This window comes from Melanotaenia boesemani, chromosome 8 (assembly GCF_017639745.1).
Source record: "Melanotaenia boesemani isolate fMelBoe1 chromosome 8, fMelBoe1.pri, whole genome shotgun sequence".
NCBI lineage: Eukaryota > Metazoa > Chordata > Actinopteri > Atheriniformes > Melanotaeniidae > Melanotaenia > Melanotaenia boesemani.
Window position 1 is genome coordinate 13470846 of NC_055689.1, and position 53658 is coordinate 13524503.

The window sequence follows — 53658 nt, forward strand, 5'->3', positions numbered from 1 at the left end:
AGGGGCTGTGGAGCTGATCCCTTCTTCCTGAAGTCTAACACCATCTCTTTGGTCTTGTCCACATTAAGCAGCAGGTGATTCTTACCCGCCCACTCCACAAATCCGTCCACCAGCCCCCTGTACTCCTCCTCCTGTCCACCACTTATACACCCAACAACTGCAGAGTCGTCAGAAAATTTCTGAAGGTGACATGACTCTGAGTTGTACTGAAAGTCTGTGGTGTATAAGGAGAACAGGAATGGAGAGAGCACAGTGCCCTGCGGGGCTCCTACATCACCACATCAGACAGGACACCGCCCAGCTGGACAAACTGCGGCCTGTCTGTCAGGTGATCAGCGATCCAGGAGACAGAGGACCCTCCGACACCCATCAGCCGCAGCTTCCCACTCAATAAAGAAGGCTGGATGGTGTTGAAGGCACTGGAGAAATCAAAGAATGTGACTCTCGGAATGCCTCCACTACCATCCAGGTGAGAGTGAGCTCGCTGCAGCAGATAGATGACAGCATCATCCACCCCCACACGTGGCCGGTAGGCAAACTGCAGAGGGTCGAGAGAAGGTTTCACCAGCGGCCTCAGGTGAGCCAACACCAGCCTCTCCAGCACCTTCATCACATGTGATGTAAGGGCAACTGGACGGTAATCACTGAGGCCAGATGGAGATGACTTCTTAGGAACAGGAACCAGGCAGGAGGTCTTCCAAAGTTGTGGCACCTTCTCCAGGCTGAGGCTCAGATTGAAGAGGTGCTGGAGAACTACAGACAGCTGGCTGGCACAGGTCCTCAGTATCCTGGGGCTGATACCGTCCGGGCCAGCGGCCTTGTGTCTGTTCACTCTACATACAGTATATCATAATGTAAATGTGGGTTTAATTGCTCCCTGCAGATGTCCAGCAGATACTGATGATTAACAAAAGAGGTTCCTGTAAAATGAGGGATTGTTTTGAACCAGCAGGACTGATGGCTGTGTCACATGGAGGAGAAACTGGAAGAACTCTGGACCAGTCTACAGGGAGAAAAGCTCACTGGGCACAAAGGTAAACTGAAACCATTAGGGTTCCATTCACTGCGATAAATGAAGGTGATGAAGAGAAACCTAGAAGTTTGGTGACACTCAGCTCAAGATAGAGAGCCTGCTGAGCAGAGCAGACTGCTGAGGATCAGAACCAAATACCGGCTGCAGACTCTGCTGAACCTGAAGTCAGTGAAGATGATGATGATGTAGATAGTGATGAAATGAAATATGCCAATTTTCAGCAGGTACCTTTGTCACTCTGGATCTGAAACTTCAAATAGGGGCCATGATCAGAATGAAAGCCAAGTACACGAGTAAGGTTTAATACTGATGTGCAATGTAAGACTTTTAATAAAGCTTATGATTTTCAATAAATAACTAAACATTTCTCAAAATACATGCATGCCCCTTCGGTTGTTCTGACTGGCCAGTAGTCCCAGGTTTTATCCATGTCAGACTCCCAGCTGAAAGGCTAGTGTGCTATATCTGCTGAGATTACAAATCTTTCTGTGGCAACTTCACCATTTACTGCTATTTATTTTTGACGTGTTTGAGTCAGAGGACCTAGTCTAAAATTTCTGATGGTTATCAAATTTTTTTGTGTCTCTGTTGGTCCTGCAATGGACTGGCAACCTGTCCATGTTGTACCTGCCTTTCACCTGGTAGTTACTGAGATAGGCTGGATAAATATAAATAAATGAATAGTGTGTATCCTAACAAGGACATTAAAGTAAAGTCAAAACAAATTCAAAAACTTAGAAAAGTGCTAAATGATGCTAAAAATGGCATTTCCCCCCAAAGTTTAACATGTGTAGATTAAAGGCTCCTAGCCACATTTCCTGGTAACCTACACTTCAGTTAAAATCTCTTTATTACATTTAATCCCATGTCACAAAAATCTATTCTAGAAGAGGCATACGGAGACAGATTAAGACAGGGTAACAATAACAATACAGTTAAATAAGAAGAAAATAAATGAACTGGTCGCAGTTCTGTCCTGTGGTCATTAGGGGGCGCTGTGTATCCACAGACAGACGCAGCCTGCTTATTTCAGCAGTTGTAATTTTGATTTACGATGGGGATAAAGTTAAAATGGCACAAAATATAATTACAGCTGAGGAAAAAAACTAATCTGCTTCATATGTTTAGGAGGCGGTGTGATCATGAAATGATTTCTTTTTTTTTATTAACAAAAGATTCAACTAAGACTGACAAAAAACACTCGTGTATAAAAATGATAAATGTATGCAGCATAAGCAAGAATAAAGTCCTCGTACTTTGTAGAGCCAGATCTCAGCAGTCAAGGCTGAAGACCAAACTAATGTCGTAGTTCGCAGACGAGATGGTAAATATGACTGATTTATACAAGCCAGCAGTTACTGGACTTTCCCACCTTCTACTGCCAACATGTCAACAAGTAAGTTACTCTGTGTGAAATGTAAGCGTTGAATGAAAGAGAAGAAATCTCTGGTAGGTTCGGTTTTCATTACGGCTTTGACTCGCCCCCACACCCAGCAGAAGCTTGTTTCTTCTGAATAATTGGAAATTCAATAGAAATGATTTGTTAGTTTCCACTCGGCTCTGGCAAAGTCTCCTATTACCCAACGTAAGAGCTCAAATATAGCCTAATTAATTATGAATCATTGCACCTGTTAGTGTTCATCACAACAATGACCAACAATCATGACGAGAACGAATTCATAGCAGAAGCTCCTGTTGATAATATCATTATGGTAATTAACAGGAAATGTAAAAGATACCTGAAACAATGCTTTTAGCAGGTAGATAAGGGCTTTTTTTTTTTTTTTTTTTAAATCACTGCCACTAACTTAAGTCAAAACCCATGACTAATTTCTTTCCACTGTAGAATGAATATACAAAGTAGCATTTTTTAAAGACACATTTCTGGAACAGTTTTGTTTTTGTTGTTTTTTGTTGTTTTTGTTTCAGTGAAAGATATTTGCCTCTTCAGATAGTCAGTTACTGTTTTTGCTGCTCTTCACTCATAATTACCATTTAACAGAAGCAGTGCTGCTTGTGTCAACAATAATACTTCAAGCTCTGATGTAAAAAAAAAAGACTACAAATACTGTAAAAAGGAAACAAGCTCAAAAGGTATTTCAAATGTTTGTTCAGGTACTTAGAATAAGAGGAAATATTTTTAACCCTCATCTTTGGCTTTGCAGCAAAACATCATTACGCTGATAAATTTTCACTCAATTTGCTGTTTGAGCTAACAAAGGTTAAAAATGCATATTTTCATACTTCAAAAGCATTTGTTTTTCAATCCCAGTGCACCCTGCATAAAAGGAAAGGTTATCATTAAGGCAGGAGGTGTGCTGTGGTGTGCAGGAGTTGTAAAGTTTTAATGCACATTATATATTCAGAAATAAACACAAAAGGCAGGTTTTGGAGTAACGACTGCACATGACTGCAGCACTGACTTTATTCTCAAACACATTATTAAAATCTAAAAATAAGAAAATCTTCATGGTCGTTGTGGCCCAGAGTCCTTTCATCTGCCAAAAAAACCCCACATTAATACAAAGAGATACAGAGCAAGAGAGAGCGAGAGAGAGAAATATGTCTCTCAGCATTATTATTAACATTAAAACAAACCTCAATTTGATAAAAATAAAAACCAAAACAAAAAAAAAAAAAAACATTAAAACACAAGAAAACCAGCAACAGTTATAGTTTCTTAAATAGCCTCTGAGCACAGAGAGAAATAGTTGACAAACGAGATCATGCAACCCAATCACCCTCTCTGCTTTCTCATTAACACTTCACACACACTTACACACAGTTTAGATCCAAATCAAAATTACCAGCAGACATATGCCAGGAGGAGGAGCTGGCATCAGTCAAAGGAGCATTTCTTTATCAGGTTTTATTCTTTTCTCCCCCCCCCCCAAAAAAAAAAAAAAAAAGTTTGACATTTAATTTTTTCAGGGGACTAAAATACGTCAAGATTTCTTCAGAAGAACAATGAAAGTTACTTATTCTCACACAATTCTTCAGAGTCAGCGCCTGGTTAAACAGGCAACAAACAGGCTCAGGTGATGTCCAACGTCTGAATAAAGCGGTGCCAATCCAGTCATTATGGCTGCGTTCAACACTCGGAATCACCGGTTTTCTACCTCTGTGTGGGACTTTGTCCCATGTGGCATCAAATCATGTAACTGAAGAATCAGCGGGAGAAAACACATTTTAACTTGTATTTGGTTAATAATCATTTTCATGCTGCGTTCTTCTGGCTTTGGCTGTAGAAGGACAGCAACTATGATGTAAAAAAAATCATTTGACAACTTAAACAATTATTTTACAGCAATTTACACATGCTCTCAAGAGACTTTTGGGACAGATGGTAAACACCATCCTTACAAAATGAGAAACTAGAAAGAAAAAAATTCAGACCAGACAGAAAATTAGACAATTGTTGGAATATATACACCTATCAGCGCAGTTCACGGCACAGAACCTGCCCACATATCATCGCTGGTATACACATTTTCTTTTCTTGCAGCAAGTGACCAGCAGAAAAGATACAGCCAATAACAGATGTTTACATCACTTCTTAACACTGCTCTACCTTAAAGAGATAATAGTAATAACCAGAAATTCTTCTACTAATTTTCCTGTATTTTTGTTTTTAAGTGCCAAACTCGAGTTTAGTTCACATTTTGTCTGCAAGCTCACTGTGAGTCCATTTATTGTTGGAATCCACAATGGGTTTAAGGTAGGACCAGATGGGCCTGGGCTGATGGACACATGAGGCTGGAGGTTCATGTTGTGGCAGTAGCAGAGTCGATGTTTGGTTACTTTTTGTCCTGAGATTAGCTCAGGTACAGAGGTTTGTCTCTCTGAAGACCTCTGGAAGCAGAGAAGAAACCAAAAGTGAGGACAGAAACGAAAAAAAACATAAGCTAGAGTGACCAGTACACATATTTACTACATGTGTGGTGCTTCTCACTGTCCTGTAAGTATTCAACTGATTAACTTTTTATTTTTTGGACATTGAGAACACTTCTTAAAACATAGATAAAACCTGCGTAGTAGATTATAATTCTAGTAAACGTTACAGCTGGACTGCTGGATGTTTGCTTTCAGCAGTCTTTGTACACATTTTCAATATGAACATAAATAATAAAGCAGGTGAAAATGCTAAAATTTCTCATAATTCTCTCATCTGGTTGAAGAGATTGTTTCTGTAAAAATGAACCATCACAAAGTGCAGTGCAAGCAGAAAAATGAAGCATGTGACATCGACTGCAGCTCCAGATCTGTGTGGATTCGTAAAGAAACTTTTCCAAACATAATGCACCTGTTGTGTTTTCTTCATGCACTGACTGTCTATGAACGACATCACCTCCGATGTTTGTTTCATTGCATCACCTTGAAGAAAATATATTAATCTTAACATACTACATCTGTACTTGCACAAAACACAGTTTAAATCTATGCTACATTTGGAAATCTGGGAGTAATCAGATTACTGTAATGATCTGATCTGACACATCTACATTCATTTCTGAAGTACCAGAATAATACAGTGTTTCCCCAGATTCACAGCCAGAAATGCTGTGATGGGAAATAAACAAATAAATCAAAGTGAAACTTTTTAAATGTTCTGTTGAAACCGTTTCATTCAGCGGAGTTGCTCTAAATATTCTTAAAGTTCAGATCTCAGATAATGTGTTGATGTTAATAAAACCTACAAAGAATATTGGATCCATTTAAAGTCGCAATACAACCGAAAAATTCCTTTAATGACATAAATTCAGCTTGTTCATTTGTGCGCGTTGCCATGACGACCGTGAGACTATCTGCGTAACACCAGAGCAGGAGAAATACTGCATCTGCTCCCACTAGCGCGAGATGCTCCTATCTTTACCTGCCTGAGAAAATTTAGAAAGCTCTTATATTTTTGTCTGATTTTCAGCTGGTTGACGTGTTTTCCGACACGTTAGCAAACCTGTGTGTTCGTGCATGTGTCTGTGTGTGTTCTCACAGCCGTGGACACAGAGCAGCTATGGCATGCATAAAAGAACGAAGTGTAAACCTGTGCTAGTGGAAATTTGACTTTAAATGACCATGTTGGATTTATTTTAAACTGTGTGGTGACATCACTTCCTGCTTTTGAACGTGACGGAGCCTATTAGCATTAGCTGCTGAGTGCCGTGGTCTTAGTGTTAATTGCTAATGTCAGCGGTAAAACGCTGCAAAAGACTTTATAGATGGATGTAATTTACGCTGGTGAACGAAAACATCTGAACTTGACATTTTCTCAGCAAGAAAAGCTGATTTTGGATGGAGCCAACACAGACGAAACCAGTGTAAAGCAGTGAAACCAGTGAAACCAGTGTGCGTATATATGCTAAGTTCTCGCCGAGCCTCTGTAAGTCAAGCGAGAGTAGGGTCATGTTACCGGAAATGAGGACATTTATAAAATATCGATCTCCAATTTTTATGAATCGATGTTGGATTTATTTAATTTGAATCGATTAAAATTGATGAATCGATGATTTGAACCCAGTCCTACCAACAGTCATTTTACTATGTAAAGCAGTTATTTAGTAAAAAAACAGACATTATTTGAACAAATTAAGTATCAGAACCAATTTGTAAAACGTGTTATTATTAGCAGAGTCGTCTGTACTTTCAAAGGGAAAAATAATTAAGAAGAAAAAAAAAAGACAGCCTTAGCCTTTCAAGAAGAACTTTGCACCCTGTTTTAGCTTGTACATGACCACTTCCACCTAATTCCAGGCCCAAGTGACAGCACAGTCGTAATCTCCGATCTAGAAAGGAGGATATCAAATCACTGAGCACAACCATGTTAATACCTACCCGTTGCCATGGTAATCAGCACCCCAGTCCAGAGAGGGGTGTTGGTTTGGAGTGTGTCGACCCAGCTGGTGGTAGTCCACTGATGAGGACATCACTGCTCCACTGTTCAGCATGCCTCCTCCCATTGGCTGGTAGTCAGACTGGAGAGAGGGGGGGTAGCCCTGTAACAACGATAGAAACAAACAAACAAACAAAAAAATGAACAAAAAGTAATAAACTTGTCTAGAGGTAAAGGGATGTTTTAATAACTCCTCTAAGATGAGCTGTGAAAACACAAGCGATAACTGTGTTTTCTAAAATTTAAAAAGCCCTCAAAACTGACTTCACGTTATGGTAAAAGGAAATGTGATTTTTTTTTCCCTCCTAAAACTGTATAAAACTGAGTTAAAATACTAAAACTGAGAATCCGCAACACCGGACTGAAAGAAGAAAAGGGTGAACAGATTGAGACATGAGACAAACATACTGCCTGAGCTGAAAGGGACAGGTGCATGCTGCTGTTCTAAAAAAAAAAAAAAAAAAAAAAAAAAAAAACCTAGTTATTCTAGTTTGGCGCCTGCTTATCAACACGGTCAGCAGTTGGAGCAGCTGTGACAAAAACTCCTGGAGACAGTTGAGATACTCTTTATAAGTGCTCCATGTTGCTTTGCAATAACAATCGACTTCCCTTTGAGTCAAAACAAGCATTCATGTATAAACCTGCTTAGAAAACATTATAAATACTATTCTTTTATTTTTTTAAGAAGTCTTTTTTTTATTGTCAAATCACTGCCTGTCCAACCATGGGTACTTTAAATGCTAAATCTAAAACATGTATAAGATTAAAATAAAATTTTCTGTGTGGGAGCCTCAAAGTGTGAGACATTACTTTTATTCAAGTGGTTTATCAGTAATCTCAAAAGATTGTGTTGACATGAGAAATGTTTAAATCCTTTACATGCTAAAACATGTCATTGAGTGGACTTAAACGGGGGCTTGTTTACTCCGCCTGTTCAACCTGAATTTGTTATTAGACAGCTGATAGTTTTTAAACACGAGCCTTTTTCAGTTTTACAAAAATGCTTTCAGATGAGAAGGGAAATGAATAACTGAAGAGAAAAGAGACGGATCAGATGCAGGTTCATCAGCTGTAATTATTGAAGTTTGAGTATCTGTGAGGATGGAGGAGGAGGAGGAGGGCAGGGGTATAAAGGAAGATGGAAAGTAAGAGGAGGAGGAGACGAAGAAGGAGGTGAGCTTGTCTCCAACCTTAACATACTTGAGAGAGGAGAGGGAAATGGAAAAAGGCGTATGTGCTGTGACAGTGTAGACGTGAGTGTGTGAGGGGAGAAAAGGAGAGAGGGACTGAAAGGGAAGTTAATCTGAGTGTTGTGAGTGAAAGAGGAGAAAGAGGAGGACAGCAGGTGGTTGGGTTCTCCCCCGCTCTCCTCCCCCTCTCCTCCTCTACCTCACCTATTCATCTATTGTTGAGCAAATTCTTCTCCTTCACTCTTCACAAAAACCCCATCTGCCTCCTTTGTCTCTCCCTCCCTCCCTTCCCCCATCAGTTCTCACTCTTCACCCAGTAATAGTTTGGAGCTCTGTCACTGGGTCCTCTCCTTTTTTTTCTGTTCCCTTTTTTTAATTTGCCCTGTTACCAAAAAACATGCAAAATGAAGGAGAGACAGGGGATTATGGGAATGAGGGATTAAAACTGTACTATAAAAAGACGTAGAAATGGAAGTGAGACTGCGGTAATCCGGCCCCATTTTATCGATTCTGGAGGACATATTTTTTCCTTTTTTTGGGCTCCTATTTGATTCAACCTAAATTCATATTACAGCCACTCATCCTCCTCTTCCTCTTGTCTTCATAGAATGACTGTTACCAAACCAACAATCTTGAAACTGTGAAATGAAGAAGCAGAGGGGAGAATAAAGGCTGACTGAGTCAGTTTATAGAAACAAACAGAGGTAGAAACACTACACTGTCTGAGCAAACTAAACCAATCATTTTTTATCTGAGGATGAAATCCCACTTTAGTATCTATCCTTGAGTTTGAGTGTTTTGCTTTTTGATATGCTTTATATCAAGGAAATTGGTTGATAACCTACAGAGAAAAGTTTCCAAAGAGGGGAGCTATACAAGCATTAAGTGTTCAAACTGACCAAATAAAAAAAAATGAAAAATCCAGCACAGTATTCTAACACCATTTGCAGGTGGGACAATCCAAATATGGCTGCCCTTAAACACGACTGCAGTGATGTCCAGAAGAGTGATGATCAAAGCTGGAAAATCTGAGGAGAATTTATCAAAAATGTTCCCTACTAATAAAAACTTTGCCTCGTTTGTAGTTTCTCTTCTAGCCGTTAAACTAATCACATCTTCTGTACAAACACCGTTTTGTAAATTGCTAAAGTTAAGTGTTTAAAGTGGCTTTCACAGATATATTTTTAAAAAGTTTATTTTTTGTTCAAAGGATCAGAGAAAATAAAATCAGACTACTTTTATCTACATTGCTAAAAAAAAAACGAATTAAAGGAACACTTAAAAACAACAAATCTTAGATCCTGATGAATGTAATACTCCAGTTGAAAATCTTCATTACTTAGTGGAATGTGTTGAGAACAAAATAACATAAAAGCGATCAATAGAAATCAAAATCATTAACACATGAAGGTCTGGAGTCAGAGTCGTACTCAAAAGTGGAAAGATCAGATCACAGGTTGACCCAACTTCTGCGGAAGTTCCTCAAGATCATTCAAAATGAGGTTCAGTAGTGTGCATGGCCTCCAGGTGCCCGTATGCACTCCCTACATCATCTGGGCATGTTCTTGATGAGTCGACTAATGTTTTCCTGAGGGATCTCCTCCTAGACCTGGATCAGGGCACCGCAGTCTGTAGTGTGACGTGGCGGCAGTGGATGGAACAATGATGTGCCAGAGGTGCTCGACTGGATTCAGGTCTAGTGAACAGGTAGACCAGTCCATAGCATCAATACCTTCGTCATGTAGAAACTGCTGACACACTCCAGCTACATGAGGTTGAGCATGTCATGCCTCAGAAGGAACCCAGGTCCCACTGCAGCAGCTGACAATGTGTCTGAGGATCTCATCCCAGTACCTAATGGCAGTCAGGATACCTCTGGCCAAAACATGTGCGGTCCTCCAAGGATATGCCTCCCCAGACCTGCACTGACTCACTGCCAAACCGGGCATGCTGGAGGACGTTGCAGGCAGAATGTTCTCCGTGGTGTCTCCAGACTCTCTGGTCTATCACATGCGCTCACTGTGAACCTGTTCTTATCTGTGATGAGCACAGGGCGCCAATGGTGAAACCGCACAGTGTGGGATTGTGAGCACAGGCCCCACTGGCCTTTAAATGACCCTCATGGGGTCCATTTCTTACAGTTGAAATAGAAAGTTAGTGGCCTGCTGGAGGTCACTTTGTCGGGCTCTGGGAGTGCTCCTCCCCACCCTCCTTGCATTGTACCTCTAGTGGTGAGGGCACTGGCAAAATGCAAAAATCAGCCGGCAAGGATGAAGACAGGGAAATGGTCTGCAGAACCATTCCTTTATAGGGGTTGTCTTGCTAATTGTCTCTGTTATCTGTCCCATTTGTACAACATTAGGTGAAATTGATTCACAATCAGTGTTACTTTCTAACTGGACAGATTGATATGCCAGAGGTGGGGTGTTCTGAATGATTTCCACACTTGTCAGATTTGATTTGCATTGTGAATTGATCAGCAATGATCATTAAACATGTTATATTAGTGTTTACTGTGCAAAGAACGATACTGTATGCACCACTTTAACCACTAGGTCTGAGTAGGATTTACAACGAGCCAGTTGGTTGATACACTACTGTATTTCAGTGGTGTGCAGACTCTGCTAACTTGGCACACCGTTAGCATAGAAGTTGGTTTTACTTTGGTAGTAAGACAGAAGTCTCTGTGTAGAATCTTCAATGATGCTAAGTCAACCTACTTTTAAATTTACAACTGGCCCAAACAATTTAATAGACCCAGGGCATAGAGCAATTAAATTGTGCCTATTGTGCATATAACTATTGTGTTCCGCTGTAATTGTATCTTTATCATTAAGATCATGTTCAGATTCATACTGGACAATCCTCACACCACTGGTAATTAGGTCTAAAAGATGTGCTAAATAAGAAGGCCTTTATATATGTAACACATTTCATGTCATAAACAATCAAATAAAGTTAGTAGACTGCATATACAGTGAGTCTGACCTGTGTGATAGCAGGGGGGGGTGTCATTCCCAGTGAGTGTCCACTAAGCTGCTGGTGCTGATGGTGTGGACTGTGCAGCCCTCCCAGGTGTGCCTGGCTGTGAAGCGGAGGGCTGACCTGAAGAGGAGGTGTAGATGCTGCTGCCACATTCCCAAGGGACAGGGCTCCCTGGTGGGGGACACTGGCCCGTGGCACAGTCCCCCTGGAGGACAGAGCTTGGAGTTGAGGATGGATATGGGGGTGAGGAGGGGGCAGGTGTGGGCCGAGACCAGGGCTTGAGGCATGAGAAGGGTGTGATGGGTGAGGGTACGGCATGTACATGCCTGGGTGCTGAGGGGGAGGGAGAGGATGAGGGTGGGCCAGTGAACTGGAGTGCTGACCCTGGTAAACTGAAGGTTTGGGTGTGAACATTGAGGTGGAAGAGGAAGATGTGGGAGAAGAGTGGGGCGGCTTCATCTCTGATGGGTCACTGTAACTCTGAAAAAACAAAACCAAACAAAAATGTAAATAATAAAATCAGTTTGGATGTTTCATGTCAACACTTTACTCTTTTTAACAATTGGATCTGTGTGTGTATATGTGTGTGTGGCACCTGTGAGACTAGACTGGCTCTGTAAGCAGCCAGTTGTTTCAGATATTCCTTCTTAGCTGTTTCTGTCTTCTTCTTGTACACCTGAAACACAAATATTTTTTCTTAAAGATGTGAACCTGTTTACAGAGCTTGAATGATCAGTGTTGAGTAAACTGTAGGTGTAAACAGAAGAATTACACCATGTTTATTCATTATAATAATGCAATACTCTGGTATAACATCACAGTGCTCAGAGTTAATTCCTTCAGCTGACACGTTTATCTCAAACTGAAATAATGAATTCCCTAAACACTAGGCCTGAACAATTAATGGTTCTTAAATCAAAATCACAATTTAAGACGTTGCGATTAGCAAATCACAAATGTTGTGATTAATTCATACATTACACTGTGCCTGATCCAAGTTTCAAACCTGTAACATCCACAGTTTTACAAATCCATTCAATAATATGTCATTTCTTTTGTCTTTCTTGTGCGACAGTAGGCCTTTTTTAATTTTTTTTTCCCCCTTAAAAATGCATCTGGCCGTGATAATGATCTGTCTGAGCCTCAAAAATGTTTACATCGGATTTGGGTTGCATTTTATTCCCCACATTCATGTATTATTATTTTCACAGCCGGTGGGAGGGAGGGGGAGAGGAGGCAGCTGCAGCGCAGCAGGACAGAGTAACTGGGGGTAACTGCAGAGAAAGTGCGAGTTACTCTCCCTCCTCGTATTTTCAGGTGGGCTTCGTACTCGTGAAGGATGCAAAGCTGATCAAACTTTTCCTGGTTTAAGGGTTCAACACCTTAATAAGACAAGGTGAAGACAAGGTAGGCTACATGTTTAAATTAAACATCATGTGACAGCTACACTCATCTGTGAAGTAACGTCTTCAACCTCATCACAGACAAATTTCCGTAAATGACTAATCACTGAAACAAAAAACTCAGGACAAACAGCAGTCCAACTTCTGAAATGTCCTGATGAAATGAATAAAGATGGTTGTACTGAGTGGAATCGCTCTAAATATTCTGAAAGTTCAGATCTCAGCGTGTTGATGCTAATAAAACCTACATAAAATACTGGATCTATTTTAAGCTGTAATATGACTCAGAAACAACTGCAACGACGGTAGATTAAGCTTGTTCAGCTCTGTGATGGACAAAGTTTTCTGCATCTTCTCTTTAACAAACCAGGATTTCTGTCAGATTTTCAGGTGGCTGAAGCCACATATTGTCCGATATTTGTTCTCTGCTGGTTGGAGTGTGCGCACCTACGAGTGCACACACTTGTCTGTTTGGGTGTGGCATCGGGGTGCAACTCCAAAGAGAAATGAGGTGCTGTGGTGTAAATAAGATAAATAACATCAGACTGTTTAGTTTTTACTACAAGGACAAAGTATAAACCAGTTCTAGAGGAAAAGTAACCATCAGGCTTCAGTGTTTGGCCGCAGGTTGCATCTTGTAGGTGATAAGTGAAGCTGTTCATATCTCAACGTTGCGTCCTGGTTAGAATATAGAATTCATATTTAGATGTCCTGTAATAAAGCTCCACCTCATATAGAAAATATTTCTGTATTAACAGAAGCTGAGATTCAATCGCAAACCAAATCGCAATATTGGTCTTTAGATTTTATTCCCATATTGCTCAGGCATATTAAACACCTACTGCAACTTCTCTGAATCTGAACATTGTCACATTCAGTTGACACGTCACATGTGGAAATTTTTACTGTGCAGTAATGATCGGTAGTCCCAATGGCATTGTTATAGCTGTGCTCTCTGCAAAACTGTTGCTTTCTTGTCACAAAATGCTGCTGACATTCACTGCCCTTCTCATACAGCCAGTGTTTACTTCAATTTATGGTTTTACTGAACAGGATAAAGAAGTTTACTCTCTCGGGGACAAGAGTCTGCAGCAATGCTAATGGCTCTGAGAGACTGAACATACACAGTGAAGACACAAGCAAAAACCCTGTCAATATTCTCAAAAATTCAGAAGATGTTCAGTGTCTCAAGGATGTTTTGATGACCTACCTGTTTCTGTTCTTCACCTAGGCCATCCCACATGGAAGCCACAATCTTCGACACTTCCCCGAAGGTAGCGTTGGGGTTCTGGGCCTTGATGTTGGCTTGTGTGTCCCTGAAGAACAGGGCATAGGCTGACACTGGCTTCACCGGCTCATTGGGATCCTTTCGCTTCTTTTTCTTTGGTGTTTTGGGTTTCTTGGAGATGTCCACTGCTGCTGGCCGCTTCTCTCCCTGTTAAGAAGCATAAACCAAACAAAACTATACTCATACAGTAAAATTAGAAGAGTGTGGATAAGTTAATACATATAAAGGCAGCAATATTGGTAGCAAGTTCATGTCTGAAGCAGAATGCATAAAAAAAACTAAATGAAATATGAAAATAATATATAAAATGAGAAACACACAATATATATTTGATGATATCATCCAGAAAAAAGTTAATGCAGTATGACTTCCATTTGACCTCAGCTATTATTGTTTAATGTAAGAGATGAATCTTATGGAAACTCCCCGCCAGTCAGCAGAACTGATCGAGTGGTTAAAAATGATAGACGCTATAAAAAGGTCATGCTTCCACGATGCTGCAGCCCACTAACTGTTGCTAACGCAGCACATTAGCAACAGTTAGCTTCAACGTCTTATCTAGCGTCAACATCTATTATCAAATAAGTCTAGTCCTTTGGCTAAAACTATCGGAAATTTAACATTTAGACCAATATAATGAGGAAATAATAGTAGAACAAAACAATAAGGAATACAGTCTACAATTAATTTTTTTTTTATAAGTATAATATAATGGTGGGGGAAAAACTGTTAACAGTGTCTATTGGCTACACTTATACTGAAACCCATTCATTTAAACTATAACAACGCTGCAGAGCTTAATTTAATAGAATAGAATAGAAATACTTTATTAATCCCTTTGGAGAATCCTCAGGGAAATTTGGGAATCCCACATAGTCAGAATGTAATAACATATGGTTTGAAAAATACCAATCAAAATAAAAGAGTGATGGAAAACCAGCAGGGAATCATTTTTAGTGATGTCATTTTAAACTTTATAACAATAATTCCTCTTTATTAATCTCATATTCATGTGATCAAATATATCATCCCCATGGACGAGATTTGATCAAGTCCTTCCAACATGGGCTAACAATTCATCTGCTGTATTCAGATTCAGCCTGAAAATGATCAACACAGGATCTCCTCACCGACACGAAGAAAATGGATGATATGTGATAAACTTTTTTATTTAAATGAGCTCTGTCTGTTTTACCACTTAAGAATCTACATTAAAAGTTTTGCATGCTGTAAAATTACTGTACAATAACTGCATTTCTGTAATTAGTTGCACAATTTCATATTAGTTAATTATTCTATCAAGTTTCATCTTCATTATGCTGTCAAACGCTGCAGCTCTTATTGATAACTGCACCCCCTTAATCCATTAAGACCCGACACCACATTTGAATGTACCTTCTATAGGCATACACAATGTGAATGTGTGTACTCAATGCTTGTGGCTAGTATAAATTAACTACATACAGTGATTTTATAATGTCAATTCTACAATACACATATATAATCACAAAGAAAAGTCTTTGTTTAGATGTTCAGGAATGAATTGTAAAGATATAATGAGGTTCTTCTTTGGTTTTATTTCCCAATTCTTCTTGCAGCCAGTATACCTGTACACTGGCTTACAATGTTACCCATCTGCAGCCTCTGAGAAAATTGGTAAATATGATTCAGCAGTAATGGTTTCATTTCCTTAGAATATGAGGAGTCAGGTTGCTGCAGTGTGCTTGTGTTTGAGTGAGACTGCTAACAGTGAGGGAGCTGATTTCAATCTAGTTGATATGCAGAGAAAATGGGTCTGTTATGACCCATAACATCATGATTCTCCACTGTCTACATCCATAAAAGCACACATGCACTAACACAACAGAACAACAATGAGCAAAAGCAATATATCTCTCTGCTTACAGCTCAGTGAGATATAACACAATGACTCATAAAATAACTGGAGGAGTTGTGTCTATGTACATTTGTGTTTACTTTGTGTGTGTGTGTGTTTTTTTTTTACCCTGAGTCCATCTTCATTGTCATCTTCGTGTGCTGAACTGGGTGGAGATGGTGTGGCAGATTTACTTCCAGGAGGTGAAGGAGAATTATGGGTAACAGAGTTCCTATGCAGGCCCAGCTGGGATTGGTTAATAGTAGACAACTGGTTTTGTTGGCTCATGCCCGATTGGTTCCTGGGTCCAAGTGCTGCTTCAATTGGTTGCTGGCTGCTGGTAAACCTAGAATCTGAGTTCACCATCTGCTGCATCTGCAGAAAGACAGAAAGCAGAGAATCACTGGATGTTGATTACCTACACAACATACCAGTCTGCAGTTATTTACATTATTGTTCTTACTCAACATCACTTAAGAGGAAAACAGGTGTCTACTAGAATGAGTTGCTATTTTAATGTACAAAATATAATATTTTGGAAATTCTCTTTTTACCTTATGTCTACAATGCTTCATTTTGGCTCCATATCATGTCTCTTTAAGGCAATCTGACTGGTGACTGGTAAAATATAGTGGCTATGTGAGTCCAGGGTTTGTCACAAATCTGGCTGAGGTGTGCTATTTTGAAACAGGGAGAAACCCAGGCTGAGGTAACTGACACCCACAAAAACAAAGTGGTAACAAAGGAGTGATTAGATTTTGTTCTCACACTTCAACATGCTTCCTGATGATCGGCAAGTGTGCATGATATGCTTACCGAATATGTTTTGAGTTCACGTACAGTACATGCAAAAAAGGGCATGTGTAATCCACTCATGATAATCACCATCTAGTGCTTTTATTTTTCACAACATATGATACAAAACATTTCACTATTGATGTAATAAAGCATTTACTGAAAGAAAAAAAAAATTGGTATAGACTTTCTTGTGACCCAACTAATCCTAGTAGTTGTGAATTAAATGACTGTATATAATGAAAAGATGTACTCTACCTGTCAAGCATTAAAGAGTAGATCAACGTTATTAACTAATCCTATGTCGAAATCAAGAGATCAGAGGTTATTAGAGAAAAATAAAGAGCTAAAAGACACAGTGAATAGGACTGACTGGATATATAAACACACTGTCTACTAGGGCTGGGCGATTAATCGATAAAATCGATAAATCGAATTTTCCATTTCTGGAGATTAATTTTTTTGAAAATCGGGATTTTTTTCCATAGTTAGTTAGCAGCAGACTTAGCCCTCCCTCCACACCAGAACGGTGTTTGTCTGACAGATTTTCAGTAAAGTGACCCTTCACTCACGCCTGGGATTTAGCTGTGCGTATAACTGCAGTGAGAAATGCTGCTTTCTATGAGATGCAGAAATCAACTTAACCCACAAACACTAGCTAAGAGACAACCTTCATCAGGGGAATTATTTCTGCAGTGGATCCTGTATGATAAGGATCCAGATGGAAAGAGATCACGGATGCATTGTGTCGCATATTTCCATGTAAGATATGAAGTCGTTTATATGGTGGAAGAGCTATGACATTATATGCTTTATTTTTGCTAGCATTCATCTATATAAACAAATGAATGTTTTAATAAGTTTATTTATGTTTTGTAAAAGAAAAGGAAAAAAAATCGATTAAAATCGGAAATCGGATTTGGTTATAAAAAATCGGAGATTTTATTTTTAGGCCATATCGCCCAGCCCTACTGTCTACTAACACATAAAGAGTGTTCTTTCGCCTAAGGGATAGTGGAGACCAAAACAACACTAAATACAAAACAAACTTGGAATTAAAGTTTAGATGTAGCCAAAAACTCAGGAAAAATAATGTGTAAAATACAATGTTTAACAAAACTGACAGGTTAATATGTTCACATTAGTGATGTGCCTTTGTGTCAGTGTTGTTTACTGCTTCGTCTACAGCCAACAAATGGTTATAAAAAATAAATGACAACCTTTGTTAAGTGTCACTGAGACAGCTTATAGTTTGCTTTCAAATCAAGTCTGAAACTTAGATTCCAGATTGGCCTGAAAAAGTATCCGAGGTACATAACACACTCATGTAACAGACCTAACCCTGAAACAGGGTCTGCCTATGCTTGGCGGGGTTTTTGCTGTGTGCAGCGGTCCAGGATTCACTAATAATGAAATCTGATAGTAACCGTGGCAACAGGCAATACAGCACTGAGGGAAAAAGAGGATCAGAAGTCATTTAAAACATCAATTCCCATTTCCCACTCAAGTGTAAGTACATCAATAGAGCTTTTTAAACTCCATTTGCTACACTCCAGAGAAGTGGCCACATATCTAGAGAAGAAGTTGAGTCCACAGATGCAGACTTAACAAATACACATGAATTTATTCTTTGTGTCTTGGGGGAGTCAGTTATTTATCAGAAGGATGTTTACTGCAGGATATAAGGTGACCAGACAGCATGCTCCACGCTTTTACTGTCACACCTGCGTCATAGATGCATCGTGTGTCATCGTCTTTCTAAACAATTGTTTCTGAAACAAAGGGCACAAACAATGGGGGAGTAATGTCAACATGTTTGAGCTGAGGCATAAACATTATAATTTTAAATGACATGAAATACATAATGTTATGTTAATGTAATGTCATAATGTATTTGAAATGAATTGTAGCCACTCTGCCATAAGCAGGACAATTTATTCTGTTTCAGTATGGTATGATGCCTCTGAGTCAAATCTACAACAAAAGATGGAGCTAAAAGGCATGAAGAAGTGAGGAGCCATGGGAGAGACCATTTTAAACATTGCTGATTAAAGTAAATCGGATGTAACTCTGGGATTAATGTTTTACATGTACACATTTTATTTAGCTAATGTTTAGACTATTTAGCTAAAATTAACATGTATTCACATGAGGTCAGGCAGAGCAGTCTAACAATGTTAAAGGCTAACTTAGCTAATGATACTGAGGGGTTTACAGTTGCTGTAGCTAATATGTGGTGCCTTCATTTACTGACAACCAGCTTGCAGTAGTTTAGTTGTTGGTAAGAGCCATGTGATGCACAGTGTACTAAGCCAAGATGACATTAAAATATCTAAATGAAACTACATTTAACAAAATAACTGTATAATTTATGCAATTAATGAGAAATACTGTATTTACCAAATATCTGACTAGATAAATAGGACTTAAAGTCCCTAAAAAACAAAAGTAAATGCACTTCGCTGCACAAAATAAGTTTTCACTGGTCTTTCACACTTTTTGTAGGGTCTGGGATGACATAAAACACAATTCTATAGTAGAAACATTACATATTAGACTTTAAAGCACATGCTTAAACAATTGTGATCATCTTTCACCCTCTAGTTCAGTTTTAAGTGGTATAGCCAATAAGCGAGCAGTCTAGAAGTGAGTCAGTCATTAGTGATATTCTGTCCACTTCTTGGAAAACAAAAGTTAACATTTGTCAACCTCAGAGTGGGAACTCTGACACCATCGTCACAAATGTAAGAATGTAACTTGGATGATAGTATGAATTTAAAGTTTCCCCTTAGTAAGCATCGAATAATAACGGATGTGGGCTGTGCTGCTGTGCCCCTCTTGGGAACGCATTACCTGAACTCGGTTACTGGCAGCAGCCTCTGAACACCGCTTTGGTATTTAGATGGAACCCAAAGTGACATTTCTCAAACATGGGAACGGGTTTCAGACTCATGTAAATGCTGGTGGAAATGCTGAAAAATACTATTTGTGGTTTGGCGTTGGCTGGGTCGGGACTGCAGTAAATGCCACAGTAGTAAACAGAAAAACATGCTAGGGGTCATAAACTTTCAAAAGCCATTTTTTCTGACATGTATTTAAAAGCTAGATTAAATCGTTCAAGAAGTTGAGATCCTGACGACACTGATGAAGTATCAACACGCACTCATGTAAACAAATCAAGAATTTTCTCCTTTCACTGAATAAAAGTGCAGATCAAATAGGAATAAAACTATTATTTATCATTATATTATACATGATTACAGCTGAATTTAACACCCATTTAAATTGACCTGGCTCTGGATGACAAATGCACTAAAGGAAAATGAAGGGCATGGACTGGAACAGGAGTCATACCATAGACTCTCATAACAACAGAAGATAATCCCAATTTAAAAACAATTTCAACCTGGTAACAAAAAAAAAAAAAAATCTAACTCAGATTTTCCATTTGAGGAGACTGAGGTGTGGGGGATTGAGGGAGGTAAATTTTGATGATGGGGGAACCCCTGATGTCTGAGAAATGACTGACTCACGTCAGGGTCAAAGCTCTAGTTACATACAGTGGCTTCACATTTTCAACAGTGTGGTTTATGAAGGGTTTCAAAATGACAAACAGAGCTGTGAAATTCTGATTATGTTCCCTCCAAGTTAAAAAAAATATGAATTTGTAAGTTGTGATTGCATGAGAACACAACCCAAAAAATCGTTTGCCTAAATGCATACTCAAAACAGGTTTTAACAAGTGTGAATTAAAACAGAATGTTGAAGTGAATCAGCAGTGAAACTTAATCATAAATTGTGGGTTTCTTAAACAGATTTTGTTCTTCATTCAAACCACAAAATAACAGTTTAGTCTAAAATGAACACCCGAATAGTTAAATAAATGCACGTAAAACATTTATGTGAAAGGTAAAATATTTCTACCTACAGTTTTATAATCAATAATTAATCTGAACTTCAAAGTCATTTATTTATTTATTTATTTTTTCTATATCATTTAATTTTCAGGCATTTTTCAATTTGTAGAAAATAACCTGTTTAATGGCTGTTCTTCAGCTTTGACCAACATCATAATTTCCCCCAGGGAGACTTTTCATCATTAAAATTGTAGTTCATATTCTATTAAATAAACACATTCGTGGTAATATTATGTCAGTGTGATTAATTATGATTACCATCCACAAGACCCAGAAACAAGAAAACAGAAAAAAATTGCTTTCAGTGTGTGAGAACGTTTTTAAACCGGTTTAAATCTCAGTGAAAACATATATTTTTATTTAAGAGGCTTAATATGCAACGTACAACTATTTTCATTATATATATGGTTAATACTTTCTTGTTCAATTACTTTGCCAATAAAAAACAGACATCTTACAACATGGTGTTTATAAAATTAAATAAAAAAAAAAAGAAAATAAAAAAAAGATAAAAGACCTTGGTAATTCAGTATTTGTTGATTTTGCAGAAAAACCGTCTGATCAACTGATTGATAAATCTTATTTGGACATCAGTTTCTGTGTCTGAAATGTTTAATTTTGCTCTGAGACTGTGATGTGAGGGTGGACTAAAAAGGATAATCCCTAAAGCAGCGATTTTTGTCAAACTGACATTTTTCTACTTAAGACTAATAACAAGAAATTCTCCAGAAGAAATGTCTCATTTTGAATACTTTAATAATTTGACTAACATGGAATATTTATCCTCCTATTTATTTATTTTGTTGCAATATTAGAAATTTTACCAGAGGTGTTTCCCCCCCTGATTTATAAATAAAACATTTCAATCCACATAGCAAATTTGTTTCAAACAAGCAGCTGTTGCAGAGTTAACTAACAACTAGAAACGTTTTTGTATATATTGTGTGACATCAGTGCAGGATAACCATAAGATAATGTCGACATCAGAAATGATAAACTGGAAAAATATTAAGAATTAACCAGCAGAAGAGGACAGACCTCTCTAAGCTAATCCTTTCAGACAATCAACTCTTAGAAAAAAGGAGCACTATTAACTCTCAGTATTAACTACAACTGAATATTCTTGCTCCTGAAATAAAAGCATGCACACACACACTTTGACTACAGTCTTTCTAGTCCCTTTTCTACCCACCCCGATTAGGCTGAGCCCGGAATGGTTGCTAGGCAACGATAATTCATGGTCTGGCAGTAAATGTATGTTAGCATGGAAATATAAAAGTGAGGTACAGAGAGGGAGGGAGACAGAGAAAAAGTAGGACTGAAGCAGAGAAATAAGACCTTGCCTTCAGGCCAGCAAAATAAAGATCTCCATTGTTCTGCAGTTAACGGACAGGTTAATCACATCTAAAGTGAAGAGGAAATAAAATCTGAATTTAATTAAAAACTGTGAGAAAAAAAGAAGAAGAAAAATAACTTGTTGTGTTTAATAGTCATTCTAATTTAGCTAAAGTCAAGCTGAAAGCCTCTCATGGCTTTCTAAATGACTCTTAATATTACACCAGACACATTTAATATAGAGATAAAGAAAACAGAAGGACTGAAAGATCAAGAGTGGGAGGTGAGAAAGTTTAATTCTTATTAAAAACTGGAGCACTCTTTAGTACAGATACCGACTCTTATAAACCTCTGGCACCACTCCGAGCAGCCAGTTTCTATGACAGTTGAAGTAACTTCGAGTCTCGGGTTTAGCTTTCATTTCTTTACTATATGACACAGTCTGCCACATCTGAATGTCACAGCTAAAAGCAAGATTTTCACTTTCCTGTGAAATGAAGACTTAAAATATGAAGCAAATGTCAGATCGACCAGCTGCTATGATTGGCCTTCAAATAACACTGCCCCAGGCAATATCCTATTTCACACAGTTACACTGAATGAAATATGAAAGAATACAGTTAAAATATACCCGCGGGCTGTCAGTTCAAATCTGACAACCCACTGAGATTCTCAGTTTGCTTCCACTAAGTGAATCAAAGTAAATTTGATCAAGAAACATACTGATAGTCCACCATGAAGTATAACTTTGCAGAATAAAATGTGCTGCTTCCTCTCTGCTGGGGAGGACCAACTGGAGCAGGTCACAGCTTCAATGATTTCAGAGGGACAATGTCCTTAACTAGTCCTACAGATTTTCTGCTGTTTGTGTGGATGTACAGTATGTTCAAAATGAGTGTTTTTCAACATTTCAAGACTGCAGTGGTTTCAGAACAGACTTGAACAGCTGAACCTCTCATCAAACTTCCATTAGGTTATTTCTGAAAATTTTTAGATCAACTGGAGTTTCAGTAGGAAAGACATTTATTTTCCTCTACAACCTCTTAATGCTAACAAAAAAGTACTTGGAAAGTTGCGATAATCACACAAATACAGACATGTTAATTATTAAGGTGGAAAAACATGAGGTTATTATCAAGGGGCCAGCATGAGAAAATACACGTCATACGATTTATGCTCATTCAGAAATGATTAATACGTCAGAAAAAGAGGAACATGATGGAAATGCTGAATAGCTGTAACTGTAAAAATTTTAAAATCTAATAAAATATCAGCATAGGTCTTTTTAGAGTTTAAGAAAAATTAACAGATGTACTCCAGTTTTATTTAATAATTTTTACAAGGACAATGTACATTAGACATTACTGTTAATGATTACCCCACCTAAACCCAAAACTACTGTTACAGTAAAAAGCTAAACATATTTTAAACATAAAAAAATCTAAAACCAGGGTTTGGTCTGGCCCTGATAAGTAGTAATAGTAACATGAGGGTGAAACATGTTTATTATACTGTAGATAAATTGCTGCTTCTAAAGCAACAATAACTAAATTATTTTTATTTTCACGTGGTTCTGCATTAATGAAAACATACCTACGAATTTTATGCTACTTTACCACCAAAATATGCTCCTACATGCTACACACAGAAGTTTTAAAGTAATAAACTCTTAAGAGGCTCATACCTAAATGTTTCAAACTTTTATCTTTTTTCCTTGCATATTTATCTGCATTTGTGTTTATCCCCTAAACTCACAACCATAAAAGAAGAAGAATAAGACCAGAGCCAATCAGACAGAGAAGAAGCAGATCTTAAACTGACTTAATACAGAGTGTGTGCACTTATTCTACAACCTGTGGACTACTCTCACAGAGCAATGCATGCCAGCAACTGGTAAAATTAAAATAAATGCATGCCCCCAGTAATTCAGGATTAAAACAGGTACTGATAAACTGTTAGTTAAGAATAATACCATTCTTCAATTAAACATATTCCTGATTTTGGTTCTGAAAGTGCCAAACCTAGACCTTTTTACATCAGCATAGATAGGGTGCATTCACACCAGAATAGTCCACTAGACTTTTATTCATGCGTTCTTGCTGCACTACTCAAACGAATCAGACCTATTAAATAAAGTGTTCCAATCCCGCCACAACGAAGAAGAAAACCCATTCATCTATTGGTTAATGCAGAACTACATTTTCTAATGAGTAAGTGAAATATGGAGCAGTCTTGGGTTGATCAGATTTCTATAAAAACTTTTCCCAAACTTTTCCATGTCTGACGATGAGCCATTCTTCCCGTCCAGAGCCGCCTATCGTCCCGTATGTGCTTATGTTTTGGTTGTGTTTACCTACAATTCTGTGCACTGAACCCACAATGCACTTTGTTTTGTTGTCCGCTTCCTGTATTTGGTTCTCTTGAAGCTCACAGAGTCCGCTTGTTTTTTATTTAAATCAGAATTCTTTACTACAACGCCACAAACGAAGCAGACTTTCCGAGCAAACAGACCTGGGTTCGAATCAAAAAGGCTGGTGTAAATGCAGCCCTTAATATTAATTCATCCTTCTCCCCTGTCTATAGTAAGATGGCAAACAGCCTGGCCAAGCATAAAAAACTTGCTAAGGATGAGTTTTTAAATTATACTAAAGCAACAGAATTACCTGATTTCTACGTTTATTAACTCTTATGAGAAACATTTACTAGGCCTCCTTTTGTTTCATTCAAAGTTCAAAGTGGTTGACCTTTGACATGCAAAATCACTGAACCATCAAATGTTCTGCCATAGTGAGAGAGGGAGTGGGACTGACCACTCCTTAAGGAAAAAAAGATTATCAGATAATTAATTTTAAAATCTTTCATACAAACCTATTCATCATTCTGTTTTATACTGAATCTGAAGGCTTAAAGGGTGAACATCTGCTTTAAGCTTCAACCCCCCAAAAATGACTAAACTTAGCAAGAACGTTTGAAACCCCATTTTCTAACACTTTATATACTCATTTGTAATAGATTAAAAAAGGTAGTGCTTTCTGGTGTTATATATACATACAAGTAGACATCTTATTTCCCCCTCACTGCTGAAGCATCGAGTCATATAGTGTGTGACTTATTTGAAACAACTCACCACAGAAAGAGTACTGGTCATTGGGCCGCCTTCTGGGCTGAACGTGCTACCATCTTGGGTCAACATACCAGTCCCATCCTGGCTGCCAGGCATGCTGGGGAGGTCCATGCCCTGCAGCTGGTAAGGGTGGTGAGCTGAGCTGGAGGGGGGCTCCATGGGGTGATATTGTCCAGAGGAGGAATCGTTGGGCAGGTGAGGGGGCAGCATGTGGTCTGGCAGGGTGGGGGGAGTGATGGGCGGGATGTTGAAATCATCATCGCACAATCCATTCCCTTGGTATGACTAAAGAAATAAGCAAAAATGTACAAAAAAAAAGGAGTTATTGCTACTTGTACACTTGCCATTTTAGATCAAACAACAGTACATATAATCTACAAACCAAACACACACATTGCTGTTTGCCTTAGAGAACCATGACTGATGTGGGACAAAGTCAGAGCTTGGGATGATGGGCCATGTTGCCTTCAGCAAAATGACAACTTGGAGAAAATCAATAAGAAATATAAAGAGGACTATGAGAGGCTTAAGTGTCATGAAACATTACTGTCAGAGTTAATAGATGGGAGAGATTGTAAAAACTGCCCATTACCATTATCTTGGTGAGCTAAATCTAGTCTGAACTACAGCTCTGTGTTTTTTCATGTAGTCACTCTTCCTCAGCCTGAGCTCCTATCGCAGACTAATTATCACTAATGATATTCCCCATCTTAAAAGAAAGCCTTGTTAACAAATACTGGCTCATTCAGCAGCAGAACAATATAGCAATTTATATGTACAAACCCATTTTGCCTACAATAATAGATGCAAACATATCTTTGTGTGTAAAAATAAATCAGTGCTAATTTGACATGCAAAAAGAAAACCTGGAGCAGTTTAGTACATATTTCTGGATGGAAAGCCACGTGAGGAAGACATGAAGAAAGAAGCAGAGTAAGAGAATCGTGTAAGAGAAGAGTGAGAAACACGAGAGAGAAAAGAGAAAGAGAGGCAGTGTTAGAGAAGCCTTCTCATACTAATCTGACAGAGGAGATCTTTTATAGAGACTGACAGCCTTTTCTGCTTGGCTAGCCACACCAGTCTCTCCATCTCGTCCTCTTTTGCTCTTCATCTCTTACCATCCTTCTTCTTCCACCCCTCTTTTGCGCCTTTGCTCTCCTAATCTCATACTCAATTTCTCTTTCATCTCTAACTCTTTCATTCTGTCTCACTCTTTTCTGCTTTATCTCAGACCCACATGCAGTGTTCAGTTATAAGTTGCATGACTTGCGAGCTGAGTGATGAGTTATATGATCACTACATAATTCACAGCCACCGTGGCAAACCATGATTCAAGCTGACTGATACACCACTTTCAAATCAAACGTGAGAAACAAAAAAGTACATATTAGATACCAGCAACTAAATAAAGTCTGTCCACCTTCGGACTGAGAGCATCATTAAACGTGGCGTAGTGGGATGCATACTACTTTATGTGCATTTTCACAAACATATACATGGGATCATTTCCAGTTTCCTTAAACACACAGTTTAACCTGTTGTCTTAACTGCTTCTTTCAGCTACTTTACGTTTGTGTTGCACCAATGCTAAGGTTAAATTTACAGATTCCAGCTTGAACACAATTACATTTGTTCATATCTAATAGATTACATATACTCTGTGATGGACTGCCAGCCTCTCCAGGGAATACCCTACCTCTTGCCCAATGGCAGTTGGGATAGGCTCCAGCCCCCCCAAGACCCTGAATAGGATAAAGCAGGTGTAGAAAATGGATCGATGGAAGGATAAAATATAGTCTATCAAATTGGCATTAAAAACAAAAGAAGAAAAAAATCTTCAAAGTTAGCTTGAAATGGAGAGCAGAGTGTTAGTTGCCTCTACAAATTTGTAACTTCCTGAGCTAAGGCGACTGTCTAAAAGACCAAAGTGCTCTAATTAGTCAGCTTCAAAGGCCTGATCAGGCTCTGTCCACAACTACTTATCAGCTCTGATAGACTTCAACTTTGGAGAAAGAGTTTAATTGTGAAGAATGAGTCATCAACCGTTTTAATAAGTTTCAAAGAATGAAGAAATTATTTTTCTTACCACAAAGAAAAAGGAAATTACTTCTGTTTATAGTTATGAATTGGTGTTATTTCATACAAGAGAGATCATTAAGAATATTTAATAAAACACTACTTTTTTCCTGGATCCCACTAGTTAAAAAAATTACACCATACACAGATACCACATAAGGGTACCTGTCTGTGGCAAATACATATATACATATATATGTGTGTGTATATATATGTGTGTGTGTGTTAGGAGTGGGACTCAACTAAAAAAATGTAATTAATTGGAGACTTTGTAATTAATTAATCTCGATTAATTGTATTTTAATTGCATAACAATATTCGCCTCAAAAAGCAACATTTTTTCATTTAAATGGATTTTAGTGGATGAGTGAATCAAATAATAGACAGTCAATTAATATTGTAAACCCAAGCTCTAGTAATATTGGAAAATTGCATTTGTGTTTCAATTCCAAACAGTACAAAAAGAAATAGAAAATATCCCTGACCCAAAATGAACAGACCTAAAGTTGAAGTGTCAATTTAAGTCATTTAATTAGCAGCTCCAGCTGTTCTCCGATAAAGAGTCTACATGTTAAAGTACATTTAACTTTTTACATGTTTTTCTTTACACTCTTCATTAATAGGCATTAAGATCTGACAGTAAGTCAGAGTGGGATCAGCCAGCAGCAGCTTTGCCCGTTTCATTTTCAATCTGGTCATGGAGCAGAGGTGAACGTCTCCTGCTCTGACTGCAGCTGTAAGCGCTTTTGGGTCGGGGAGGGGCCTGTGGAAGTGCAGCTCATTGAGAAGAAGTAATCATGTTTTCACATCAGTCTCTAAAAGTCTCCAAAAACACTATAAGAAGTCACTTTGAAATAGTCACTCGATGGGTCTGAAAACTCGCTAAATATAGCACCAAAGTAGTTAAATTGGTAACACTGATTTAGCCAAGCTTGGAGTTAATTGGTGTACAGTGCGCTGACAAACGTTCCACGTTGTTTGGAGTTTAAACTGTGATTAAATGCGTTAATTTTTCTTTAAATTAAATAATCACAAAAAAGAAAAGCAGTGGAGCATTATAGAGGTTTGATATCATTGTTTAATCAGCTCTGCTTTACTCCTGTAATCATATGGCAAACGCCATGTTGGGATTCTACATAACTAAGTGTTTATCAGGTACTGACAAACCAAAAAGTCCAACCGTATTTTCCATGATCTCCGTTTTCCACATAGCGTCCTGATGGAGCCCAAAGCGCTGCATAAATTAAACAGCATGTCTGTTTTCTGTCTGCCTCTCACTCTCCCTCCCTCTCCCTACTCTATCATTTCTTCAACTTCTGCATAAATTACTCTTCTTTCTCGCTCTCTTTCTGCTCTTCCATTCATGTCGGTACAATAGCCTGTTCTTGTGCACTGGGAGCTTCTAGAAAGACTAATGTAGTCAGGATCGAGTCTTTTCACACATGTTGTGTTCACATTACAAATGCTTTTCTCACACCTCCATGTCCATTTTATTGAATATAGAAAAGCAAACACTGATATGAGTAATATGACATGCTATGACCAGCTTTTATATTAAAAAATAAAAAAGAGTGATAAAACATGACTGTACTGAGTGGTGAATCATTACTTAAGGGAACATTTACTACTTTTAAAATGTCATTTTAAGTGTGTAAAAATTGTTTTTATTTTAAGGTTTTATCTGCTCTATCAACATACAGCAGCATGTGGGTATTTTGATCTTCAGTTCTTACAATGTTAGTCAAAGTAAGTCTACCTCGGCACAGTAGCTGTGATCCCTTTCTGTTTCTGATTGGTCCAGTGCTCCCAGCACCTTATTTTAACTGGCCTGTTTCCTCTATAACTTATGTGATCTCTTTACTTAAAAGTGTGGCTGAGCAAGCTAAAGAGTGATCAGCAGTTGTGAGAACAGAGTAGTGAACCAAATAAATTTTTTTTTTCATCCAACCTTAACACAACCTTTTTGATAATGTCTCTCGGGCATCAATGCTGTGTTTGTGTTTTGTATATCTGACAGATAGATGTACTGATCCGAACCCCCAATTTCCACTGGGTACGTCTGCGCCGCAGCCTCTGAAGCTATTCATGGCCATCTTAGTCAATAGTTTGGTTCCCATCGGGTGCGCCACGGACTCTACAGCTACTTGCGGTCATTTTAGTCAATAATTTGGCCGCAATGTGTGTCAAAAGCATCCCATAAGTGCCTTGTAGCAGCTCTCCGCTAAACATACGCGCAGAGTCTATTTTTGACAGAACATGCATCCAGAACGTGTTAAACTCAGCAGTTCAGAAAGAAGCATACAGGAAATCAGACACAGGAGCAGTGTAAAAGCTTCCAGTAATTTTCAAAATAAAAGCCGCCTTGTTGCTTTGTGCTCACTCAACCATGTAAACATTACGCCATTAATCGGTCAGGGTGTCTCAGTTTTTGTCCTGGAAGTGGAATATCACAAGATTCTCCAATTCCCCTGTGAAGTCGTGATCTCGCGGAGCCAGCTAGGTAGACGGCACTTGCGGGTGCTCCGTACCTGACACGCTCCCGGTCTGGATTAACCGCAGCGCAGCCGTAATGCGGCTCACACACACCCTGTGGAAATGCGGGGTAAGACAGCAGCAAAAGAAATGCTTCTACATTACTCAGCAGACTACTTCCTGTCTTCAAACTGCAGGCAAATTTGACAAAATTTGACCCAGTCTACTTTCATATGTGGTACTAAATCAGATACATATGTGATGTTTTTCATAACGCCCTCATTCTGTACGGTCATGTTACATTTTATTCAACTTTTACGTAACTGAAGTTAGGCAGAGGTCACAATTCTGCACGAAGGAGTCAGGACAAGGACAAGATCGAATGTAAGCAGTGGAATAAACAATATCATCATTTTGTTTGATTGCAAAAAACCAAAATTGTTACACACATGCTGACATGTGTAGCATCCATGTCTTCTTTTGTGCATGCAGGTTACTTCAGTGATGTAAACTGTTTATACTGGAAACTGATAGTGATCACATTTAAATTATAATGGGAAAAAATGCAAAAAAATTTGTATGTCAGTAAAAAAATAGAATTGAACATTAAACTTGCAGTGAGTGTAGCCTAATTTGTCTAATCTTTGACAGCAGTGGAAACAAAGACAACTTGAGATCTGAAGGAATCTTTTATTTTTTTAAAAGTTCCTGGCGCTAAAAGTAGCGTGTACTTGTGTCAGCATTTTTTTTCCTCTTATAGAAGTTATTAACATGTTTGAAAGACAAAACATAAAAATTAGAACATAAAAACTGCAAATGACTTTGCTATTTTTTCAGAATAATTATAAGAGTGTGAATGAGACTTGATTATCTTAAACCAACAGGCTTGCCCACTGTTTCACCAAGTTAAAATGAGTAATTTACTGATATGTCAAAATGTTTTAAACTGAATTAGACAGATCATTATACCCACTGAGGATAAATGTCTTGTCTTGTTTTCATGCTATTAAAATCTTAAATAAAATGTAACAAGCACTCAATTGATGTCAGACTGGAGCTAAACAAGAAAACAAAGCTGTTAGGCTCTTTGAATTCAGTCTTTGCTGTACACATGAAAAAGAGACAAAAACCTCAGGTAAAGCTCAAGCTTCTAATAATAAACAATAAAGCTTTTTCATATAATACAAGGCTTAACTTTTATGCAGAAACAAGAAAGCAAATGGCAGTTTTGTTTTTGGTTTTTAGTTTTCCTCAGATGCACACATTTGATATGTGCTGCACATACTGGATGTGATTAAACTGATTTATGTATCAGTGTCTGCTGCTCAGACCAGCTAAAACGTGCACAATGCAAAATACTGGTTCACATGATAATGACACAAAAATAAACTTGTTAGAAAAATACGCACAGTGATTTAAACGTTCTTAGAATTGTATCGTAAAACACAAACCTGCTCACAGAAAATCAAAAAAGGAGAGCCGAGTAATTAGGAGTTAAATGGTCAAACCTACACCCTCGTTCTTTTAAACATGGAATTCACATGAGAGACAATGGAAAACTTTAGACTCAGTGCTGTTGATTTAATCCCCTATGGACAAGTGCTAGCTTTTTTAACTCTTGCACCACCTACAGGCAATGAAAGTTAAAGCGTTAAAACCTTGTCTTAATCCTAAATGCTGTGTAAATGTATCAGTGCAATTATAATGCTGCAGTTCTTGTGGATAAAAATAACTAGAAAGAAAAAAAAATTAGCTGTACGCTGCAGAACACCAAATGTTAGCTACCATGAACAGGAATAAATTATTTTACAATGCATAATTCAATCCATCTTTTGATTGCTGTATCCTTTGAGTCTTTGTACCCAACGTTTCCACATCGACTCACAAAAGTCTTCCCTAAACATCTTCTAGTCTTCTTAAAAGTTTAAGTTTTTAGACTACATGTATCAAAGTTGAAACAAATCTAAAGGTAAGAAAAAAGCTAAGATCTTGTATCTTCTACACATTGTGTGGCTTAGTGGTATTGTAGATATTGAAGGTTTTGACATGGAAGAATAAATGGAAATGTACGAATTTAAGTAGCTGATGCTGTCACTTTCCTTTCCTATGGGGGGTGCTGTTTTGTTTGAGGCTGTAGGTCCAGAACGGTCCTGCATTGGCTTAAATGCATGCATGTGAGTTTGTGTTTGTGTGTCAATTCACCCAGGGTAGACGGTGTATGTCGGCCATGTGTACATCCCTCCTCCAGTGCTGTGAGGGTGGATTGGGTGGCGTCACCTTGCTGAGAGGGTGAGGGGGCTGTGGCACACGAAACTGTGGGAAGAATCACAAAGACAAACAAAGATTGAAATGGGTCCAGAGACCAGGAAGAGGTCAGGGGTCAGACAAAAAAGACCATGAAGAAGAACAAGGACAAAACAAGAGAAAGGGGGAGGAAAAAAAAAATGAGATTCTCCATGCAGAGCTCACACAGAGACACATAAGTTTCCAACACACAAGTTAAAAGAGGTTTTATCTTTATGTGTGTGTGTGAGTATATTTCTTTTAAATCTACACCAATGAACAGTTAAACTGAGTGAAAGTAAAACAATTAGAGGCAGAAATAAAATGACAGTCAAGGTGCTTTTCAGAAAGACACCAAAAGTGGCTGTAGATTTGTTTCCTTCGATAATCCTGGATAAGAATGTTACTTTGAGTGCTGTCCAGCTGCAATGAGTTAGACAAACAGGCACATAAAAACTTTTTTATAGATTATTCACAGAGAAATGAGGAACAAAAGCAGAGCTTGCAATTCATGAGTGAAAAAGCTGCAATCTGTGGCAGATTTAAGTATATACAGTATAATTACAGACTTTTGAAACGTAAAGATAATTTTTTTAATGACAACCTGAATATATAACATAAAAATTCTCATGTATATGTGAAATACAGCAGTTGGGAATTTGGGATAGACTGGCAAGAAAACTGACTAGTCAGAGAGAAAAGTAGAAATAAAAATAAAGATTTTCCATGTAACATGTCTCCACCTGGTTAACAAGGACAAGCTGCTAGATTTGTTGATTGCCACATTTGAAAAACAAACAAAAAAAAGAAGGAAATCTGAAAAGTTGCTGACCTGGCAGCAGTGAGGTAAACTGAAGCACCACGTTCACTGCAGCGAGGGATGATGGTGGACTAGCTAAGGTGGTATACAGGTTAAAGGTTTAAAACAACAGACTAAGCTAAGATGGTGAACACTGTAAACCTCATACCTGCTAAATGTTAGCATGTTAGCACACTGACATTAACATTCAGCTCAAAGTAAAGCTGCTTTATCTTCACTGAGCTGCCAACAATTTTTTTTTCATTTAATTTAGCTTTTTATTGATGTTGTTAAGGACATGGTAATTTTCTTTGAAAATATATATAAAAAAAGTTGGGATTATGTTTATGTGCATTATGAACATAAAACCTTTGAGTTCAGTTCTGTATGAGACTGATAACATTGTCCAACATTATCTAACAGCTGAGGTTAATAGCATAACCTTCATCCTATAAAGTAGAATCATTAAGATTTGTCAATCACTGGTTTTAAAGAGACAAAGTCTTTGTCTAAATCTTTGTCACCAAATGTGTAAAATAGAATACATATTTAACAGTATTTAATGGTCTCTCTGCTCTTTTCCAATGGAAGAAAATAATTTTTCAAAGCGGTCTAAAACTGACCAAATACAGAAACATGATGTGGCTGAATGTGTGAAACCAAGTCTACAGATTTATTAACTTAAAATCTACAACTGCATTGTTCTGCTTTCAAAGTAGTGGCAGTCCTCTCTTTACGTTTATAGCCTCTCTGTTTTGGCTGTAACAAATTCACTTTTACTTCATTAACAACTCAGAAAATGACAAGGATGAGGGTCACACTGGACTGAAATTGATCACATTCATCACAACAACCTCTGACTTTATTGAAGCAATGGTACTTCAATAGTAAAGCCATAAATTCTTATTCCACTCACCACTCCCTATCTTCTTACAAAATAACACTATGAATAAAACATCAAATCATTCAGTTCTATGCCACACAATATTCTCTATATGGTACTTTATGAATAATGTAGTAGTGCTTCTTATTAATATGGGCTTTTCTTGGTGGTGAGGTAAATCTTGCTAACAAACACACATCTCACGCCCTAATGTTTGGCCTCAAGAAAATACATCCTGAATGCAGCAAGAGCACATAGTCATATAAAAACAGCTTTTGCTGCATAGCATAGCTCCAGAGCAGTTGCCAAGTAATCTAATAACAGCTAAGCACAGAAGTGCCACAACAGGACAGCTGTATGTACACCATAGGCTCCTTCTATATGTAGATCTGACTTTATGTAACCAAAGCTGTTTTATAATGGAAATTTCCATCTATCTTCCATGACCAGCCTATTATCATACATCATCTACTGAAATGACGAGTAAGGGAGGTAACAACTGTTTTGACAATCATTAAATTAGTAGATTATTTAGCCTTTTACCCAATTAAGTCATAAAATATCTATTCCAACTTCTGAATTTCTGATAGTGACTTCTTCAAAATTTAAAGATATGAAATTTACTATCAAAAAACCATTAATAGCAGCATTAGAAGGGACTGATAAAAAGTAAAATTAGCTTCTTGTGGAGCTTCTTTCTAAGTCAAAGGTTTAATCTTTCCTATGTCGATAGAGTACTGCAGCAGCTCGTTTGGTATGAGCAATGAGAGCTTCGAAATAGAAATACACTGTAACGCTTTAGGTGCCTCTGACTGGGTGCAGTAAGTGATATTGATTTGTTCAACAGAATGAGGAGGAAGTTTGTTTGATGTGACTGGAAATAAGACTGAAATAGCTAAAGGTGAGCTCAAAGACAAAATGGGGCATGATCAAATGATTTCAGAGAAAGAAGCTAGAAAAGTCTAATGTAAAATAATATCACTTTTCTCATCTGAACAGAGACGTTTTCTCCACTCTACTGATGCCTTGAAGTGCAAAGTGCAGCTGTTGTTGAAGAGCCTCTACATCAGAGCTTTCAAAAACACAAACAGATTTGAATGGCACTCCCTACTGTAAAGTATAACAAGGTCTATAATGTTCATGGTAGTTGTGTCACAAGTTGTTTTTGTACAGCAATTAGCTCCAAGTAATCAAATCTTTCATTTCCATAGAAAGTATAGAAAATAAGAAGAAAAAAACGTCTTTGTTTATATGTGTTTTTCCTGTTTTCTTTTTTTTTTTTCATGCTGCAATTATAACCAAATCTTTATGTAGGACTTGTTTCACTTCCGTGGCCACAAGTGCAACACACATTCATGAACTTTTAACATTTTGGCTCTTTTACACTTCTTTAATTTGGATTGGAGGAAAATGAAGACATTACCTGCCAAAATCTTAAGAGCATAAAAACAGGATTTTACTTGCAAATTAAATTAAGTCACCAACTGTGCATTTTCAGATCTGCCTTATATTTGCTTTGTATTATGTACAATCTGGATACGTTCCAAAGTCAGAAAATAAGATGTTATGGCAGCACAAACTGACTAAGAATCACTCTACATTACTGTCATGCATTTGTGCTCTGATTTTTAAATTTTAAGTTGGAAAAAAAAGGACAGCAGCCACTTGTCTAACAACATCTCCTTTATTTTTCTTCTTTTTATATATATATATATATATATATATATATATATATATATATATATATATATAATTGACTGTTAAAATAGTGTCAAATTTAATTTAGAAAATAGCTTATTATAATTTAATGCTACAAAATATGAGAGACAACTTTACAGAGGAAATACGTTGTCAGCCTCGCTCACATAGATGAACATACAAACTGCATTATAAACACTAACCTGATTGGTTGAGGCGAAGTCAAGGCCTGCTTCTGGCATCCCCAGGAACATGGTGTCCCCATCCAGCTGGAGAGAACAAAAAGCAAGAGCAACAATGTCAATAAACTAAAATTAAACACAGCAAACACAGAACAGCCAGCCATGACTAGAGATGGAGGTAACAGATAAGCAGAAAGCAGCCAACCCATTTTCAATCTGTCATCTTCTATAGATGCTGAAAGTCCTGCAAGTGACCTTGAAGTCACAAAGATACTTGGATACGTCTATACTATTATGGTATTTATACAAAAGGCGGCATATTAAACAAGCACATTCTCATCATATTCTGAGGTGCATATCCAGCAACTAATAATCACTGACAAACACTTTACTTATCTAAGTAAGAGTTACAAACTTTTCATTTACTGCCTTTTCTTCGGTGTCTTCAACCTACTATAAGCATTTACATCTCTCTGCTAGCACCTCAAACTTTCAACAGAAGGGGATCAGCCATCTGGCCAAAACTGTAATAAAACGCTTTCAGCATCAGCACTTTTTGTTTAATCAAGAAAAATAAATAAATTATGCCCCCATAAATGGTAAGTGTAACTACTGAGTAGAGATCTTTGATGCTGCAAGTCATCATCATCTAGTTAAATGTTACAACATAAAAGGAAATATAATTTTTCTGTATATTAGCAGTACATACTGTATAGACCAAATATTTTCAATAACTTCTGTTATAAGGAAAACAGTGGATATTGCTAGTATCCTGGATGGCCTTTACTTCCTCATTTCTCTTTTATTTGCACAATACTTCCTCCTGCAAGGATGTTTTCATTTCATATACAGAAGAGGAATGACGATCATTATTACTAAACTAACCTTTGCCTTTGCAAAAATGAAGTTTCATTATCAGCATGGGATGCTTGGCAAAGGTTTAAGTAAGTAAGATGCAATCTAATTTTTGCACCTGTGTGTCAGAAAAGAATTTACAAAAATATACCAGGAAACAATAAATTCCTGACCAACGACAATAAAAAAAGGGTGTGAATCAGTTGTGAAACATCTAATATTTTTTTTCTTGTGTTTCTTAACTTGCAGTCCAATTATAAGTTGAAGATGTGACCAAAAAGAGACATTAAATTATCTTATCTGACACCATGGAGGATCTACATGTGTCCCATTTTTTCATTGAATTGTTAATAAAATATTTCTACTGATATAGCATATATATTTTCTAAATCATCAATCTGAATTATCTATTCAGGAATGTGTCACCTGCACAGCATATTAAAAATTTACCATCAACACTAGAACTGCAGTTAATGGCAGGTGACAGACCTTTTCATGGCAGACGTGTTGACGTAAAATAGAAGAACCCGCCACTTAGAGGAAGCTCTGCAGTGTTTTGTGCATGCTATACAATCAGCCAGGTGCAGAAGAGGAATAAAAATTCTTAACATGTCTGAACTTATCACCATATGCTTAAGTATTTGTTTATATACTGTTACCACTCGGGCACCTCCAAGTGGTGAATGTTTCCCGGGCTTTGATGGACTTTACTAAAACTGCATTTTACTACCATGCACCATGGTCATTGAATAATCTCCAAAAACCCTTTAAATTAAAAGCGCTCATATCCATTGATGATATTAAGTATCATAGAGAAAGCAGAGAAGGAGCAATGTCACTGGTTCTATTGAAAAGATATTACACAAACAGCTGTTTTGTTGTAATTTGTGTTTCATATATGTGTGTTATATAGTTTATTTTTTCCTATGTGGCTGATGTTTTTATACATGGTTTTTATACATGGCTGCTGTTTTGGCCTGGTTTTCCTTGTAAAAGAGATTTTTAATCTCAACGGTACTACTTTAATACCCCTGACAAATTTCTGCTTAAGATAGTGGAGTCTCTGCCTCCTTGACTCTTATGTTAAACCTTCAGTGGGGTAGCTCAGTGTAACTTTGGACTCGTGGTCTCTGGATGCTCATGTTAAATCTCTGGTTCACTTCTGTTTTTATTATTTAAAAAATATTGCCAAGTTAAATCACACTGTGTCTCATCCTGAGTCAGAAATGATCCTGCATGCTTGTATTTAATCATTCCTAGATTTCTGTAATTTGTTGTTTACTTTTCAGAGTAAAAAATCCCTGGATTGTCTTCAAGTTGTACGGAAAGATGCTGCAAGGCTCCTTGTATAATCTACAAAGTATTCTCATGTCACTCTGTTGGTAATTCAACTGCACTGGCTCCCCATGCACTACAGAGTTCATTTCAAGATTTTGGTTTTAACATAGAACATTACATGGTCAAGCACCAACTTATCTCTGAGAACTTCTGTAATTATATGTCTCCAGCAGGTGTCTGAGGTCATGTAATCAGGGTCTGCTAGTTGTGCATCAAGAAACTAAAGGTTCCAGAGCCTTTGCAACAGTTGACCCTACTCTCTGGAAGCTAAAGCAGCTAAAAACCCATCTTTTTTAGTTTAAAATTTCTTTTGCTTAGCTTTTGTTTGTAAATTGAAAATTTGAAAGTTTGAAAATTGTATTTTTATAGGTGCTGCATCAATACATTTACTTACCTGAGTAAAAAAAAATGTGAAAAAAGGTGTTCACAACTTTAACATAGAAGACACAAAAAACAATAGTTTTCGAAGAGATAGAAAAAGTTGGTTTACATTTTATAGCTACACCCAATGAATATTTGGTATACAATATTAGTATATTTAGTATAGTATAATCTAATAGATGTCTTTCATTAGTCAGTGGGAAACTATACTAATCTAAAGTTTAATTAATAGTTTGTGATTGGTCACTACTTTAAAAAAAATACTGAATGCTATATGTTTTCACTCTATCAACACCAGAATCACCTTCAGTTGCTATTAACCATCAATCCCTACATCCCACACAAAGGCTGAACAAATGCTAATTTGCATCCAAAAGCCATATTCAAATAATTCATGGTAACCCAGGCACATAATCATTGTCTCAGTTGACAAACACAAGAACATTTGAACAGGTGGGTAGAAGTAAAACACTGTCCTGTGCACACAATCAAACACACACACACACACACACAGGTGGACAGACAGGTGTAGCAGCCCTATCCATTTGCCAGCTGTTGGGTATTATGCAAATGAGGTGTAAGTTTACAGAGTCAACAGAAAGCTGGAAAACTGTGTTGTGATGGACAGTCTTGTAGCATTAACAGTACATTTTAAATACTTTATGTTGACCATTTCATGTAATAAACAAAATTAGCATCTCTCTGTCCAATTTTTATTCTTCCTCTCTCAGGATGAGCATCATTTTCAGACAAATCAGAGGAGCGGATGGACAGTAAACCTGCTGACCTCACTGTCATATAAGCCTCTTCCATTTACCTTTGACACAGCCACTGGTGCAAAATGTCAGAGACACACACATACCAAAACAGAGAATACACAATGTGATGTGTAACACTATCCAGAAGCCTTTTGAAGATAAAAAGAATAAAATGAATGAAAATAAAATTACAGTAGTTGCCTAAAATAGAAAAATCACTGTGTGAAATGCAAGTGGCTGGGCTATGCAATGTCACTCCTATGCCTTTTACATTAGACACTCAACCCAGCTGACAAACAGCAGAGCCTCAAAATGTGGAAACTGGTGAAAAAACAACTGTTTTTTCAGAAATCTTGTACATGTACATTGTACATTTCACAGTCTCAGCCTAATGATGAATGATCCAAAACATTTTCTTTTCATTCACTTATACTCTAAACATGACTGCTAAAGCAGAAACTCTTACTCAAGTTATACTGTTACACACTTAAAGTAATTATCTAAACTACATCTGGGTTTTGGACAACAAAGTCAAAACAAAGTTTTGTTCTGAAATAAAACAAAAGGACGACTGATGTCTCATGATAACAGTAGTAAACTGTAGACATCCACTTTTCAAAAGATTGCAGAGAAACCTGTCATGGTCACAGAGAACATAAAAATGCCCACTTGAGTGTAGCTATTAAGTTTGTCCCCTCTGGGCTACAGTAGCAATATGATGCTACAACAGAGAAGAGTGGCACAAAGTTGAATCCACTCTATTTGTAGATGAAAGTTGCTCACAATGAATCTTACTTAAAGTGATAAAAACATAGTCCTTGCTGTCGTATTGCATCTTTCCCACTAGGTTGCCACAAATGCTACACACTTGAGGTTTAATGAGATAATTGAGTTAAACATTAGTATATTTAGCCTGAATACTTTACATACAGTAAAGCTCCAACGGCAGTATTTTAGGATGCTTAAAATGACATCCTGCTTGGTATTTGCATACTTCTCCAAAAATCATGCATCCCAAATAACACTCAACAGGAAGTGTTGCCAGAGCTTCACAAAGACAGTTTGGGGATCATCTGATAGATTCAGAGAGACTAACTTGTCTAATTTTCTGCTTCTTCTAATCAACGTGACTGTGCTTGCTGATTTCATCCCTTCAAAACTTAAGATACTAGGTTTAGTAACAATTTGCTTACAGATGCTGAATATCCAAGCCATTTCACACAGTTGTAAGTAATAAGAAACATTGGACTTACTAGATAAAGCGAGTAAAACAATATCTTATTGTGGATTTAACAGTATCAATTAAAACTTGTACAGAAACAAAAAGCAGTCAACCTAAAGACTGGATACTGATGCCCAGACTACTTGATCATGTTTCATTCTGAGACCCAATGGTCCACAACTCAAATTCACACTTAGTTTACCCATTTTGAGTAGGTAAACTAAATGGCTAATGTGTTCCTGCAATCCAAAGGACAAATATAGCTCTCAACCTACAGTATGTACCATCTGAGGAGAGGAGATGAGAAAGAATGAGGACAAAGGGGGGGGAAAAAACCAGTGGAGAGAAATAAATAATGATGATTTCTTTTCAGCAGGAGCTCAGAGTGAGAGTCAGAGTGGAACCTATTACGCTCTTCATTAACTCAGAGGAAAATACAGACAGAGATGGATCTCAGTGTCTGTCAAGGATTTAAATTTATATCTGGCTGCTTAAAAGCTATGTTGAAATTATGCACTTCAACCAAGACCGTCTCAAAAGTACTCACATGTACAGTACCATGGTTAACATATTCTTACTTGTTTTATGTTTCATTTCAGTAAGTGAACTGATTCACCAACATCGCAGCGACATAAGCTTTCAATGCAATTTATTAAAAACAAGATGAGTCATTGCTGGTTTGACATAGAGAAAAAACATTGAAAGTAGTAAAGCACATAATAAATATATATTTACTAAGATGCTATGACAAAACCGTTTTCAGTCCTACTGGAAGAAGAAAAACCACATATTAATGTTTTGTGGTTTAAGCAAACACCCATCACCAGCGATAAAATAGATAGGACAAAATATAAAAAATTATATAAGTGAACATTTAACTTCACTTTATACATTTTTTACCATTTAAAATGAACATATTAGCATAATAAATTAGATTTACATAATATTAATATTACTTAATATTAAAAATATATTTATTTTTATTATTCAGATTTAAACAGTCACAGCAACCAGTTATCCCAACACATCTTACAGATTATTGTAGGACAACATTAACACCTGTAATTAAGCTAATAACTGCAGTTAGACAGCTAGCTGCTGGTTTTTCTTCTTTAAACAGAACAGACATCCAATGTCTGTTTTTTAAAATAAGTGATTTTCTTTAGGTGGTGTTGGTGCAAAAATCTCTTCAAAATTAAACACGTTCTGTGATGAAAAACATAAAAAATAAGTAAAATCATGTAGCTGTCTTTACAGTGACAGAAGTCAGCTGGGACCATGTGTCTATTCTTAGGACAGATTATAGTTAATTTATTTTATTGAACTATTTCAAAATAATTTAAAGTTTAGCAGGTGAAAGCTAGAGCTTAGAAAACCTGTCATACACGTGCTGTAGCTTTTCTGTTTATATTGTTTTTTATATTTACTTTCATTGCACGGGTAAAACAGAAATCCATCTTTTTACATTTATTTATGTTTCCATCAGTGCTGAGTATGTATATTAAACCTTTCAGCAACAGAAATATAAAAGAGTCTAAGGTTTGTAGTGAAACCAAATTACTCTTTTTTTCTCCCTTCTCATGCTCTCTCACACTCATCTTTGCTGCTGCCTCTCCATTTCTGTGTGTGTGCATGTCTGTGTTTGTGTGGGTAAAGCAAAGGTTTGAATAACAAGCAGCCAGCTAAGTGGGTCAGGGTCGGAGGAAGGGGGAGAAAGAGGGGGAGAGACACTATTAGGATGACAGGCAAGGACAAAGAAAAAGAGAGGAATACAGTGTATCAAGGAAAGGGGGAGAAAAGTGAGGGAAAAGGGGAGAGGTTGAGATATGGAATTCACTGTGAATGAGAGATGGAGAAAAACATAAAGAGTAAGTGTGGCGAGAGACTTATAAAGAGTGAAATCAGAGGATGTAAATGAAAGAAGTGTGGTTTAACTTCATTTCCCACAGACCAGACTGTTGTCTGGTTACCTCTTCAACTAAACAGAAGCCCTTTTAAAAATCTTACACAAAAGTCATTTAATTAACTTATTATTCAAGAGGATTGAAGAATTTTATATTAAGTGATAAAATCTGAAACATGAGGTAAGATATTAAATTTCCAAATAACTTTAAGGCAGAAATGTCTAACATAAAAAGAAATAAATTAAAGTTTGAATTGGTAACCTTAAGATCAAAAGAATGTGGCAGACATGGAGGTGCTTCATTGGTAGATTAAAGTCCAAATGCGTGTAGAATAATGAAATGTTATCTGTGACTTCCTCTTCAGACACAGCGTATACCAAAGCTGCAAACATGACATCTCCTCAAATGTGTCAAAATCACGTTTTTTTGTACATGTGGAAATATTTAGTTGGAGTGAACTGAATAGACTTCAGTGGACTCTGAACTCCTACAACTTAAATGTCTGCACAGAGAGAAATAGATTGAGAAAGAAAGGAAGACACATGAGTGGTTTTGTGTGTGTGTGTGTGTGTGTGTTAGTGTGTAGGGAAGGGAGATCGTTTCAGCTGAGACGGATCAGCCCTGCAACTGTTTATCTGTCTTATCTCTGTAACCCTGACAACAATATAAACTTCAGTTTTATTGGCTAAATGTTTCACCCTGACTGTAAATCTAGATTGTATGTGCGTTGATAAACACTTCTCTGTGGATGGGAAATCTGACTTGAAACAGTTTGATTATAATTTTGCAAGTATGTGTACAGACTAAATGGTAAATATTTCAAAATCAGGCTTCCAGAAATGACAGATATAATTTATATCTGCCTGTTTTGGTAATAACAAAAAAGCAAATTATTGATTGATTGATTGATTGATTGGCAGTTGTATAAAATGTGCACTTATTTAAAAACAATTCTGACTACACAAGTCCAACAAGGAAAAACAGTCATTACTATTTTCAGCCATACGTTAGAAAAGTTATGAACTCTAATCTTACCCCATTTAGCCAAAAATTAAAAGCTCTTCTATTGAGTTTAACCTTTCTAATTAAATTACAATTACCAACCTGGGTAGACTATACTGCTAAATATTATATTTCACGTGTAGATAATATGTATGTATGTAGATATTGACGCTTCTGGCACAGTTTTTTTTTTTTTTTTTTATGTGGGTATACTGCTAAGACAAGCTAAAATTCCTTTCCCTTTACTATGTGTACCGTCAGTGCTCTGAAATCTATAACACTTCTTTCTTTTACATGAAATGAGGTGACATTTAAAAATAAACTGCTTTACTGGCGCCAGGACATAAAGTTGAGATATGAACGGCTTCACTTACCAACAGCAAGATGCAACCTGTGGCCCAAAAGTTAAATTTTCTCTAGAAGAGGTTTATACTTTGTCCTTGTAGTAAAAACTAAACCGACTGATGTTATTTATTTTTAATTACACCGCTACGTGTCATTTCCCGTTACATGCTTTTCGTTTCACTTATGCTGAGTTCCATACCAATGTGCACATACAGCACATTCACGCACATGCAGACAAGCACGCTTTTACCGGCAGGCAGAGAACGCGTGTTGGAAAATTAGTTGTTTCGGCCACCTTAAAAAAGCAGACAGAAATATGTGTTGTTTTTAAATTGCTAGTGTGGTAAAGATGGAAACACTCATGCTAAGAAGTGTCCATTGCAGGTACAACGCTAAACAAGCTGAATCTACCCGTCACTGCTGTAATTTCTGCTACATTTTACAGATTAAAATAAATCCAATATTCTTTGCAGGTTTAATCAACATAAATACGTTATCTGAGATCTGAACTTAAAGAATATTTAGAGCGACTCCATTCAGTAAAGCCGCCTTTATTCACATCATCAGGAAATTTTAAGTTAGACTTTTTGCTATCCTATGTATGTTTTGTCACAGTATTTCAGTCATTTATGAAAAATTTAGTCTGCAATGATGTTTGAAAATGTGATTTGACTTCACAGCTGAGTGTAGCGGTCACGTGATGTTTAAATGAATGTTGCACAAGAAAGACGTCAGCAATAACCGAGTGGATTTGTAAAATCGTGGATGGTGCGGGTTTGAAACTTGGATTGCATGAAAATGGATCATGCTGCTTTGCAATTTGCCTATTGCAACATTTTAAATTGCAATTTTGATTTTAAAACGATTCATTGTTAAGCTGTATTTGAAATGAAAACCTTGAAATATTCCATCAAAGAAAAAAGTAAGTTTCAGGTAAGGAATCAGTATATGAGATCAGTTCTGTCCCATATTTCACATTTCCCACTGTACGGAAGAGAACCAGCAGATAAATCCCAATAGAGCGGGAAAGTTTGTTTCAAGTCACAAATAGTTTGTAGGGGCAGAGGGAAGCAGGGTCAAAACAGACACAACTTTACAAATTTAAAATGTTACAACTTTATTTCAACCGCAGTAATTAGCACTTCACTACAACAGCTATGATTGCGTGATCTTGAACAAAAGCCGAGGGCTACAAAAAAAAAGGGGTTTCCAACATTTCCTGAAAAATGCCATGGAACTGATCCAATCTCGTCTGCGGAAAACTTAATTGATCCAAGTCATTGTCACTAATACAGTACACACACACACAGAAACAATGCAGCAATGATTGCAGTATGTGATTTGATTGCAATATGTTTGTTTTGGAACCAAAAACCTGATAATTAGTCTCTTCTGGCAGAGCTCTGTCTCCGCCCATCTGTTCCATTTGGCATCCCTCCACCAACAAGGAGTCCCTCATTGCTTCATCCCTGTGATTCAACCAACTGAAGCACTTTCACACAAACCTACACACAAGCAACAGTACTGAAAGTTACCCAATCATAAGCAAGCTTCAAGGGAGGGGGAAGCAAAGAGGAGTGTGGTGAGATGTTCTTCGGTAAGAAAGATGGCCAACACGGACAGACGGACAGACAGATTGACTGGTTGTGTTCTGATAGATAATTAGATAAAATGGTGGCACGTTAAATGTTTAGAAAACTTGAAGACCGTACAATAGAAATACTGTATGTGTGTAAAAAGAATAGCTAGGAGAGGGCCACGGGACAGGATAACTGTTGATGTACTGAACATCTTTTTAAAGAGCTAGGCCTAAATTATCAAAACACTGCTGATATATTGCAAGGTCCATTGAAGCAGTGGAGCGAATTTACTCAGTGTTATTAGATCTGGTTTTCACTCTGTGCTGCAATAAAAACACCAATTACCACAACACATTTACATACTGCTGCCTGATACATGACATTTTAAATTTACTGACAAATCCATATTAATTCATTTTTGTAATCCTGACTGACAAATATTGTTCCTTAAAAATGGTAATGCTTCCTTTCAGATTCAGTGAGGAGTGCATTATTTTTCATAGCAGAGGATTATCCTTTTTATGTCATGGCTACATGCCAGCAATCACAATATACAGTAAGTAAAGACAGCCAGCTCATGTGGAGCAGATTTATTATTACATGAAAACACCGTATGTACCCTGCAGGTATACACTAAGCTGGAGAAGAATAGGGTGATGATGATAATGTTCTGCCCCCCCTAGGTAGCACAGTGCTTTCACACACAACTTGTCTGGTTTGGTTACAACTACCGTAGTTGTGTAATTAATCAGGTTACTTTTGGGTTGTCAGTGTACTACCAACCTGACCCTATTGCAGATTATACACTGGATGCAAATAAACCAGCCCAAGGATTTTTAGTTAGCAGAGATTTTTCTCATAAACTGTCATAAGATTTAAAGTATTACAGTGAAATGTGTCCATCTTGGAAAACCAAACATGAGGCAGCAAAGCTTAGACTCAGAGCATATACGTGGAAGCTGAAATAATTACAGGGCATGAGAAATGCTACATGAGGAGTTGCAGTGCTTGTATAAGTTTCCGGTCTTAGCTCTTTAGCTTAAGAAATGGAAAGAGGCTTGAGTGCAACAACTTTTTGTAAAGTTTCCTAAACAAATTAGAGAATAAAATGCATCCTATGCTGGTCATCTGAAATTTGAACTTTGTGTGGATATGCTCCTTGTCAGCATCAACACTGCAAGCCGTTCATAGGAAATGTCAAGTTTGGCAAAGATTATCTCTTGCTGGCTTTTTAGCAAACACTGAAATAGGAGTGTATAATTTTAATGTTGCACCACAGCCTGGATAGAAAGTGCAAGTGTCTACACAAAAACATCTAACAGAGGTGCACCAAAAACAAAACTAAAGTGTTTTGCAATCCGTGACAATGTAAGAGCAAACCAACAAGAACAACACCAGGACCCTGAAACTGAAGCAACATAATAAAATTCAGCTTTCAACTACAAGTGACATTATCATTTGCAACTATCAAACTGCATTACTGGCTGTCTAATCTTATTTTGCTACTGAGTCACTGCTGTCTCGCATATTATTGTTAGATTTTTTGGAAATAACTAAACAGCCTGTAGTCAAAACTGAATTAATTTAAATTAAGTACAACATATCCTTTACCTAAGCATTACTGCATCTCCTTTTATCACCCCAAACCTTGACATACACCACTGAAATGAATAGGAGCATACTTGTCTTTCTCAATGGTCACATAAAATGTTCAGCAAGCAAGATCCACCATAACGAAAGAACTAACACTGATCTGAATGAAACAATATACTGTATATTTTAGTGGTTACTGCTTTTGTTTCTTTGTTCATTTAAAACTTTTCAACATTTTACAAGTGTCACCCTGTCTCCTGACAACAGCAACTTTTCTTGCTGTTTTCCCTCTATCTAAATCCTCCTGTTCCTTTTTTTGCCCTGTACTTTCCTCAAAAAGCTCTACTCATCTGTATTTGCTTTGGAAATACCTCACCCAGCTTTCACAGTCATTATGTTTACATTAGGCTCTCTCTCTCTTTTTCTCTCTCTTTCTCTGTCCCTCTTTCCTTACTTTATTACCCTCACTGACACATCCCATTTTGCTTCTTGCGCCATGCCACAAGTTACAAACAGTTAATCATTTTGTATGCTTGCACCCTCAATGTACATGTTCTATCAAATGTGGTTACACAAGATCATGAAGTCACAACAATTTAATTTTGGATCAAATTGGTGGGTCCTATACATATCTATAGGTAATCAGAGCATTTTCATCCAGTCAGACTTTACATAACTCATTCCTGTTCATTCATACCTCTATCAACTTTTTTCATCATTAAGCGATACACAAATGTCAGACACAGAGACAACCATTCTTACTTTTATGGTTAAATTCCTTTGCTGACAAAAAATAAAATAAAACAAAGAGGAGGAGAATCTGTTCTCATGCACACATACTTGCAGCAACATAGTGAGCATTGCAATCTGCCAGTTCAATTTAGTCTATTATACATGCAATAGAAATTCTGCCGCGCAGGCATAAGATAACAGGACAAGAGAACGACTAATTCACACTGACACTGTTTGATCCGCTTTAAATAAACCCTGGTCCACTTCCACAGATAGTATTGTTTCTTTGAAGCAGTATGAACCTGCCTTCATTCTGGTGCCGACCGAAGAAGCTAACTCATGGTCCGAAAACTGAAGCCTCGGTTCACTTCAAAGTGAACCTTGGTGCGGTTCACTAACAGTGTGAAAGCAAAAGGACCATCCAGTGAACCAGAGAGAGGAAGACACGTAGGACTCGTCACAGTGCAACATGTTAGATAACTTGCTGCGTCTCCTGCTGCTCATACTGGATAGATTCTGCATTAGGTTTTAAACCCAAAGTAAAAACAAAAACCCCAAACTGCAGAAACTTGGTGTTCCTTCACTATTTGCTAGCAGTAAACGAGTAGTTTTCAGTCCTGGTAAATTAAGGAGACGGCTTTTCTTCTTCTTTTTTGTTGGCCAGCAGACATTTGAGGGTATATTGCACCCCTTAGTGAGTGATGTTGTCCAGGCTGTTTCTAAATTCACCACCCAAATCAAGCAGAGTACCCCAGACTATCCTGCTGTTAAAGCACCCTAAGTAACTTCTTAGGTCCAAAGAAAAAAACAAAAAACAAAACATAGGCATAGCTACTTCTGACATTCCCCAAACTGGCTTATTTCCTACACTTGGTTTGCATCTCATCTCTCGTCTGGTTTGATTTTTAGATCCAAAAATTAATTAACCAGTTAACCAGGGTCAGTACAAATAAAAAACTATTTTAGCTAGTTTACTTCGATGCCGGTATTTACATCCTGATATTTGCATGTGGTTTGGCTTTGGTAATAAAGGCACATTTGGTTAATGTCCGGGAAAAAAACTGCAGTTTTGATTACAAGTTGGCATTAAAACATATTTCCTGTTTTGTACTTAATTAAGTTTGATAATCTAAAAATGAACACCACGCATGAAAAAAAATTTAAATAGTTACTATAGTTAACTAATAAAAACTGATAATGTTTTGACTGCAAGAGCAAATTCTGCAAGGAAACAAATATGTTGTCAAGCAAACATTTGCAGTAATACTGAATACTTTCAGTAAGTACTGAGTCTTGGTGGATATGTTCATTTATAGCATTTTATCATAATATTTTAAAAAATCCAGGCAGCATTGTGGTTTCTATACAAAATTTGTTGGACCTCGGTTTCTTGCCTAAAACCTATCTTCAGATTTGACTTGTTCTGTGTACAAACAGACAAAGCAGTACTATCTCCCCTTCTCATATCCTCTTTTAGATTAAAAGAAATAAGATACAAGAAGTACACGTAATGGTACACATTATGTTTAATGAGTACATGAATGTAGGTTGTACTAATTTTGCATTTCTAACAAGGCAGCACTACTTTGGGTTTGAGTAGCTGAATACAGTCATCACATCAATTTTGGATTCGAAACCATCCAAGCATAAAATATATGTACCCAAAAGAAATTAATTAGTGTTGGACTAGTCATCATTAATCTCAATCATATGTGGTGAAATCCAGCCTTTACAGTGGAAAGTGTGCAGAGGTTTTTCTGTTCCACTGAAAATGTACAACCACCACTGCAATTACTTTTTTACATGACACGTCTGCAGGAAACAATTCTGTCTTACGCTCTAATACATATTCCCCTTTTCTTTCCCCTCATTTTGTTTCTTCTCTGCTTCCTGCTTGTTTTTTCTCCCACTTCCTGCCTCTCTCCCTTTACTCTTCCCTTCTGCATTCTCTCTCTCCGTTTCCCCTTCATAGTAATATGATCTCGTCTATCAGGCCGACAGAGCCGTGAATCAAAAGACACACAAATATAGTACAAACCTTGGTGGCCCCACCCCCACTGCACCCTCGCTCTCTCTCTCTCTCTCTTTTCTACAACATCCCTACCCCCAACAACCTTCTCTTTCTCTCTCTAGACCCTACCCCCAACACATAGTTAGCTCTCTCCACATCCCCAGCATCTACCGTCTATCTCTCCTTCCCGCTTTCTAAAACAAGTACACTTCAGCAGCAGCAACAACCGTGCAATGCTGTACAGTCCCTTTCCACACATGATGTGATTCTGAGCTCAAAAACAGCACCATGTATGCAGTACACTGAGTTGTGTCATTAAATATGTCAAAGAATGACTATAGAAAAATAAAATAAAACAAAATAACTGTTTTTCAGACACAAATATGATATACCTTGCATGTCCAACAGGTATGTTTTGGGTAAAACCTGTAACACATCACCGCTATTGACAGGCTTTGCCTAAGTTTATTTCAATGGTTTCAACATGCTGGATCGCCACTGAATCTGTCAGGGAGAACGCACACTCTGATTGGCTGTTTGGCATAGGAACTGAGTGGACCTGTCCTAATCTGTTAATTTCTTTTAATGCATTTTAATCTTTTAATTTCCTTTTTTGTGTGTGTGTCTGTGTGTATTTTAAAATGCACCTTTAAAAAAAACTAAGAGGGTTTTCTAAATACCTATGTGTTGTCCTCCTGGCAACTTTTGCTTATAAGTTTTGCTTTCTACACTACCTTACTGAACACGCAGTACATCAAGTTATTTTTTTAATCAAAAGACACCCTAAATGATCTATATAGAGTAAGGATATTGATAAATCAGAAAATGCATTCACTATTTGTCATTTTTCGAAACACTGAAAATTATGCCAATAAGAGAACACAATGATGCAGCGTAACTGTCAAAAATGATTATATTCACTTGCAAACACACATATACATATAACTGCAGGAATCACAGAGGCGCAGCTGCTCTCTAATACACCACACATACCTACTGGACTCTTAACACTGCTGTAAAAAAGATTGAAATTTCTTCTGAACTGCTGTCTGGTGATTCATGAGTTTACCTAGCTCTCTAAGGCAGAGGCAGAAAGCAACGCTGCTGACATTTATGGTCAGCACACCTAATTACACATTGTTCTAACCAAATATGCCCAAATACTAGCATCATTAAACTACTACTACACCAGTGTGTGCAACTATCAGGTTAGAAAACCATTTGAAAATGTGAATCCTTAATATAAATATAATTTAAAATTTGGGGAAACAGGACAGCACATCCACAGAGAAACTAAACGTCACTACTCAAAACTTTAAACTTAATGTGGAACTTCTATGCAACTTAGATGTTTGGCAGATGTTTACAAGCAAGTGTGAGATATAGTGTAATCAAAGGTGTGTGAAGATAATAATATTGCCATATTAGTGAGCAACAGGGAGCACATAAGGAGGAGTCAGACTACTGATCAATGTATAACCTTTCAATCACAAAGTTTTATGCCACCCAGTCAGAGATGACAGTATATTCAGATTTTTCTTGATCAGAAGTTTGTGTGAGAGAGTTCAGTTTTAGTCATGTCAGTGTTATACTTAAAATACTCTGGCAACAACAATACTGTCAACATCGCATTTTAGCTAAAGAAACAACTGAACATTTAATGAAAAGAGTAAGGAGATTTCACACAACTTACCACAATTTTAAGAATTTGTTTTTTAAAAAAGAAAAAAAATGGCTTTCTTTAATAGATAACTATTGTTAAATAATTCATTTATTAAAATCACAAAACTACAAAAATGAACACATCCTTTTATACTGTACAAAGATTAAGGAGAGGTTAATAATTTGTTGTTAACCGTGCTGGCTGCACTCATCAGTTGAACCTAATTAAATAATTAAGCAATTCATCACTGTCAAATGAACGTGAGCTTGTGTGTGTGTGTGTGTCTTCAGGCACACACAGATAACTCTGGGAAACATTCCTCTTTGTAGACAGACGGCTAATCATATACTGTGTACAACCAGGAATCTAGGGATTCAGTCATTCTGTTCCAGAGGTAAACTCAAACAAGACACTGGATCCCTACCAGGTCCAGGTTCCTGTTGTGGATCTGAACCTGACCTTTGGCCTTGCTGGGAAGGGAGGAAGAAAACAGAGCCTCCCAGACACCAATCAACTTGAGCATAACAGAAGTAGAAATGAGAGAGCCTGCTGTGAATTCTAGTATAGTTCATCCATTTAAAGCTTAAAAGAAAGGGTAAAGCATGGTCGTCTACTGTTTGCCACGTATCACATTCTTATAAACAAACCTGTGCTTTTCGGACCATGTTTAAAGGTAATTATGATCAGTTAGTAGGGCTGAAGTTATCATTGCAAGTGTCACTATTACTGATGACAAACCCAGAAAAAAACAAATTACATATCTGCTAGTGAGAGAAAAAACTGTGCATCATAAAAAAGTAGTTACCTACAAAGGATGCTTTAATTAACTGGAATTAAAGGCAATTAGTTAGCACTTAATTAGCAGGGCAAGACACATGAATACACGGGGGGGGGGGGGGGGCAAAAGGTATTTAATACAGGGCAACATAAGAAATGGCTTTTATCCTCCCACAATGGTAAACACGAGCACCTTATATATGGTAGTTTTCTGACTCTTCCTTCTTACCTTGTTGGTCCCAAAGGCCGGGTCAGGATAAGAGAGCTGCCCCAGCCTGGGGTGGTCTGATGCGGCCAGAGGCTGAGGAGGAGGCGGGTAAACTGTTACATCCATGGCTGAAAATACATCCACGTCTCCGTTTGTCCTTTTCTTCTACTTTCTTCTATCTTCTTTCTCTTTATATTTGGAGCCACTAAAATGAACTAACAAAGTTGAAAGGTTTCAGTCTATTACGGACCACAAACAGAAACAACCTCTGTCCAATTAAACGCTTACTTGGAAAAGATTTTTTTTAAATGGTCGGTCAATAAATTAAGCCTATACCCAGCTATGGAAAGTCGCTCTGAAGTTGAGTTTTGATGCTCCTCTCTACAGGCTGGCGTTCATGCTCCGGTAACTGCTGCCGAGAGGAATAAAGTTCCCGGTAAACGCACTTCTGTCGTTAAGACGGACGTTAAAAGGAAATGGGGCGCTTTTTAAATGGCGTTGTTTTTCCCTCCTTTGGTCAGTGTACGTATCCAGTTGAGGTTTGTGGTTCGGACAGGGGGACGTCGCTAAACCCTGTCTGTCCCCGCTTGGGACTGTGTGCTTACTGTTCCTCTGCTGCTGCTGCTGCCGCGCGTGTGCCCGGTGCTGTGGCGTCTCTCGCGGACCAGTCATACAAAGAGTCCCTCACACAAGCTAGCGGGCGTTAGCCACAGAACATCGGATGTGCATTTTTTTCACATATTAAAGCTCTATTTCTGTTAGGAGTAGAAACTAAAACTCGGAGGTGACAAAGTAAGCATGACTAATTAAAAGGTCAAATCCAAATTACTACACTAATTAAAACCAAACACTACCGCGCTTTTTACGGAATTAGTGTTGAAGAATGAACCAAAGTAAAAAGCCTTTATCTTGGAAATGCTACATAATCTCTCTATTTCCGCCGTAACACAAACAGTCGGTGCTGAGTCGGTAACACGTGCTCCATCTAGAGGAAAGAGACGGTGGAGATGTGTTTTTGGAGCTAAATGGACGTTTATAAAATAAAATAAAATAAAATATTTATTGTATTTTAATAGACTTAAATAATTGATGCAATACCAACCCAAAAACAATTTCATGACTGATGATGAGCATTGGAAGATATAAACTTAGCACAAAAAGTAGCAAATTTGTTTTTGATGGATTATTTCTTCATTGTAACTTCTTGGCAATATGTGTTATACCGCTGGAAAGCCTCTTTATTTCCTTTTTAAATGGTGTCACATTTGTTAGGAAAGCACATTTGTGGGATGAGCAGCAGAGTTCAGTTTGTGGGTTGCACCCATGAATAACTTTCTAAATCTTCTCAAGACCCAGTCAGTGCAGCAATAAGCATAGCATATTCTGCGTATTTTCTCTACAATTTCGCCTAATGTTCCCAATTGACTGCTGTAGCAGAGTCCATGCTTACAGATGTTGCTAATCAGGCATCTGTATATCAGCAAATGGGGTACCAGGAGCTCAATACAGGAGTAAAAAGCAGAATAAACTATAGATGATGTAGTTCTTAAGTTATCAAACACTTTTTATATCTGATAACATGAGAACTAAATCAGCTATAGAAAATCATAGATGGTATTTATTGGATGATTAGCAGAGTAAGCTGTTTGAAATTGGCAGAGAAAATTAGGTAGAGATTGGTGAACTGGGTGAAACTTAGAATAAATCAATGATGTGTAAAAACAGATATTAATGACTGCCCTGTTATATGCCGTAAACTCTGAAAATCACACCAGGCTTTGTTGAACTATATCAAGGTAAAAATAAATTTGATTGTTGACTACTTTAGAAATAGTGTTGGTTCTTATTAGGCTAAAATATGTAAACAACTTTTGAGAATGTGGACTCTACCAATCCACAGTCTGAAAGATTTTGTTTTGGCAGTGTCATGGTTTGGGCCTGTTTTGCTTCATGCATGGGCCAGGGAGGTTTGCCATGATTGATGGGACTTTGAATTCTGAATTATACCAGTGAAGTCTAAATGAGCATGTCATAAGATCTGTCAGTTAGATAAATCTCAAGAG

At 37.5% G+C, this 53658-nt stretch overlaps 1 protein-coding gene across 3 annotated transcripts; it reads right to left on the minus strand.

Moving 5' to 3' along the window:
* Nucleotides 1–3419: 3419 nt before the first annotated feature.
* Nucleotides 3420–52262, minus strand: tox (thymocyte selection-associated high mobility group box). Of its 3 annotated transcripts, none has more exons than XM_041993616.1 (11): nucleotides 51932–52262; nucleotides 51617–51810; nucleotides 35248–35313; nucleotides 31584–31694; nucleotides 24837–25118; nucleotides 15792–16037; nucleotides 13709–13933; nucleotides 11691–11771; nucleotides 11099–11575; nucleotides 6863–7023; nucleotides 3420–4885 (listed from the first exon to the last, which is right to left on the minus strand). In XM_041993616.1, the coding sequence occupies exons 2-11, from the start codon at nucleotides 51719–51721 to the stop codon at nucleotides 4849–4851; spliced, it is 1791 nt and encodes a 596-aa protein (XP_041849550.1). In that variant the 5' UTR covers nucleotides 51722–51810; nucleotides 51932–52262; the 3' UTR covers nucleotides 3420–4848. The 3 variants fall into 3 exon arrangements, with proteins under 3 accessions (XP_041849550.1, XP_041849552.1, XP_041849553.1); XM_041993618.1 differs by having other exon boundaries at nucleotides 51884–52262; XM_041993619.1 differs by lacking the exon at nucleotides 31584–31694 and having other exon boundaries at nucleotides 51617–52262.
* Nucleotides 52263–53658: the final 1396 nt, after the last annotated feature.

Excerpts from the sequence above, each read along its gene's own strand:
- tox (XM_041993616.1), bottom strand. The coding sequence starts at position 51,721 with ATGGATGTAACAGTTTACCCGCCTCCTCCTCAGCCTCTGGCCGCATCA. Across the intron at positions 16,038-24,836 it reads TGACCAGTACTCTTTCTGTG|ATGCAGCAGATGGTGAACTC; the intron begins GTGAGTTGTTTC and ends GTCTTTCTGCAG. Across the intron at positions 13,934-15,791 it reads ACAATGAAGATGGACTCAGG|GGAGAGAAGCGGCCAGCAGC; the intron begins GTAAAAAAAAAA and ends GCTTCTTAACAG.